A 60,948-nucleotide genomic window follows, 5' to 3' on the forward strand; every position below is an offset into this window, starting at 1 on the left:
TTCTTTCCATTTCCAATTTTTTTTTGTTTCATCACAGCTTTATTTTCAAGGAGACAGCTTTGATCTTTACCAGCAATTGAAGGTACACACCTTGGTTCATTGCTTTTTGATGATGTTACATTTATTGTCTTTTTAAGATGTTGGTTTATTGTGGTATCATGCTCCAGCAGCAAAGCTTTACGAGCAGTTTTTTGAGTGCAATCTTTACCCTTTCTCCATTGCCTCCTTGGCCAGTTAGGACCAACTGGTGAAGGCCTTTTAAAGCAGGCATCTTGGCCAGGTATAAAGGGTGCATCATCACAGCATTTCACAGCCCCTTCATCTTTAAGACTAATCTCGGCCTCCATACCAAAAGAGGGGCATTTAAATGGAGTTGGTGTTCTTGGTGTGAGTTCATTCAGATCTTTGCAGGTTAATGGAGTTATATTGGCAGAGGTTTCAATCTGTTTGGATCTTTTCGGAGTTGATTGAAGAGGAAAGTTAAAAGTTGCCTGTGATTTGTCAGACAAAGGAGATGACCAAGGATGCTCTTTGCTCCACATTCCATCAGTTGTTTTTGCAGACAATGGAGTAGATACAAGGGAAGGTGGAGACAAGGGCCCACTTGAGTCTATGTATGAACAACCAATACCGCTATCGTCTGTGTCAAAGGATGAGTTTGAAAATGACAGTTCTTTGACAACGCCGTTGGAGTTTGGACCATCTTCAGAAAAATCATGGTCCCCACTAGTATTGAGAAACCGTGAAGGAGAAAAAGTGAGAGACTTAATTGGTGATACCAATTGGTCATTTGCTTTCATACATTGGCTTCTTCTGTGTTTCAAAATGTTCGGATATACAAGTTGGGTTGATTTGTTAGAAACAGGCGGTCCTTTTAAATATTCTGAACCATTTTCTTTTTTAACTGTATATTTAATGCTTTTTTCCGTTGATCTACTGACTTTTAAAGACTTGGTGGTCATATTGAAACCTTGGAAACTTGACAGGCCACACAAGATTGGCTTAGGAATTAGTAGCTTGGTTTGTTTCTCACTTTCGGTTAAAATATGATGAGAACAAACAACAGCCTTCAAATTATGCTGCAATTTGCTGCCAGAAGTGTTTAAAATATCAACAAAGTTTTTTTTAAAGTTACAAAATCCTTCATCAAAAGTGGAATTGTCAGGAAGATGGTCCTCACTTTCCATATTATGCCAAGAATGCCATTCACATGAACCATCTCACTATAAAAAAGAAAATTGAAGTTATGATGGTTGTTAAAGAAAACTATATAAATATATTTATATAAATTAAGTGTTAAAAAGACTGTCTTGAAGTTACACAGTATATGAATAAATCAGTTAACCAATCATGTATTGAAATTTTTAATATTGATTCATTAAGGCCACCACCTGCTTTAGACAGTATATTTTGCCATACAATTTTCTTTAGATTTCTGAAACATTTGGGCATTTAGGTGCCTAGGTTAAGAATGCCCCCACAATGTAATTAGGTTTTAGGATAAACCTTTATAGGGTGAAAACATGCTGGGTAATTATCAACTGAAAGTTTAGAACTTATTACTTTCTGACTGAAAGATGATTGTTAAGTTGTCCTTTAAGTGTTATCACGGCATGTCTATGGCCAGGGCAGACATATTTGTACTTCGTTCGGGATGTTTGTCAAATGTGGACAATTGCAAGTCACAAATTTGACCACCTAGGGTTAATTAATATTACCAATATTAGCTAATTTAGTACCATAGAAACTAAATCAACAAAATGATTTGTCATTAAGATACCACCATGAAATAAAAAGGCAGGTTAAATCATTGTTGAACAACAAACTACATTAAAGAAATATAAATTTACAGACAAGATTTGCTAAAAAACTTGGTGAGTGTAATTGCATCTTACCAATGCTGACTTGAATGTTGACAACACTCACCCACCAGAGAAAAAATAGTTGTTTTTAGTAGCCATAATTTTATTTTAGGGGTTAAAACTCTTTAATCAAAACAAAAAACAGTGTTTAAAAAAAACTCTTAAGGCATTTCAAGTAAAACCCAAAGTACTGCCAAATTCATAATGCATGAAAGTCCTAAAATTACTATGCTGAGATATTATGATTCTCAGGTGTTTCTGTTAGTGCTTACACCTATTTAAATTTAAACCATGGAATTGTTGTTTACTGAACTGTTATCATACAAAAGTTTGTCTAAACCAATAACTCTAGTCCTAGTTATTATTTATTATGAGCAAGTTATTGATATGAAAACAAAGCATAAAACTATATACATTGGTAAAATCGCCCAATTACACTGGTCAACAGCAAATTTTAAACAGAGATGTGATAGATTGGTTCTTAATGTGTTTTCGGCACTGATTCTGAAAATGACCTCAGTTTTTTTTCTAGGACATAAGGTTTTTAATAAGGAGTTAATTTCCAGATGTAATAACAACATCCGAGCAGAGTATACACGTTGTTTAACAAAGTTCTCGTAGCACTAAAGCAGAAAAAATCAAAATGAATAAATGTTTGGTAATGCCAGGTTTTTAATCAGTAATGTTGTTACATATCTTTTTTAAATTTGGGTGACCAACCACAAGCAATGAATTAATTAAGATATCACTAAGTTGGACAATTGTACTTAAGCTTTTAGTTTTAGCAAGAAGACCTATACCACATAATGCCCCCAATGCATGTTTCACTTCCTCCTCACAAAAGTCTTGAATTCTACCTGATAAAGTTGAACATTGAATGGAGTTAAAAAGCAAACTTAATAGTCAAAACCACCTTTGTTTTCAGACAGATTTAAATAGATGCATGTTCAAAAGAAAAGTCAGAACTGCTTGTATTGGGATTAAAATACAACAACTTGGTTGAGATTGATGTGGTAATAAGACAATAACAGAAATAAAAATGAGACAACCTACAGGAGATGGTCCTTTTTGCTACAACAGCAGTGATACCAACTGCATTACTAAGAGGCTATAAGCCTATAAGAGAGCAATAAGTGGCTGATAACACACGTTATAGCCTACAGAGCCTCTTTGAATTTTTTTTTTGCTTGAGGAATAGAAAGATGGAGTTCTATATTTAGCATTTTTCTACACAAAATTTCACTATTAAGCTAAGCAAAACGAAATGAATCCTACTGGAACAAAATATTAGTTCAATTTTAAAGAATGCACATTGTAAATAGGTGGAATTACGCGCTTGGCTGGCATTTAGCGACTGTGTGCTAAATTTTTAGAAAATGAAATTGCATTATTTTCCTTTCATTTTAAGCAATAAAACCCTGTCACCAAGGATTTTAGAAGGAGGGAATAGTTCAAGATTTCATCATAAAAGTTCTATGGTGATGACTTGTTATGTGTACATAAAAAAGGTTTATGCCAGACGTTTTTACGGTCCATGGATCACAGTTGTGTGTTGTTTTTAATGCGTTTTTTGGAAAATTTTAGATTGACGATATTTAAAATATGTGATGAAAAACTAAAGGTATATTCGAAATCAGCGCCAAAAATACATCTAAGATGAAATACTCACATTCTCGTTTAGAAAAAAAAGTGTAAATTTGTTGACCAGTGTTATTAGCAATAACTAATAAAAAAAATTCAACATATAGCAAGCAAAATGTTTTACGTGCAATAATTTGAGAAAAATTCCAATTTTAAAAAATAAAATGCTTAGTCAAAAGGACATTGTTCAGCCTTGTTTGTTACAACTTTTTTCTATAAATGGAATTTCTGAACTTTAGGATCAAATTCAGTTATCTAATGTTTGTTTGTTTGATCAACAACAGGGACTCTTTTGGTTTTGGAGTGTCACTTTTGAAAATCTTCCTGGAACTTCGTAATTAAAATGCTGAATCGCCCATGAAGTTTATCTGGTTTCATTGGGGGGTTTATAGATTTCAGTTAATTCATCCTAATGAACCATCAAACCAAAAGGTTGGGAACCACTGGATGAACCTATGTTCCTTGTGTGTTTGCATTTACATTTATTTACTTGTGAACATAAGACTATCTCTACTCAAAATCTGCACCATTTTCATGCAAACATTTTTGTTTTAGATACACATTTTGCTCAAGAGTTGCAGGTTGCCTAAACCTTGGTCTAAGACAATCGTATTTTTTTTAAGTTGAAACCTATGACTGTTACAGTATAGTATGTAAAACAATTAAATAGTTTTACATAAGGGCCTCAACAAATTGATTTTGATGGGTAAACCAACCACAAACGCCTTTTACATTACAAACATTTTAGCTTACTGTATGAAAAATGCCTTACCTTTCTATTAGAGAGCACAATTCATCGTTGATAATTAATGAAATAAAATAAAAGTGTCTTACAATCAGCACTGCTAAGATGAAATAGCACTCACCAAAAATATGAAACACTATGTCTGCAAATCTCTTGTCTAATTTAATAGTTTTTTTACCAAAACTTTAACCTTTCTTTTTAATTTTTAGAGATTATGTAGTTCTTGTATTGCAAATCCAAGACTTTTTATCACAAGCGATGTGCTTGTGTTGTGTAACAAGCAATTCATTTTAGTAAGCTGTGGCTTGTATCATAAAATACAGCCATTTCAACAATTGTAGATCAACAAATTGGGTCCAGTAAGTCTAATAACAGCACTCATTTTTTAAAGACATGCGCCGCCGGCAAGTGCAAATACTTAATCCTGCAATTTTGAAACTTAAATAGTAGTCTCCGAATATTTACATATTTTAGGGCATCAGTCCTAATACTTCCTGGCCCAATGAATGTGCGTTTAAAATAAAACGCAGCTTAAAAGACGAGTACAGCACAAAAAACAACCCAAAAAAAATGAATACCAGGTAAACCAAATTAATTGCCTGTAGGGGTGAAAGTTAGGTTTAGCTCTTAAGGACAGGATAAAAAAATAAATACCACATTCTTAAGCTGACAGCAATAAAAATATCGAAACACTCCTTTTTACGTCCAAGGGGTTGTTTATATGCATAAACCTATTCGGGCAATAATATACATTTTATTATTTTAAACTGACAACAAAAATAATAAAAAACTTACATTAATTTATTTTATTGATAAATATATTAAAAACTACCCAATCATATATTCAACATGTGAGATGGAGTACAAAATTTACTTACTGACATTGTAGGATAAAATGTATTTCCTGGTAAACAGAGTGTTTCAAAAATACAACCAACTAAGTTGACAAGTAATCTGTAGAATTAAATAATAAATTAATAATACATAAATCTGCGTAATTAGTTTTGATCAGGCTGACAGAATCTTGCCAGCCGTGTCTGGTGCCAAAAAAAGCATTTTGGCACAAATTCTTCGTTTTTTGGTTTGGTCCCCAAAGTTAAATGATGTGTACACCAAATAAATGCATAGACTTTGACATGTTTAGGGGATAAACATAGAAATTAACAAGGAATGTAGTATTCCAAGTATTGCGCCGAAGTTCCTAAATTTGTGACATTAACAAATACAAAGGGGGATGCGAAAGTACACCTGTGGGTGCACATATAGGCTTTGCTTACTCTCACACTTTTCCATAGATAAGCTGTTTTGGGGAGAAGTTATGTGCAAACATGAAGTTCGAAACTGGTGTAAAGAGCAAAAAATCATTATTATTTAGGTTAAATTGTTAGAAATTTTAAATTTTAAGAAAACATGACTAGGGATGTTCAAAGTAGAATATAGAATCCTTGGATTCGAATCCAGATGAGATTCGAATCCAATTCTGCCGTTTATTTCGGGTAATTGGAACCGATATACTTTAATGTTTTACCGCCAATTGATTTAATGTTTTACCGCCGATCCTAATTGCACAAACGCGTGTGGTAAGTTGGCCAGTCGCTGTGGCGACCAATTTATAGTGATTGCTTTAAATGTAACCTGGTAGTGCAGCGTCAGCGTTTTTTCGGGCGGCCAATTACCGCGTTTCGCGATAACGTTCGTCTAATAATTAGGTGTCAATCAAGCATTATTGGGCGAGCGACTAACGTGTAATTTCAGGTGGGGAGTTCCCAATTTCCCTAAATGCGTTAAGTTGCAAAAGTAACATTACCTTGTAAGAGGTGCTGGATGTCTGACCAAATGCGCTATAGGGTTACTTAAGGTCAACTTTAGGCCAATATTCAGCGAGGTTATCCAGTAATGCACAGCGTAATAGTCAAGTAGTAACTTAGTATTCTTTGCACTACATTATTTGACTGCATAACAGATCATTTTAGTCAAAAAAAGAAGCACAAAAACCCAACAATGCTTTAAAAACAGGACCGAATTGCCAAAGAGTTCTGTGTTTGGTGTTACATTGTACTCACTATTGGCAAAAATATAAGTTTTGGCAACAACCTGGACAGTGGACATATTACAGTTTACACAACTGTGTCAAATGACAGTTGTTAACAATGTTAAACATATGGGAGATTTTTTTTATTATAATGTACACATGTTAGGCAAAAATCCCTTCCCCAAACAAAATCGAGGTTAAATAATTTAATAAAAATATACTAGGATTCGCTATTCTGGATTCGTTATTCTAGATTCGAAACCTATTATTCTAGAATACCTTGGTGTTCTACTTTGAACATCCCTAAACATGACGCATTCCGCACATAACACAGAGGTAGAAAAAAACAATTTAGTAATTCCATTTTTTTTAATTCTTTTTTAGACCATGTTTTTTGTTTATTCTTCAGCCGACATGGTCACCAAGTCGCCAGCATTCTGCCATATGGTTTTGATGGTATTTAAGTCCCCCTAAAAATAGTTTACACTAAGACGGGGATGTCTAACCTTCTAATATAATGGGCCATATTACCAACTTAAATATTTCAATGGGCGTCATAAAAAAATAATCAGACAGAGCCCATTACCGTCCAGCAAAAGCGAACCTTTCAGATGCAAAGCGAATATGTGTTAATAATTTTGGTAGAATCATGTGTAGACTATCAGCAGCGCAGATTTCTAAGTTCCGTGTACGGTACTATTGTAATTCACAATTAGTGCAACATCTGCGCTGAGCAGTATGCCAAGTCAGCTAAAATCCAAGCTGCAGTTGCGAGAAAATAACTTGTGTCAATTGCGCACTACACATGTGGTCTTACGATATGCTTATAGAGAATAATTTTCACAGTTAGACCACGTTTCAAGTGAATCTGCTTCAGTTACAAAATGCCGTTATTACATCATCAGCGCAGACAGCGAACAGCAATAAACATTAGCCTTAGCTAGGGCTACCATATGTCCTCTTATCTCAAGAAAACTGAATGGTCCTCCGAGGACGTTCAAAAATGTCCAATTGTCCTCTTTTTTCGCATTTAGAGTTAAGTTAGGCGAGACGCTATATTTATTTACAAAAAAATACTGCAGCCATGAAACATGCTGAATTGCTGGTTTAAAACAGGTTTTGAAACAAATTGCCCTACCTCAGGGGTTCTTAAAATTTTTTTACCACGGCCCCCTAAAATTTTTTTTGCTTTGCATGGACAAGAAATGATCCAAAATGACGTCACAATACAAATAGACTTCATAACTCTGTTTATTTCGGTCCGAAAAATGTGAAAGTTAAATGGAGTCTAACTATACATTCAGTGCAAAACCGTTTAATTTTCAATTTAAGTATTTTCTTTGAAAAATTAATTACTTCTTAAGTATAGACTAGTTCTTGAATTAGGCCTACATGGACCCCCTAAAACTGGTCCATGGACCCCAGCCCTAACTTCTTGACTGTTATTGTAAACATTGCGGCCGAAAAATGGCAACAGAACCTCACATTTAGAAAGGCCCATTTATAAAGTAAAGTTGTGAATTTTGTAGGCCTACTATCAGTGTTACTGTATGGTAAGCTATGTTCTTTATTTCTTGCAGAAGCTTGTCTAGTTAGTATATAGCAGTGGTTCTTAACCGGGGGTGCGAGCTCTAAGTTAATAGTTTTGGTTGTACATCACTCCTACAGTGGTGAACAAACTCTGTTTTTGACAACTTTAACATTAAAACTGCAAAAAAATTTCGCACTCCGCGCGAATCTTAACATTTTTCAGCACAAAGTCTCTTTGAATGCAATTGCATGTTTTCATTAGGATTCCTCTTTTTCCCGGATTTTTTAATTTCCGGGAAACGGGATTGAAAAAATAAAAATTCCCGGGAATCTTGACGTAATTTTTGTGTCCTAATTACATCATTATGATGTTTAAAATTACTTTATATCATCTCTAAACATTTAATTAAGATCATTTATGTTCTGTAGTATTGCTTCTGCAATCTTACAAGACCTTCTCGTATTAAAAGCTGGACCCTTATTTTATTTAAAAAACACGCGCATGCAGGGGTATTTTTTATCAATAAAATAAACTTAATTAGGATTTTTTTGCTGGTAAGCGGCTAAGCACAAATAAAGCAACTCAGGCAACGACTTTAATAGGTTTGGCAATATTTTTTTTCTTTACATTAGTCAAAAATGACATTTTTTTTTAAGTTGTAAAAAAAAATTCAAATTAAAAAAAAAAATTCCCGGGATTTGGGATCGTTATTTCGCGGGAAATCCCGGGAATTTCCCGAAGAGGAACCCTAGTTTTCATATCATCAAAGGTATCGGCCTTATTTAATTTTAATTTTGCTAGCTTAGATAAACGATAAAATTCATCCACTGTACGAACTATTTTTTATCCATACAACAGGGGGACTCAAACTTTTTACGCGAATTGATAATGTTTTTGCAATATTGCCATTGTATTGTGTCTCGTCACATCTTTTAAAACACAATAATGCAATGTTTAATTTTTGCGCTTGTCATTTTTATTTGTGCCTGACATCACACCCTTACAACTGTGGAGTAAATGCCCTCACAACAAGTTTGTCAAAATTACCTCGTGCATGAGCAATTTGCTGTGCTACCAATGCAAAATGCCTCCTGAATTTACAGTTTAGCGCCAATTCAACCAATTAATTCAATTTTTTTCTTTTTTCTTTTTAACAAACTTCATTACTTTCAAGTTGTTTTTTAGTGACATTTAATCGGAAATGTCGAATTGCTATTCGTAGGGCGGTGCAAGGCATAGAAAACATTCAAATGGGGGCGCGACTGAAAAAAGGTTGTGAACTAAACACTCCCGCTACAGTTTTTTTCTTTAAACACCGGTAAGAGGTCAAATGCATTTTTTGTCCTTAATCACACTTGGTTGACTTCGCACTTATCTACGGATTATGACAATAACCTCTTCCACTTTTTTAAGTTATACACTGCTTGTAAATAAAATTTCCGAGAAATTGAGTATTTGTAAAACAGATAACCCCGTCCCCAGGACTCTCCTGGAGCTAAGATATTCGGAAAAAACAAACAGAGTGACAGCCTGCTAACCACCTGAACAACGGTTATGTGTAAATAAGAAGCGTAACGTTGTATTTCCCGCGCACACCAGCTGTCCATTTGTCATTGTTTTACAAATGACGTACGATTATTCATACAATGGTTCGTGTAATATATCAATCATTGTAATAGAATATTAAAACTTTTCAGGTCACCCGGTCGAAACAAACCAGGGAGTCGAACCGTTTGACTTTTATGGTTCAGGTTCGGTTCGGGTTCAAGGATTTTTTCGGAATCCGGCTCAGTTCCGGTTTCGGTTCGGAGTAATTTAAAAGTTCCGGTTCAGCTCCGGTTCGAACATCGTTATTTCAAAACCGGTTCATAAAGTTCCGGTTCAGATACAATATAATTTGCGTTAAATCTCAAAATGTGGGTCGATAAATGTAGAGAATAATCTTTGAATTGTAAGTCATTTAATCTAAGTTCCGTGACTTGCAACTCAATATTGAAATATCTAAAAAATAAAAAATGAACGAATTTTTTATTCAATATTCATATTTTTTTCATAAAATTTCGAACATGACGTAACTTGATTCTGTAAAATATAAGTTGTGACGTCATGCTGGAGCGAACCGCTTTTGTTTACAGGTATAGCAGCCACTTCGTCATATTGTGTTTACACAGAGAATTTTTTGTTTTAATCGATGTGTCGTAACGGAAAATTTTCAGTAAAAATCTATGGCCTAAATTCTTTGCAATCCCTTTCAATGTTTGCGTTACTTCTTGCAGCCAATGTGCAAACGATAAACGGAAATTTTTCGGTAAAATTCCGTTACCTAGATTTCTTGCAACCACATTCTTAATGTTTGCGATATCCTTGCAGCGAATTTGCAAAAATTCAATTTTTTGACACCAATTTTTATACCATTTTTGAGGTGGTGGGTCAGATTAATGAGTCATCATTTATATAATTGCCAAGATGAATCGACCACACTCCTTCAAGATTTGAGATGGCCTGTCTTCGTGAGGCCAGACAGGTCCAATTCTTTCCTTTAGTTCAGATACATGAACAGTCAATTTTGCTGTCTCAGTATTTTCTCTCTGCACTAGGCAGTACTGGGTGATACTGGTTTATTTATTCGTTTGAGCGACTATACTTATTGGCGAAAAGATTTTTAAAATGCACAGGAAATATTGACGTAGATATTCTTACGATTTTCAATAATAAATCACGTGACAACAAGGCGTGGTCTAAACCTTTTTCTCTCGACTCTTATAGACGGAAATAATATTTTTGTCCCAATATGGCTTGAACAAAAGCGCTTCGATCTACATTGCGACGTAACTGGCGTTCGATTCTAAAAATACCGGATTGTTGACAATAAGGCGAATTTCAAAACAAAGCGCTCACATTAAACGGATATACGTCACATCACATACAGCTCTGACGCATAAAAATTGGTGTAACAAGGCATTCGTTGCAAACTCTAGCAAGAGATATCGGCAATCGAATTTAAACAAAAACTTTCCGTGACGCAACATTAAGGCTATAAATAATTTGATGTGCTGACGTGTTGCGACACAGGTTCGGGTTCGGTTAAGGTTCATGTACTTTCAAATTATTCGGTTCAGTTCCGGTTCGGCTCCTTAAAATCTTATAAAAACCGGTTCAGGTTCGGTTACGGTTCAGAAAAAATTGACCCAAAACCGGTTCATAAAGTTCCGGTTCGGTTCCGGTTCGACTCCCTCAAAGAAACCTTACTGATATTTTTTACACAAACACTTCAATTGTAGCCTACAATTCGGCAGAATGACCATCGATGTTAATGAACGAACAAAACAAAATTCGCTTTTATTTTTGCTACAAACTTCTTCCAGGGACAAACACTTTATTTTCCGTATACTTAAGATGTGAAATCTGCTTTCAAGTTCCCAAAGCGATGAAAACGTTTGTTTCTTCACGCGTCTTGCTTTAAGCCATACCTGGGCAAGCAATTTAATCTGCCCCGCAGCTAATTTTTCCTAAAGTATATTCCAGGGCTACTTTCTACGTGGTTGGTTGTAACGGACTCCAGCCATAAGACCGAGAAAAGAACAACACCAACGTCAGAATAAAATACAATTCGGAATAAGGCCAAAATAGGACTAATACCTAATTCAAATAGGTAGGGGCATATATGGTTCGACCCTAAAAAAATTGCAACAAAAGGTTTTTTAACTGATTTGGGCAGTATTAGGTGTCTAATATCACATATTAAAAATCTTAAGGGTTCCAACTTCCGGAAAGTGGTTATTTTCAGGATGGCTTCCAAGATGGCCGTCAAGCCATTAAAATAACAGTAAATTGGCCATAACTCGGTCATCATATGACCAAAACATGTAGTTTTGGTGTCTATATATAGGTTTTTATACCCTGTGAAGTTGATGAGACCATTCTGAGAATTGTTGAATTATCTGATAGTCTATGGCAATCCTAGATGGCTGCCAAAACAATTAAAAATGAACAATAATAATGTATTGGTTATTAAAAAAACGGTGAATTTCTATATATATTTTGATTAACTAAGCAGGCATAAAGAGTTCATACAATGTGGTCATGTAGACTTTTGACCTAAATCAAGTTTTGCTAAAGCTCTTTGCTGTCACTCTCGATGTCATCGTCTATAATTATGTGATTGCTGTATGGGTTGACACATAAACCAGTTTGACATGGTCCACATGCAGCATGGCATGGTAGCCCATATCTCCGGCAACCACATTGAGGTGGACACGATTTGCAATTGAAGTGTATTATAGTAGGTTTTCCGGGGCAACTTTCATGTCCCTCATAATTGGAACCATCTGATTATTGTCTACTTTCTATCCCGATTCTATATAACATCCACATCATTCAGTACCCATCCAGACCATAATCTTGTAGTAAACTTTAAGACGAAGGGTCCGTGTCTCTCCCAATTAAAGTCGTACTTTGTCAATGAGAGTTGTCCACTGCCGTCTTAACGATGTCAACATCTCCATCGCCTGGTGCGTTGATCACATATTGAACTTGGATAAATTAATCCTTTCTTGTTCGAAGCTCGGGACAACAACTGCTTCTTCTTTCCAATAAACTCAGTGTCTGCAGTAAAGTGAACAACCAGGTGGACGTTTATGCCGCTTCTTTGATGGGTATTGTCTTTGATAGACGGACCACCATATCCATCAAACACCACTGTTGCTAATCCATAATGACGAGTGGTAAAATCTGCACACGATGGTGCAATAGACCCATAACTCAGATAGTAAATCGAACAGCAACTTTTGAGGTCTCTCAAAAACATTGAAGGCTTGCCACATGGTTGCGGGATGAATAAAGAACAGCGCTAACTCTGGACAATGTTCGTGCCAGTTAAAGCAATGTACAACATGACAATGTAGGAGTTTGACAACCTGACATGTACCACCATTGACCAACACAAGGAAACCACAGATGCACGCCTAAACAGAGACATACGTGCTCTTACCAAGATTACAATGAGTAAGGATGAGGCTAAAAACCCTTGACATTGGTCTTCCGTGCCAATTGCCCCAGACCGCACGACCGATTCCGACTTGTTGTTTCAGAGATTCATCGTCGTATCCTAAGCAGGTGATCTCTCCATGCGGGAAGTGATGAAGCACGGGCTCAAAACATACCCTCCCACCTTGTTTGAAGCTAGACATATGTTCCCAGAATTCGATGAGCCTCAAATAACTTTCGCCATCACAGAACATGCCAGCAGTGTGACGTTAGGCGATTATAAATTAATGAAAGTATCCGCCTCAAATCCGATTACTATACGTCCTTGATGGAGGGACATTGTTGCATCGAGTGCCATGGGGATCTAGAGGCAGTTATGGATCAGTTGCACAGTCGTATGCAGATTTTACCATTCGTCATTATGGCTTAGTAACGGTGGTCTTTGATGGATATGGTGATCCATCTATCAAAGACCTATCAAAGACGCGGTATGAACATCCATCCGGTTGTTCAATTTACTGCAGACACCGATATGACCCGTTATTTGGCAACGATAGCAGTAGTAACCTGGAAACACTGCTCTACAATACATTCTCCCCGAACGTTTGGCGCCTACATCATCCTCTACTTTCCCAAAGTTTACTACCAGACTAGGCTGGTCTGGATAAGTACTGACGATGGTATGGATGCTCTAGACTGGGGATGGAAAGTAAACAATATTCAGATGGTTCCAATCATGACGGACATGAAAGCTGCCCCGGACAACCTATTGAAAATAATACACTGCAATTGCAAATCGTGTCCACCTCACTTTAGATGTCGGAGATGTGGGCTACCAAGCCATGCTAGATGTGGACCATGCCAAACTGGTTTATGTATCAAACCCATACAGTAATGACATAATTGCAGACGATGACATCGAGAGTGACAGCGACGAGCTTTAGCAAAACTTTATCCATGTGCTTACTTTACGCTGATTCGGTCAAAAGTCTACATGACCACATTGTATGAACTCTTTATGCCTGCTTAGTTTGCCCAAATATATATAGAAATTCACCGTTTTGTTTTAATAACAAATACAGTATTATTGTTAATTGTTAATTGATTTGGCAGCCATCTTGGATTGCCATGTTATATTTATAGGCTATTTAATAATTCAACAAGTCTGAGAATGGCCTCATCGACTTCACAGGGTATAAAAACCCACATAGAGACACCCAAACTACATGTTTTGGTCATAAGCTGACTGAGTTGTGGCCAACTTACTGTCATTTTAAGGTTGGCGGCCATCTTGAAAATAACCACTTTCCGGAAGTTGGAATCCTTAAGATTTTTAATATGTTAAAGCTGACACCCAATACTAATCAAATCAGTTAAAAAACCTTTTGTTGCAATTTTTTCGGGGTAAGCGTACCATGTCATAAATGCCCCAACCTATAATGGTATTAGTACCATGTAAATCGGAATAAGTCCTAATCCCGTCGGACTTATTCCGATGAATTTAGGCCTTATTCCGATGAATTTTGGCCTTATTCCGATAAATTTAGGACTAATTCCAATGAATTTAGGCCTTATTCCGACAGATTTAGTTCTTATTCAGACGATTTTGTTCTTATGCTGTACTGAATATTACTGCGTATTTGGCTGTAATATGTCGTTGGTCTTAATACTATGGTTTTATAGTTTATTCTGCTTTAAGTTTTGTTGCTTTTTAGGTCTTATTGTGTCTTCCCGTTGTAACATACACTCTTTCAACGGACGGATCTATATGACCTTGACAAACTACATTTTTAGCCTGTTTTAGAGAATAAATGGAAACTGTTTTTACGTTTCGTGCGAATTTTTTGTCTTTCTAGTTCAATGCGTTATTTATTCTTAAAAATCGCAGCACGTTGTAAGTTTTATTGATGAGTGAACAACTAGCTACAGGAGTCTTTACGCGATCGCATTACGATTAGTGACATCATAAAATCAAAAGCGAAATAATATCTAGGACATAATAAGACCTAAAGTCGTCAAAATAAACCAAAACCTGTTGTAACAAGGCTAGTCTTTTTAGGTCGTTTTGTGACTTCCTAACTGCATTTGCAAGTACAAAAAAATGTTTACTTCTGATAAATGAGCATTTATAGTGGAGAGAAATACAACCTGCAAGTAGTAAAGTTAGTTTTGGAAAAAAAGTGTAAATTTGAGGACGCTGTAGTGACTATATAGCTTTACCTATCGGTAGCTGTATATCTGCTAAAGAGCTAAATCAGGGTTTCTCAACCGTGACCCTCGGCCCCCCTGGGGGGCCACGGAGCGGTGATTGGGTGGCCACGGGCATAACTCTCAACTTAGGTCATGGTATTACAAAAGTATTTCCGTTTATGTCGGGTAATCGAAAACGATATAATTTATTCGTTTTATCGCGGAAATTTTGATTAACGCAGCCTATCGCTGTGGCGAAACAATCACTGCGCTGCAGCTTCAAATGCAGCCATACATGCGGCGTTAGCGTTTTTTCCGGCGACTATAATTACTGTCCGATAATCTTCGCCTAATAATTAGGTGTCCGTCAAATGCAGTTGGGCGAGCAACTAACGTATAAATGCTATTTCCTTAAAGGGCGTTAAGTTGCAAAACAAGCATTCCATTGTAAAACTAGAAGTAAAACAAGTGAAAACACGTTAAATACAAAGGTATTTTTATAAGTAGGGGGGCACGAGAGTTAAGAGCCTATCAAAGGGGGTCAACGAAGCATAAAAGGTTGAGAACCACTGAGCTAAACTATATATTCCTGGTAAATTGTATCAAGTGCATTTCTTCTTGTGTCTGCTTATAACCTTAGACTGATACTTGCTCTCTACGAGAGAGACCGCCTTCGTCTCTCGGTCAGGCGAGAACAGCCGTCTCTTGTCTCCTTCCCTCACCTTTACTCAGCGACCCTATGTAATAAAATAAACCAAACAAGTTAACCTTACAAACAGCAGCCAGCATAACCTAAATTGCCATACAAGGTTATAAAACTTTTTTTTATATTACCTTCAATCAATCAAATAGATAATGTTAAATTTTGCAATTGTGTTGCATTTTTAACACAAAATTGGCTGATTTTAGATATTTATTACTTAGGCATCGCTAAAAGGAATAAATGGGCTGCAATAAGCCAGTGATTTTATGTTATGCTATCCTTAACATTACTTTTGGTTACATGTTAATTGTCACAATTATTTTGAATATCATCGGCTATGATACGATGCTAGCAAATTTACACCGACATATTACAACGTACCGTTATAGCCTATACAAAAGTGATGAATAGCGTAATGTCCTTTCACCAGTAGTCCTTCCCCCAATTGGAAATAAAAACGGTAAAAAGTCTGTTACAACCAATGCAGGGCCGTTTCATAAAAGACGCATTGAATTCTCTGACAGAGGGGGTTAAAATAAATTTAGATATACTAAGTTGGCAGAACTTCCAGGGACGTGCACGTCGTCTTTAGACTGAAACTATGGTGTCAAAACGTTAATTTACTGGATTCTCAGATAGCTTTGCGCTAAGAGCAAACTTTTTTTCATCCGGTGTAGTTAAAAAAGACAAATTAAATGGGAATAGTCTCGTGACCAGTTTGAAAAATGGTGGCTGACCGGATAAATGATATAGCGGTAGGTTGCCGAACCATGGTATAGGCTTTTCAGTCCGACTGATATGGGCTTTTTAGTGATGGATTGTCATTAACCCTGAAAAGGTAAATTTTCGAAGTATACAGTAAATTACTGTACCATAGAATTTCATATCAGCTTTGTTCATGTTTTAATTGTTAGTGCTTTTGGTGCAGCACCGTTTATAAATAAAGACTTGCCTTTTTGACAGCCATTTAATTGTTTTGCGTTGGTACTGCGGTCATTTGTTTTAGTCCAATATATTAAATGGATATGATATAATTTAATCTGTTCGTTTCTGGACTTAAGACACATTTAAAAATAGATAAAAAAAACTTGTAAGAGCTCCTCAACAGTATTAGCAAAAAAATCTATGATAAATAGGGCCATTTTTATTTAAACCTAAAAAAAATGTTTAACTTTATTTTTATCAAATTTTAACTTTATTTTAACCTAACGAATTGCTTGTTTGTAGAGGCCACAGTTCTTCCTTAAATTGATACCAGTTACCCAAACATAATATTTTGTCGATTTCAGACCCAAACGTAATATTTTGTCGCAAAGTTAAGGTGTTTTATAGAATATAAAAAGTGCATCGTTTTTTTGGAGATAGATTTAGCTTGGTTAGGCATTTTTGTATTACAGAATGTCAGTAGGCTATTTCTAAAATCCAAATTGATCTTCGAAAAGACCACGTTTATGAAGATAAAGTATTTTATAAGAATTATTTAAATACGTAACAATAAATAAAAAAATGGACAATTTGCGATAAAAGTTACCGCTGATCCAAGTGGGCATTGTGACATTTTGCCTGCTTTTATGGGTTAATATGGTTTAATTGTGTCGCAGTTCCTGATTTTTCATTATATGTTCCACGACAATTTATGCTTCCACGAATGTATGTTTCCACGACGATTTTTACAAAAATTACTCTCAAGAAACACAAAAACTTTGTAAAAAGCCATAATTTGACAAATTTTGACTTTATTTAAATTTTTTAACTTTACTGTAAATTTTAACTTTATTTTGAGTTTGACCTATAAACTTCTTAGAAACAGTCACCAGGTGCTCAAAACAACTTTATTCTTTGATTCGTGGACAGACGAGGTCCTTAAAAAATTTTAACTTTATTGACTTTTGTTGGCCCTAATGATAAATAAACATTCTGACTATTTCTAGAAATCTATTGTAGCGTCACAAGTGCGGGATGCGTAACCAAACGACATGACATATTAAGTAGGCCTATACCTGTTTATTACTTTTACTAGCAAATGTAGGCCTATAGCTTCTAGTCCAGGGGTGGGCAACCTACGGCCACCGGGCCCATTCCGTCCCGCCACTTTATTTGCGAAATGGTTATGAGACCATATATAATATTTTACTGCTAACTAAGGCAAGTGCGAAATTTTTTTTAGCCTTAAGGCAAAATGTCTACACTGAATTGAAACTATTAACAACTGAAGTTTCGCCAACTCATTGTATGTCAATGTACAATTGTCAGTTAAAATTTTCTTGCGGCCCGCAGAGACTTTCTGGGGTTGGTTTTGGCCCGCGACTAGGACAAGGTTGCCCACTCCTGTTCTATCCAATGATTCTAACTAAAATGACCTAAAACTATCTAGTATTGGGGAAATTACTTAGGTATATTGTATAAAGTTTTCCCTAACGAAATAAAGTATTTACTGTTTTCAGGAACTTCACGCATATAATAATTACATAAACCCAGCCCTATCATCAGTGAAATGTTCATATCCTAACATTTTCGCGCGAAGCGCGAAAAAATGCAGTTTGACTAAAAAAGTTTCCTGTGAAATGATACGCATTTATGTAGGTTAAATAAAAATATCCACACCCCAACCTTTTATCTGCCCCTTGCCCGTAATGTATTTTTTCCTCTAGGACAGCGGTTCTCAACCAGTGGCCAGATTTAAAATTTAGTTTCATTTGTGTCAATACTTAATTTTACAGGAATAATGGCTTGAGTAGGAATTGAGAAAGAATGTATATTTATGTTCAGCAGCAAGTACTGTATCTCACTAATGCACGGTTAAAGAAATAATCTGTTTTGAAACATGTTCTGGTGTTTTTGTTCTGAACCTATTTTATAGTTTTTTTTTTTTCATAAACATTTATTGGGCAACGGAAATTTTGTGCAACGAAAATGGGCCACGAAAGAATAAAGGTTGAGAATCACTGCTCTAAAGGACCTAGGTCAGTGGTTCTTAACCACCGGTCCGCGACAACTTTCCTACCAGTCCGCCAAATATATTACAATTTTTTATTTCAATCGCAAAATGCAAGATGTTGAAGGCTGCTTTTGCACATCAAATTTAGAATTTTGCCAGTTCCGTATTTTGCAGCATTGTGACATAACATAGAGTTAATGGACTACTTTGGACTTTACGGTACGTCACAAATACAATGCTACAAGTGTTCTGCCCAACTGTTTAAAATAAGGCTACAAGCCTACAACTAGTTTAAGTCTTAAACTTTAAAACAAGTTGTATGTGAAATACTTGAATAGAACCACGTATAACACGTATAATTAGGCTTGCCATTTTTTAGAAATGTAAATCAAGGGCGCATATTGAAAACTGCAAATAAACTTAAAAAGACCTAATACAAAATAATATAATGCAACCAATTAAAACAATTTTAAAATAAAAATGTCTGGCTTTCAAGCATTGTGTTACTCTTTATCGGGTACATACCTAAATGTTTCATGGTATTTAAATTGGGTCAAATTGTACTCGTATAATTGGCAATGCACGAAGCGCAAAAATAATGCTTGTATTTGGTTAAAATTATAAAGTATTTTGATTTACAAGGATACGTGACACATTGGGCACACATAAAATAAAACCTATTTATTATATATTTGTTGATGTTTATCATAAAAGGCGGAATACATCAGCGACAAAAATTATAGAAATGTCATGCTATGTAAATTATACTTATAGATATATAGTTTCCATGCGCACGTCGCCTTTGGTCTTAGAAGCCTCTCTCAAAAAATTAAAGGCAAATGTGATGCGCGCGAAGCGCGAAGCGCGAAGGTTTTTGCACTTTCATATAGTTAACATAGTTAAATATATGAGACATATGGCCTTGTGTCAAGCTTGTAGAACCGGTCGCGGGCCGGATGGTTTTCACTGGCGGGCTTGATCCGGCCTGCGGGCCGTAGGCCTAGGTTGCCGCCTCCTGGTCTAAGTAATTTAAATTGTAACCAAAAGTAATTTTTGTATTGTGAAAAAAATGTAGCGGGTAAATACTTTCTACAATTAAAGTAGGATGCGGCCCTCGTGAAAGCAGCAACAATATTAGGTCGTACATGTTGGCAAAGGCGCTGTGTCCATAACAAATTCGTATTACCCGGACCAAATCATTCTCAAGCATAGGCTAAAGAAAACGTAAGATTCCATCAAGCTGGCCTCTTAAAACTATTACATAGGCCTATTATGTTGTACTCAGCGCCATTTGGGTGAGCCGCGTGCTACTGCCGATGATTTAAAAGGTAATTTACCATGTTACTAAAAAGTAATGTTACGGATAGCGTAATATCCTGGGTTGAGTGCTAAATAGTGTGTAAAGTGTTAAACATTTTAATTTTTCTAAATAAAACATTTAAATTACTTTAAACGTTAATTGTTATACAGCATATATGTTGGTCGTCCCTTGACTGTTTTTATGCTTAGTGTGCCTGAAATGGGTTAACTAAATGCTTCCCCACAACTGGAGTCACATTCTTTAGCCTGTGTGGAAGCAGCATTTAATCGGTTGGCGTGTTATAAATTAACGCATTCATCTGCGTGACAGTGAAACATCTTGTTCGTCCTCACAAACTAACATTTTACATTTGTTGAAACGAAATTGCAAATAATGTGTGCTTACGACTAAATACCCAACGGCTAAGCACATCAAACATATTTTACGTAACGAAAACCAGTGACATATATCAATAGGGAACCACTCACTAACGTAAAACCTTAAGGTGTATAGCACAGCCATGGTTCGCAATGCGTGATATTCAGGAAATACGAAATCCTGGTACCATATTGCGTCCAACCTAGGAAAAATCTCGTTTGAAATTGAATATTGGTTACTATTAAAACCACCGCATTAAATGCGAAATTTTGCGCGGTAACAGACATCAGAAACTTTCGGTATGTTATGACTTTAATTTGATTTGTAATGCTGAAAACACGTGATATTTATCGATCCAGAATTACTAACAAACGTTAAACTTCAAGTTGTAACAGCAATTGTTTAGACTTGCGTAATATTCAAGCAAATAATACCGGCACCAAACTGCGTCATACGTGAAAAAAAATCCTTGAAAATAAAAATTGCTTAACGGTGTCCATAGTAACCTCACCCCAGAAAAATATTTCTTAACATAAAATAATTTATCTTAAAAAATTTGCTTTACAGCCATACCAACCAAAAATGAAAAGTAAAAAGTATGACTTAGTTTTGAGAAAGAATCGCTAAATGGATAACTCAAGAGTTTTTAAATTTATTTTTTGTAAATCTCAAATTGACAAATCCGGGACAAATTGGTTAACCGGACGGGACACCGGGACAAGGCCTCAAAACCGGGATTGTCCCGGCTAAACCGGGGCGTATGGCAAGCCTACATGATATCAAAAAGACAGCAGCAAATTGCTCATTACATTGAAGTTTCCATTCATTGCTTTTAAGTTGCATACTTTTGCCGTAATTACATTTTGGGTTGAGTTTTGATTTTTAAGGTCCATCGGTCCACAAAACTTGTTTTAAATTTTTACCGCTCCGTATGATAAAAAGGTTAAGAACCACTGCTCTAGGCGACAGTAACAGTGTTTCCATTTATTTCAAAGTTGACAGTTCTTCTCTCCGTACTAAGCACAAGCAAGGCAGCGCAGTAAACCAGATAAACTAGTCGAACCAGTCTTAGTCTTTTATCTCTTAGTTATTCGGTGCAAAAGCATCTTGACTACAGTTAAGTCATCGAAAGGTTTGGACTGTATCTACGCAGAAGAAGATATATTTAACAAACATTAAATATATCTAACATATATTAAAACATTCAAGAATGAAAACAAAAGCAGTTATCTTGGTTGGAGGGCCCCAGAAAGGTAAGTCAGCTGAATATTACTAAGCGGCGTAAGTAACACCTAAATGTTGTAATCAAACTACTTAATATAGGCCTATAGTGGTTTAATACGTGGTTTTAAGGAACAAACTTTATTGTTCGACGATGTCGATTCAGGAGAATTTGTTTTAAATACCGTATTTTCTTACGGTATATATAACAAGCCGTGCTATGAATATAGCTTTTTGGTCATCTATCTGCATTTAAAAGTTTTCTTGTTAAACTTTCACAAATGAGGAACATTTTGCTCCCTCCTCACACTGTATTTAAAGTCAATTTTGTGTTTATATTTGATATGAAGACGGTGTTTTGTCGTCTGTTCCGACGGTAACACATCCTAAACATGTTAGTCAAAAACTGCAATTGTGTTTTAGTCTGGAGAAATAAAAAAATAAATCGCTGTTCACATACGTTAGCGAACAGTAATCGCAGCCTTCGTCCAACGCCCAAGGCGGTTGCAGCAACTGTCTAATCGTTTCGCATTTAAAGTAGATTTTCATGTATCCTGGGAGGAAATGTGTGGAGAGGTTTCTCTTTTATTTGGTAATAAAACACACATCGCGTCAACTGTTCCAAGTTGTTCTGACTAAACATAGCCCAAATCATTCGTAAAAAAAATATAATTAAAATGGCCCTAAGATCGAAAGATAATAAAAATAAATATATGGTTTAAAAAATTAAATCATCAATCAAATTTTTCAGTTAGTTAATTACACATGGAATTTCGATGTTAAGCAGAGGCATAGAAAAGCAAAAAAAATTAACACTTTAAGCCAATTCTTTATTAATTTCCAAATGTGTTTTAAAGTTAAAAAAAACGAGGTATCATTTCAATTTAACTGTTGTATTTCGACGTTACAATCAACGTACTTCGTAGTAAGGAAAATACTCTAAATGTGCTTCTCTGCTAGAAAATCTTGAAATTGTCCGTAACATAAACCGTTCAAATCAAATGGAAACACATGATTTTATACAATAGAATTATTAAAAAAATACCATAAAACCAACAAAGAAAAAATATAATATCTATGACAGAATAAGACCTAAATCGCCTCAATAATATAAGCTGTAGAAAAAGACCCAGGGGCAAATATCTGCTACCATTTTGGCAACGATTATTCCTCGCTGATTGGACGCTGTTGATCGAAACAGCTGTGCTTTGCCTAGAACAGTGGTTCTTAAACTTTTTGAGACATGCCCCCCTTTTACAATTTTATCCAAATTCGCGCCCCATCTTGTTTCAAAATCAAAAAAACATAAAGCCTAACAGCAATTTATTTCCAGGTAAGTTGCATCAATGCGAAGGGTGAAACTGTCTTTAACCTCAGAGCATAATCTAGGGTTGCCATATTTTGAACGCGAAATTTCGGACGAATTTACCGCGTCCAGTGGCCAACTACAGATCAGGAACCTTAAAAAAAAACTCGGAAAAGACCTCGAACAGTTATGTCACAACGTGACGTAATGTGCTGCGTGAAAAATGCCTTTGTATATAGTTTAAGTTACCCAAATTTTCAATTTCGATGGTGCGATGAGACGCACGGCGCATTCTGATTTTCATAGATTTTGCGCTTTTCCATTTACATAATTTTACTAAGTTTATCAGAACTGATGTGCGATTTTAAATTCGCGCTACCTTTGTATGAAACTAAGATATATGTGACCGGGTTGTAAACTAAACATTTTGCTTCCCATTCAAATTCTACCATTTCTGAAGTGTGGATATTTGGATATTCTGCTTGTATTTCACTCGTGGATTTACATGTTCTCTTAAAAGTAAATTTAAGATCTTAACAAACTCAGCTCGAGATTTTAAAAGAGGTCATGTTTATTATAGCAATTCGGCTAATAAACAACAGCTTGGCCAATTAACAAAAATTGTGTGTAGCTAAAATAAGACTTTTAAACAACTCTTAAATGAGTGTCCACAGTAGGTTTAGTAGTATAGGCAAATGATGTTTACCTGCCACTCCATATTTACTAAAAAGAAAAATATATAATCTTGCTTGTTTACGGTTTGCCAACATTAACTTGCAGTGCAAAATTAAAAAAAAAACATGCTGGATAAAAGTTTCTAACTGAGCCTGATAAAACAGAACACAATACGCCAAAACAAAACTCTTTTCAAAAGCGAAAACAAAATAATTAAAAAGCCATAAACTTTGGTAGTGTGTGACGTAACAATGAACAGTATTTTCTAACAATGAACACTGTTAACACTTCGCGAGTTACTCTCTGTGAATATTTGAGCTATTTATTAAACCAGGGGTCGGCAACCTTTTTTTAGTCGCAGACCAAAACCAAACTAGGAAAGATTTCTGCGGGCCGCACAAAATGATAACTAAACATTGTGTTATTTTCATGTTAGAAATGTGAATCAGTCGGGCATCGGATCGTTTTTGCACCTAAAAACGTGTTTGATTACGTGGAGGCAGTAAAGTGTTGGCGCATAGCGCGAAAAAAAGCGTTTGTTTTGTTTAAAATCCACACGCCGTCATCCATACTACTAATGAAAAGTGTAATAAAACAACTTTAAGGGAACGCGATAACATCTAAAGTTAATGTAGCAAAGTGTTTGTTAAAATGTTTAAGTGAAGGCAAACCTGGCGAGCGAAGCGAGCGTGATTTTTTTAAAGTATATCGGAATTTGTTTGAAATTTCTTGCAAGTCTTTATTACATTGTCGAAAAATAATTTTAAAAAATATGTCTAACATATTAAATAAGTTTTTCGTTTTTCCGTGACTCACTTGACGGTTTTCCACGGCGCAACGGTATAGAAGCGTTGATCTAGGTGAAAACAGAGCATCAAACCGTGAACAAACCGGCCGTATAATGAACATTCGCGCGAAGCCCGAACATTTTTTGCACTTACGTGGTTAAAATAGTCAAAAAGTATGTGAAATGAACTCGTGTCTAATTTGTAAAAGCGGCGGCGGGCCGGATGAATTCCATCGGCAGGCCGGATCCGGCTCGCGGGCCGTAGTATTAAACCCTGTATTAAACAGTACAACAAATTAAACAAATTTTGGTATTACCAAATATCGTTTTCAATCGCGTACGTGCGTGCGGCACACACCATTTATTTTAGCTTTTTAAAATTAGATTAGATTAAAATTAGAGCCTTTTAGTTTTTCTAAATTAGATTAGAATTAGAATTAGATTGTTTTGAGTTTTTTCAAATTAGATTAGAATTAGAATTGCCGAATTCCTAAAAAAACAAATTTCAACTAGAATCACATACAACCAATTTAATTTAATCGCAAAGCATTCTTATAAGAATGTGAATGGTAAATAAGTGTGTGGTAATTTTTAAGCATTTTTATGCCTTTTAGACTGTAAAAACTAAATACAACTCGTTCTAACCAAAGAGTTTTAATTGAAATTTTGTGTTTCAACTGAGTGAATAAAAATGCCGTTGGACAAAGTAGCAGTTTTGGAAAAATCCGAATTAGATTAGAAATAGAATTAGAGAACGCAAGCAATTCATAAACTCGATTAGAATTAGAATTATCTAGAATTATCTAGTTGTCCAAGTCTGCTTATAGCCCTCTTAATAGGTTTGCATATTTTTTTTAGATTATTCCTTAAATTTGCCATACGTTGGCACACATGTTGTTTAAAAGCGATGTTACTCTTAAAATCGGAAACAGCTTTGTTTGCACATAAGCCTTGAATAGATTAGATTGACTTTCCTTTGTCATACTCCGTGATAAAAAGCAAAAAAGATCTTGACGATTTGATTAAAACGTTTCCTTGCGAGGATCTAAAATTGAGCCTGACTGAAATATGTTGGCCACAGGTTGGACGCCCCTGCTCCAGTAGACTATCAGTTATTATAGAAGGTTTATTTGTTCCTAAATAAACATTGCTTTACATAACGATACATTATTAGGAACACGATTCAGACCATTGAGTCTCGACCTTCCGAAGCCTTTGTTTCCTATTGCTGGATTTCCGCTGGTTCACCATCATATAGAAGCATGTTGCAAGGTAGCATAACATTTTTCATAAGCATTTGCGAATGGCATGTGCCAACTTGATTTTAGAAAATGTGAAAATACTTTTTGTTCGCGCTACCCAAAAGTAAACTATTCAAATATCCCAGATTCCAGAAGTGACAGAAATTCTATTGATCGGCTTCTTTCAACCAACTGATGCCATCAAAATGTTTCTAAAGAAAGAAAGACAATTGTTTGACAAACCAATAAGGTCAGAGAGAAGTCTATATTACATATATGTATAATCATATTGTAGGTTAGGTCAGGGGTCTTTATCTAAAGTGGTTAAAGAGTCACAAACTATTAATTTAATTAATTTCGAATCAGCGACATAACTATAATTGTCAGTAAGTAATAAGTGTCAATACTGCTTTCTAGGGATTTCCAATAATATCAGAGAGCCGATTTTCGATGCCAAGTAATGGTGTCGGTACTCCTCCAAATACATGATATCGGTCCCGATCTTATAGCAAAGTTGTTAGGGTGATTCAGCTTTTTTCCGATCGAACTGAGCGTTGTCTATTTTGAAAAGTAACTTTTTTCAGAAAATACCATAATACAAATAACGATATCTAAGTTTCTCAGTGCTTAAACATTGTTTGCTTAACAACGGGAAACATAAGTTTGCACGTTTCAATTTGACCATAAATGACGTCGTTTGGTGTCGGATCGTTATCGTGGTGCGTTTTAATAAAATATCAGGTATCGAAATAACGTACAAAGTACAGCACATTCCGGGTGTTTTCAAAATTCCACAAAAATATAATTTTATGGCCATTAATATTTTTTCCTAGTTACGTTTTTTGTTATGCTTTTTTGTCTCTTTTCTTTGAGCATAGACTACTATAAACTTAGTTTAACAAACTAAAGATGATGAAAGTGTTATAATAACCAAATGTTGTTTTAGTTACCTTCAAGAGTATACGATGTTAGGCACAGCTGGTTGCATTTATCACTTTCGGGACGTGATTATGAACGGACATCCAGAAGCATTTTTCCTAATGTTTAGTGATGTTTTCTGTGATTTTCCCTTGTCTAAAATGATGAAATTCAAGGAGAAGTTTATGCCGTATGTGTTGATGACAGTTGAGGTAACATTATAGCATTAAAAATATACGCATGTGTGCAAGTCGAGAACCACGCACGCTGCAACTAATGATAATAATCCACCTTTACAACTAACGTGGGTGGCCTTCGGGTCTGAACTTGCTACAGCGCAAGCACACGTCGGACTTCAGCCAAATAAACCTAGACTCCCCGTCTATCTATCTAGTCTCTAATCCTGAATCTGGCTCCAACTCCGCAGCCCGGAGTCTTATGGACAAATGGGCCTACAAATTTGCCTTGATAACTAACATAACCTGTCATCTTTGTAATAACATAACCTGTCATCTTGTATAATGTTTAGTTTAGATGGGCTGATAGTCTTGACTTTAAAAAGGTTTGAAAATTGGTTCAAAATAACAACTTTGAGCAGTCAAGCTATTTACATATACTCCCTTGTTTTTCTATACGTTAAAAAAGACAACCTTTTAGAAAACACAAGAAAAGTTAAAACCTTAGACAGTATTTCCCGGTTACTCTGCGGCACAACTATAGCGTTGTTTTGGCACTTCGTGAAACAATAAATTAAAATAAGTCGTGGAAGTAAAATATGATAATCTCGTTTCTAACAAGTGTCATTAAGCCCACAGCTGTATGGCATTTTTGGAAATGTTTGATGTGGTGACATAAAAATTGTAAACATACTTCTGCGTGGCTGTTATACATTTCTTTTACTTATAGTTAAGTTGCCAAATTCGCGCGATGAGCGAAAAAGATTAATTATTAATTTATATAGTTGGCAATTTGTTTCATTTGAGTAAAAGGTCGATGGACGATCAACACCTTAGGGCTGAACATTTCATTTGGAAAAATATTTAGTTTTTAACATATGTTTATGTTTTACCTTATACTCTGATGTGTCTCTATTATAATTTAAATTGAAGTTGCTGAAAGCTCGTGCGTGATAAATTTATGACAGTCACTATAGTGAACCTTTTTACTAATTTTACATAATATCATTAAAAACTATATATATTTTTAGTTGACAAAAGACCAATCACAGCACTACGGTTGTGTAGGAATAAATTCGAATACACATGAAGTAGTGCACTACATTGAAAAGCCTGATTCATTTGTGAGTCGTGATGTAAACGCTGGGCTGTATCTTCTCAGCACAGACATATTTCAAAATATTGGACAACTTTTTCAACGACGACTTTCCAGAAGTGTTTCAGAGTAAGTTTATAGAAATAACATAAAAAGTAGAGTAACAAAAAGCATAATGACACAAAAATGTTTGCTATGTCATGTATCGTAATGGCCTTTATCACATTTTATATCAAAGCGCTTGCTCCACAATCCTTATAGTCAATTAAAAATATTCCCGCAAAAATGTTCCATAACTTATAGGCTAGAAAGTATGACATATTAGCAAAATATATACATTTATATGTGTTCAGGGTAAATGGGCCAAATCGCCGATCAGTAGGGCAAATTTTTTTGACTTGGCAAATAAAATCGTCAAAATTTACACGTTAGGTCAAATTTTTTTTAAATATTTTAAATCAAAATCGTTTACAAAATTAACATTAAGCGCAGTTGGATTTTTAAAATTGTCTTTCAGTTTATTACTTATCAAATTTAGTTTTAAATTTCATTCAAAAAGTAGCTGCATTATATCGTTATTAGAGCAATACTCGGTGTACACGAGCCGGCAGAATTAACCCTACAGGCCTGGTTTATCGCATTGGGTTCAACTCGAATAACTTAACTGCTTTGTGTTCAAACGGTCCTCAGCATCAACTGACGATGCAAAGGCCAAAGTTTGTCAAAATGACAATTTTGTGAGTCAAAGAATAAGCGTTCCACGGTCACTCATTTCGTGTACTTTGTATTATTTGATAGGGATGAAAAATTATCCGACGGGCGTTGTGACGCTTCAGCTATTGGAATGAGCAGAATTAGCCTGGAAAACGATGTCTTGCCTGCTCTTGCCGCAACTGGAAAACTATTTGCCTATAAAAACACTAATTTCTGGTTGAGCATCAAATCTGCTGGATCTGCCTTATATGCTAATAGGGCCATTCTGGAATCGTATACCCGAACGCATCCAAAACGGCTGAGCGACCATCCAAATCACAAAGGAAATGTTTATATTCATCACAGTGCGGAAGTCGATCCTACTGCGGTGGTTTGTACATCGTATAGTGTTTATAACGTATTAATAATTAAGCCCCATACTGAACAGAATGCGGTAAAAATGGTAGTTGCTAACGACTATATATATTTAAAATTAATTTAATTTCCGCATTAATTAATGGATGAATATTTGCGCTTGTCCTATTGAGGTACCTACCTGAAAATAGTTTTGACTATTAATAACAACTATAGTTTTGTTTGAATTAACAATAACAACTTACCACATAAAAACTCACATTTCATTGGATCAAAAAGTTGTAATAACGAAACATTATGCGTAATTTGTATTAGTTAGCTGTGCTTACGTGTGGAATAAATCCAAACATTTTTGTCCAACTTGGAAACAATCCGTCCAGAAATGTGAAGTTTTGTTAATTCGAATATGATTCGAGGTTATCCTGCTTATATATGCGTAGTAGGCCTACACCTGGTTTAGTGGTAGCGTAAGTTTCCGAAAAACGAAACGGGGGTGGCTGGAACAAAAAAAGTTTGGTCCACTGCGCTAAATGGAAACGCAGCTTTTGTCAGAAAAGGTCTCAGCTAACTGGCTATAAATTATAAATCTCAAAATGACGTGATTCCCTGTGACTCTAGGTAAGTCTAACCCAAGGATGACCAACCTCTTAGCACAGGGATCGGCAACATTTTTTACACTGCGGACCGGTTGATAACTGAAATTTTGTCGCGGACCGGCCTCAAAAACAACAAATGTTCAGTAAACGAAATTTAGAACAACTTTTTTCAATTTCCGTTTTTTCAAAATTTTTCTGTCTGAACTTCAACATTGTTTATAAACATTGTTTGCATGATTTAATTTTATTGCACTTCAAGGTGAGCACGCTTAAACATCAAAAAAAACATTATGTATGGCCCGTTTTCGATATATTGTACGTACGAGGAGCTGGATTTTACAATAAAAAATCGGGTTTTGATCAAAATGTCATTTTTTGATCAAAATGTCATCGATTATACAGCATGGTCTCAGAAAAAATATGAGATTGGGCCTATATTAACTACGTTCTACGCGTTTTGATAATAGTCAAAACAATTGTTTTGAAAAAGGCTACTAAAAGTGAGAATAAGTGGTGGGCCGCACATAAACATCAGGCGGGCCGCGGGTTGGACATCCCTGGTCTAACCGCTTTCAACGTCACGATAAAAAGTATTGTTATACTAAATGCTTGCCTGCATTTTGACGAACATTTCCACGTACTTTCAGAATGCCTGATTTGCGTCGTTTAGGTGTTTAAAGATAAAAACTGCTCAGGGTACTACCGATTTCGATTTCGCCACCTTTAAAATGATGTGAAAAGCGAACTAAGATAACGTCTTGTCTCGTGCGATATCAAGATTAGGTCAAACCTTATTTGGTACAACACTCATCCCAAACCGCTATATACCAGCCCGTTAATATTGAACTATGACGCTCATTCGATGGCTAGAAAGTTCCTCTTCACTAATCGGATTCTCTACACAGCTTGGACCTCACGTGTCTGTCGGAGCGGGCGTTGTTATTGGTCGTGGAGTTCGAGTGAAGAATTCTATGATATTGGATGGAGTCGTTTTGAAGGTATGACAAGTTATTAGGCAAATTTTGGGTTAGGCAATGTGCGATTGGGTCAGGCAACGTGTTTCGGATATACTTTATATTATGTTTACGTCTACGATAATAATTAATATATGTTTGATGTTGTTGTTTTCTTGGTTATAAAGTTGCATTTGTAACACATGATTTTGTATAGGACCACTGTTGTATACTGAATAGTATCATCGGCTGGAATTGTGTAGTGGGCGATTGGTCTCGTGTTGAGGGAACGCCATCGGAAATTAACCCGAACGCTGCACATGCTACAACTGACAACTTTTACTTGTTCGATGAGCAAGGAAAGCTGCTTCCGTCTATTACAATTCTAGGTAAAGTTGATACTTTTCCAAGCAAAGCAGTCAATAACAAATTAGTTAATGTATCTAGGTGGGAAAAAAAATTTTTTTTTTTTAGTATGACATTGGTTCCTACTGTGAGATCAATCACATTTCAAAACAATAATGATTTATCCTAATATCACTTACGATTATCATAGGTCTTTCTAAAAACAAAACTAGTTTACGAAACACTGCTATATTCTAAACTGGCAAATAAACATGCTTAACCTCTGACGAAGGTGCAAAATTTAACATTTTATTTCTTTAAAGTTTGTCCCTGAAATCCTGATTTAAAAGATGCTGTTTAAAGACAATCGATTCGATCAAAAATTTATTTAATATAATGGCATTTACAGTTTAACTTAACAGAAATTGCACTCTTTACATATTATGAGTTATCTAGGTAATTCAACATGCCATAATATGCATAGCGCAATTGGACCAAATGGATTAACCTAATTACTGAGTGCAGATGATAGCCCTTTGGGTAAAAAATAACGGTAACTTGTAACCCTACGGAAAGTGATTATATTAGATAACTAGACGAAATACCCGACGTTGCCCAGGTTGAATAGAATATTTACCAGTTATTTTAGCTGGTTAAAAATTAATTACACCACAATAATCACCATAATGTACGAAGTCTACCTGAATTTCGTCTAGTTAAACATAATGAAACAATCCGACATATTGTGGGCTCTTTATCACTATTGCACATTACAGTGTTACATGTTAAACTGCTGGCCTCATGTAATAACCCATGATTATGGAAGATAAATGTGAAAAGTAATGTTACGGATAGCGTAAGAACTTCGTAAGACGCATAAGTGCAAACATAATTTTGTAAAGTCATAACAAATTTGCTTATGATTAAACGTTTGCACTGCGTGTCACTAAATAGAAAATTCAAATCATGTGATGTGTTTCAGTTTCAGGTAATGTCATATCATGCGTCTAACAAAAAAGGTTAACCTAATGCTTACCCACAATCAGAGTAACACCCCACAGCCTGTGTGAAAGCGGCATTAATGGAATGGCGTGTTTAATTATGCGATTTATGTGATCTGCGCGGCTCTAAAGATCTAATTCTATAGGTGTCCGTTAATTAATTTTTGCGTTTGGTTAAAAGAGTGTAAAACTGAGGTATATCTTCCTGAAGCCGCATGTTATAGCCGATAATTTAAAATAAATATATTTAACATTAAACCAAATTGCAACATTCTGTGTTTTTTAAATGGAGCTACTAAACACACAATCTTGGCTAAACACGTCTTGCATATTTTACGTAACGCAAACCCGTGACATATGTCAATCAAAAACTACTAACTAACGTAAAAAAGTCGTAGCACCAATTGTTCAAATTGCGGGAAAACGAAAATAAAACTGAAAAATAAAGTTTGAAAAGTAAATTTGCTTAGTGTTCAAACCGCTGCAATAAACGCGATATTTTGCAAACTAAGTCCAAATGTTGCGTAGTTTATATTCGGTGAGGGTTGCTGTACGTTGTCTGTGTAAGTCTCTTACTTCCTTGTGAAAGAATGTTAAGGAAACGCTGCAATAAACGCAATATTTTGCGAACTTAGGCTTCATTTACATGGTTAAACAAACTGCAAAAAGCTATTAAACATAAAAGTAGATTTTTCCACATGAAATTTATTTTTACCAAGGCAATGTAATTGACTTGATTTTTACGGTCACATAGGTTATTGCCCTACAAATGTTCGGAAACGTTTTACCCTTATACGTCCAGAGGTTTTGCAAGAAGCCCTTTGTATTTAACATGCAAACAAAGTATAATGCTGCGTGATGTTTTTGATATGGTACGACCAAAGTATCGACTATATCACACGTCACTTGGGTGTCATACATCTTTTAAGTAACGAAACCCCGTAACATTTGTCAATTGAGAATAACTCTCAGACGTAAAACTTTAGGTTGTAGCAGCAATTGTTTAGACCTGCTTGATAGCGTGATATACGTAATCCCGGTACTAAACTGCGTCCAACGTGAGAAAAATCCTCATTGAAAAAACAAATGCTTATTGATAAACTGCGGCAAGTATTGCGTGGTTAAAAACGGTTTGTTGTAGGTGTCCGTGTAGGTTTCCTGATGTTTATTCAAAGTATGTTTAAAAAAGTGAAAATTGCTAAACCTTTGCATTAAACGCCTAATTAAGCTGCGTCCAACGTCAGACAAACCCGTAACCCGATGAAAAAAAGGTTTTGCGCGGTTACGTTAAGAGGTTTTTTACGACAAAATATGTAGCGACATTTATCAATCCAGAATTTCAAACAAACGCCTTAAAAATAAAAGTTGGTCACCCGTGACCATTTTGCGACGGCGCTCGCTTGAGATGCGAGACTTTCTCTCATAGAAAGAAAACTATTTTTTTCTGTCTGGGAGCACACGAGTTTCTTTCTTTTTTTCCCACTTGCCCGGCGACTCGCTTAAGAGGGAGCAAAATGAGCCACGGTTGCTCTGTCTGTCTCCCTGAAACGCGAACATGACTGCCGACTGCCGACTCAGAAACTTTCCATTTTAGTATGTTTAGATTATATTATGTCTACTCTAAAGAAATTATCCAGGACCTTTTAACTTTTAGGAATCGGTGCGCACGAACTGGATATATAACTTTATAAATGTTGTACGTGAATAAAAACAACGCTAAACATGATATTTTATTTTTATTTTTAACAGGACGTGACATCACAATCCCACCGGAAATAGTGATCCGTAATTCCATTGTGTTGCCACACAAAGATCTTACTAGAGGCTTCAAAAATCAGATTCTTTTGTAATTTAAAAGTCAAATCGTGCTTTGCTTGCTGCAAGTTTTGGGTTGTATTGTTAATGTTATAAATGTTATCTATATACAAGTTTGTTTGTTCTGAACATCTGTATAATATTTACTTAATTAAGAGGTTATACAAAAACAGAGACGAATAACGATAGATAACTTAAAACGAACAAAACAATAGATCTAAACATGACTATCTTACTTTTAAAAATAGAGTTAAAAGGTTACATAAATCGCAACAGAAGATGTTCTGATTTCTCACCGGCCCTAAGTTTTAAAAACTTTTTTAGCATCTGCAGACATTTGCTTAAGGAATGTAGCCCTCATCTTAGTTAAGGGTTTTTTCTGCTTGAGTTTTAGCATTTGAGTAAGAGAAGTAGAACAGGTTTTGTTCTAATCATCTCTAAATCGCCTCATAAGTGGTTACTATTAATTGTTTTTGTTTTCTTTTATATTTTTATTAAAAGAAGAAAAACAAACTAATAAAAAGAGTTGCTGTTTTAAAAAAAATCAAAAAATGTATTGCTTGCTGAAATGGAAGAAGCCATAATAAATAAGGCACATATAAAATAATGAGTTAATTGTTCGTTTTACCACGGCAGTATGTTAACTTGTAATTGTTTCAAAGATGAAGGTTATCAAGGTGACTGCTTAAAATAAATAGAAAGTTGTTGTCAAATAAATAAATAACAAAAGTATATGACTTTCATGCCAAAGTAATTAAGCGAACCCATCAGCCAACATCTTTCCCCTGAGCAACTTTCCTTTTAAGGTAAATTTTTGATGTTTTCTGTATATAGGTGAGACACATATACACTGTCCCTTTCGAGCGAATTTGGAAATTTGGCCAATAAACAATATTCCGACGGACACACATAAAGATTTTTCTGACCACATGTGGCCCGCGGGCCTGGGTTTGGACCACCTCGAAATAGATAACTAGGAATTTTAAAATGATGCCAGGCAAAAAAACAAAATAATGAAACATTAATATTAGCTTTAAATGCATCGCTGAAAATTTGTTACTGACCTGTTACTGAAGTAATTCCTGAAACACATAAAGGCACTGAATAGAACAATTCTCTATTTTTTATTAAGTGCGTCCCGGACAGCCTGTTGAAGGCCCCTGGGCCTTGGTGTTGGGTATGCTTGTAATTTTTTTTGCCATCGTAATACTATGAAATACGGTATCTAGTTGTTCTGCATATACCTAGAAACATGTAAGAAAACAACATAAACCTTGATGGACACACTACAACAGTGGCTATAAACTTTTTTTTACCTGGCGGACTCATATGGTTATTTAAACATAATGGAAGCTGACCCTAATAACATTTAAAACAATGAATTTTTAAATAATGACTCTTTTATCCAAATAGAACTTCAAATGGGCTGTGAACGAATTTAATACCATATAAATGTATGTGCGCCCGTTAAGATTACATCAGTTAAATCAGTGGTTCTCAACCTGGGTGCCATTTCTAATGTCAGGGTGCCGAGAGATATTTGAGAATCTTTAAGGAACTGATTTGTGTTCAACTCACACAACTTTTTTTGTAAAGATTAGAGTGAAAGAAATCCAATTATAACTTCCTACTGTGTAGAGTTGATGTGTGTTGTTCCAGTTCCGTTTATTGTGACATTCTAGTAGCCTAAATTACCTAAGGAAAATGTAGGGGTGCCGCAATCTATTTGTTATTTCTGAGGAGTGCCGCTAGCCATAAAAGGTTGAGAAACACTGAGAGTTAAATAATATTGAGAGTTAATAAACAGTTCGTTTCGGAAGCGCCCTTAGAAGATTAAAACGACGCAACAGGGCCTCGCGACGCACAGTTGGACATCTCTGCAATAAGCTAAAGTAGGACAGAACATATTTAACGAGATGTTTCACGAAATTCCAAAGCGCGTGCCAAGAGGGACTTCGGGGGCCTGTATTAGGGCATGAGCTACTCCCGTGTTTATGTTTTAGTACGGGAATATTTTGTTTGACAACATTAGTCTTAAATCCAAGGCGTCGAACGGTCCAACATTTTTAGGTAAAGGGCCAAATTTGCGTTATAAAAATTGCGCGGTACATAATATAGCAACATTCAGGGGCGGATCCAAGTTTTTTGTTGAGGAGGCTATGGAAATCTTTCGGGATGGCGTCACTAAATTACGTCATAAAACAAGTATTAATCTTGAAAACACCTGCTATTTTTAGGCGTACTCCTAAAATCCAGTCGAAAAAATTGCCTGTATTTGGTTTAAATTGGTAAACTTTCAGTTTAAGGGATACGAGACGCCGCACAAGGGAGTCGACTATTACATAAAAGTTGGGGTTGGCTATAGCCTGTTCACCATGACTCTCCCCCGTCAAAAAAAATTATGGAACAAGATTAGCGGGTGACTTAGGAGGCTTTGGACTTGCCTCCGAATACTATCTGGGGGCTTGTTAAAAAAAAGCTTATCAAAATAATCCTTAAAACTGTCGGTAAATTAAAATTGGCCTTTAGGCAGGAAATTTTATGAATAAAAAGTGAAGTACGTGCGAGGGCGTTGTATAGCTTTTCTCGTCGATTCCAAGTCGGATACGAAAATTGATGTTATTTTGGACATGTGTTTAGGTAATTTTAGATTTACCGAAGGACCGCAAACTTTTATACCTCGATTGTTATTATATGAGAGCACAGAAAATGTGCAGGTTCCACGTGTAATCGAATCGAAGTAATGGGTTTACTTTTTTGGAACACCCACTATTAAAGGGGAAGGCTTGCACTCGACCCAAAAGATTAACTATTTAAACCAGACCTTCGATGGATAAATTATATCAATCCGTTAATAAGTTCTCAAACTGTTAGTGTATTTGGAAATTAGGCCCTAGCTTACGCCAAAGGGTTAAGGCAGAGTAACAGAAAAGTTAAATAATTTCCAAAAGCGTGCTATTTAATCATTAATTTGCCATTTTTTGTAATAAAAAGATAAGAACATAATAATTTATTAAACAAAAAGAAATCCACGATCTGAAAATATAGTCATAGTAACAATTTCTGAACGTAACCGTAGTGTTATAAGTACAAATATAGTATATCCGACATTTTACAGATATAATCTATGAGATTGCAGACGGTCGAGTGGCAAATCCAGTGTTGTTGTTTTTTTAACGGGTGACGTTAGATTTTAATTTGGTACTAACTAACTAATGGTATACTAGGTTTTAACGTGGGTAAAAGCATTTAAAACATTCCCAACTATACATTCCATTGACAACCTTGGACAATTTTTCAGGTATTTTCCTAAGGGAAATTTCCGCTGCTAACTAAATACAACTATTCGGTTAAAGTGTATATAGTTCTCGCACCACTTGTCTCCTTTCTCTCTTAACGCCACATTAAAACGCGAATTCTTTTCTCTTAACGCCCACACAAAAATGCAGGTGTCATCTCGGAGACAAGGACTCGGAAGCTCGAACTATGGCTGAAGATAAATGCCGCTTTTCGCTTTTTAGTTGCTTCATGGCGTTTTTTCTTCTTTTCTCGCCCTTCTTATAATCTTCGTCGAGCTTCCTCTTGAGAAGTCGCGATTTCATTTCGAGTTCCTTTTTTTTCAATTTTTCCTAGAAAATAGTTTTGGGTTAACTTTTAATAACGCAATTAAAATGATTTAATAGCGCAATTAAAATGATTTATCACCGCCATTATCCCCTCGGGTGTTTCGTTAGTATTTAAAAGACAGGAAACAAAGTAGCTTTCTGTAATGTTTTTATACCTTTCACACCACGAAATTCAGCATTCGCAATTATAAATTTTTACACACATCATTCCGTGTGTCATTATATTACCAAATGACTGTTGTGAGATCAAAATGGTTTCAGTTTCCATATACAGCCTTTGCCTCTGATAAATGGCAAATTTTATGCCATTTATTGCTAAAATATTTCCTCGTATTAAAATTAGACCGTGTACGCTCGAGTCTATCCCAGTTTATATGACATAAATTCATGGCCGTCTCCCGCACCAATCCTTATAGTCTCCCGGATCAATCCCAGATTGTATTGCAAAAGAGACAAGTCTGAATTTATTTGTTTTTTAGTATACGTCGTGTTGCCAGGACTATGTCTCTAGCTATCTGTGTAGTGAAGTGGAAATTTATTTCGGACCACGTTTCTAACAATAAATCATTTAGTGATCTTGTAAAACCGTAGACATAAGTACGAATTTCCAAATTCGATACCAAGTTGGAAATAGCATACAATGAACGAAAAAGGGTTATTTTCTCAATCGACCACGTGCATGAACAAAAAGAGATGAATTGTTCGCCAAGCGTTCATACATTTTTTTAATATCGCAAAATATTTGGATTTCACGAGGTATGTTATTTATCCTGTTCTTAAACCACCAGTGTGTGACGTATAGCAACTCTGCAGATGCTTAAATGTTTTTTTATGCCAAACTACTGTCTATGATAACAGCGCAATACGTGGCACATGTCGACGGACAGCCAAAAAAAAACACAAAGGCGCATTCTACTGGTTAAACGTTTATATATATATGAACGTAAATATTAGAATATTACATCGTTTTCGCAACTTAAGATTTACAATTTGTTTTGGTACTATTATATAGCACCCATTAAAAACCTTCTTTTTTTCTTCATTTAGTCGTTTTTTCCTTATTTCTTCTTCTTGTTTCCTCCTTTCATCTTCGGCTTTTTTTACAAGTTCTTTTTCAAGTCTTTCCACTTCAGCCTGTTGAGCTTCATTCTAAAAACATGCGAATAAAGGACTAGAATGGTTCCAAGGTCGTTTATGATGCATTGTTGATACATTTTTTAAGAACATGATATCTAAACATATTTCTTGCAATATCCAATTAAATGACCGACTTTGATTACATCCCAGAACATTTTTTATCGGTAAAACTTTAACAAACAAAATCAACATCAAGTTCCTTTTTATATTCAATTAACACGTTAAAAGTCATTATTAACACAAAAATGTAAAACCCAATAATAAGAAAAATAAGAAAAGATAGAAGACCTTACAAATAAAGTAGACTTTTAGAATCTTTTTACCTTAACACGATCCAAAAGGTCGCTTAAAAGGCGAATTGATTCTAATTTTCGTTGTGCAAGTAGTAGTTTTCGTTCCTCCATAGCGATCCGAATCGCCAAGCGAGTTGCCGCTTCTTTCTCCTTTTTCTCTTCCCTTTTACGACTGCGTTTTTCCTCCCTGTTTCTCCTACGCTCTTCTTGTTCTCGATTTTGTTGGAGCACTTTCTCCCTACAAAGAAGCGATGGATCTAGGCACATTTCAGTAATACTATGCAAATCATCAGTAGCACCCACCACAGGCGGGCAACGTTAGCGCCTTTGTAGTGTTGACTACCCACTTCAGAATATTTTGCGTCGGAATATAGGTCGTTAGATTTAGGTCTGGGTTGATGATAAAGCTTAATAACCAAATACACAGCAACGTACTCACCACCTTGTAGGTGCGAAAAGCATAATTTGTAGGGCGCTATAATTTTTGGCAAGCATAGCTTGCATAAACTTATTGCCAAAGAAGAAACTTTAAACGAGCATCTCAGTGACACAGACCAAAAACATACTACTAGCTTGCTGTAATGTTTTTATATCTTTTACACCACGAAATTCAGCAATCGCCACTGATTATTTTATTAACTTTAATTTACATACGTTATTCCGTGTGTTATCATTTTTACCAAATGACTGTTGTGAGATCAAAATGGTTTCAGTTTCCATATACAGCCATATATAACTGCCTCTGCTAAATGGCAAATTTAAAAAAAGATTCCCTTGTTGTAAAATTGGACCGCGTCTTTATCCGTTTATAATGATATAAATTCAGGTTGCTTATTGTGTCTCGCATCAATCCCAGTTTGTATTGTAAAAGAGGTGGCCGACCCCTGATCTAATTCATGTTCGGTCTGTCGCAAAAACAAGCGCATGTCTTAAATTTACAATCATTCTAGTTTCAACCTCCAACTGAAATAATATACTTGACTGCCAGTCACTCTGTAACCTGCAATTCACTTTTTTTAAAGATTGATCGGTCCTCAGTTACTACGCTATATCGTTTTTATAGCCCGGTCAAATGTGTTAGAAAAGAATGAATGTTGAATAACAATTTTTCACTTTTCGGCTAAAGGGTCCTAATTGTGAAAAAACTGCTTAAAAAACAAATTAACACTAAATAAACCCAATAGACAAAAATTTAAGAAGTAAGCAAGGAACGGTTACCCTGGGCAATAATTTACTATAATTCATAACCAGAACATCACAGAAGTCAATGCACACCTAGTATGTTTGTTCGATATTGCTCGTTTATTATGTGGCGGTTCACCTGAATTAAAAGTGATAAAAAATGGTGCATGGGTTGCACACGACTGGCTTAATTTTTTTTCAAAATGAGAACGTTTTTGTGCGGCCAATCAGGAAAAGATGAAAAAGCCATGTCATGCCAAGCTACTTTTTGACTAACTTAGCTACTACAGAAATACATTATTTCATTATTTTAATATGGTCCTTTAATGTTTATCCTGCTTTGAGGGAATCTTTTAGCCCTTTATATTTAGTTACAACACATATTTTATCAAATTTTGCGCTAATTTTTAATGTGGTCTACGTAGCCATTTAAATATGTGTAAATAAGGACAACTTGAACGTTTTGTTTATTATACGTTAAAAAGCAATGATCCGTAAAAAAAGGATATTTTTGACGATTTTTTGATAAATTTAAATTTTTGGTGGGGGCAAGGTGAAAACTTATAGCGTTCAATGGGAGGCTATGAAACATAAATCACGGAAACACTGATTTAGTTATTTCGGTTACTTAGAACTATTAAAAAAAGATATATCTCTCGTTAATCTAATAAGTTTTATATTTTGCGCTACAAATATACAAATACCCGGCCATTTGCAGGTTAAAGCAGAGTATTTAGCAGTCACCTTAAATTTCTGTATGCAAAGATTGCCACAAATGCGATACTTTGCAACTATACTCCCCTTTTGCGTGGTTAAACTAACCGACCGACCAAAGTCCCCCCAAAATATATATTATATTGTACCCTACTGGAACCCACCTCTCTTCTTTTATTTTATTTTCTTTGGCCTCCTTCTCCCTGCGCTTCTCATCTTCTCTAGCTTTTTGGAGTTTCTCGATCTTTTGCTTTTCCAGCTGGCGATGTAGGATACTTTCTGCACTCAGGTGTTTCGTACGGTCAAAGTCAACCTTTTAACGACAAATTTAAAATGCATTTATTCATAATTAAAAAAAACAAATCTGCATTTTATATCTACAACTTGAACTGCTATCATTTATTCATACTAATAATATAGTAAGTTTACATAACTTTAAATTTATAGAGAAAAAAATATCTAAATACGAAAGCACTCCAAAATACCAAAAATGACATGGAATAGAAGAGACTTATAAGGCCTGTCATGAAGAGTACCTTTATAGTTGCTGCAACTGCTTTTCCGTCAGTTTCCTTTGCAACCAATTTTTTTCCTTTGAAAGCATCCATACACTTTGCAAATCCAATGTACTCCATGTACTGCACATAGATCTCAAAATTTAGACGTGAACCAAAGCTAAACGTCTGGAAATTGTTTCCTGCAGCTGGCTGTTAAAAGTATATTTTATGCTTTGTAACTGTGCAAAAAACACAAACAACAAAACTGTGTAGTGCAATATAATTAACTAACTACAATCTAATTACCTTTAAATAACAAAACAGAAAAATGAAACAACAAAACACAAAAATTTCTTACATCAGATCTGTAGGGGTCAAGCATAGGTATATCCAAATTTCTTATTTCCCCATAGGCAAGAAAGGCAAGCTTAATAAGACTCTCACTCACGGTTTGGGTTTTCTACAAAAGCAGGGAATGAACTTTTAACATTTAAATTTAACAGTTAGGTAATTGTAAAGAGCTTAACATAATGCATTAAAGACTTTAAAGTATATTTTGCTAAAGTACTAAGCAAAAAATAAGTGTTGTTCTATACGGATTATTTAAACAAATCTTGGGTCACCATGTCAAATAATTTACCTTGTCTGTGAAAAACTTGCATGGTACATTTGTAAAATGGATAGTGTCAGGCCTTTCACCAGGCTTTGTTTCATCAAACTCTGTTGAATCTCGGAAAAAGGAATCCCAGTCATGTTTGGTTGGAAAAGAAACTTTGCTTTCACCACACGATATCTGTGAATTGAACATGTAAGGATTTCAAAAAAATGTAAAAAAACAACATCTTGTTTGACTAAATGTTTTGATTGTATCTTGTGAGACTAACAATAAAAATTTCAAAATTACTAAACCCAACCATTAAACAAGGAATGGTTTTAAGCATTCAACTTTGCCTAATAGCTTTTGTCCATTAAATAAGCGATTGCATAAACATACTACATGTGTTTACCTTGTTTTAAAAGTTGGATAAGCTAATACAAATTACAATAGCCAATAGCAACACAATGCAACGGCAAAGGCATTATATAAAAATGAAACGCACTGGGTACGTAAGCTAAAAACATTGGCATTCCATAATGCAAAACATACTCAAAAACTTTAAGAATATTTGCATGAAGAGCAAGATATTGCGTTTACATTGTTAAAGTTAACAACATATAAAGTTTAGGGGCACTTACAGCAGCTAAATAAAAAGGGAGCAAATGTAACATAGTGTGTTTTTTTAATTTTATTACTGGACTAAAAAATAGGATCCTGTGCGAAAAAAAGTCTATGCCAGTATGCTGGCAAAATATTAAAAAGAAAAATAGGCAGTTCTAAGCATATAGAATGTAGATTATTTTAAAAAGTACTCAATTTCGATCATAAAATTATTGTGAGTTTGCAGTTTTATGTATTTGGCAGCATTATGTTCTGTTATATTAACTTAAAGCGATCATAATAGTTGTAATTCCAGCCAAATAGCCAAGTATGACATTTGCATGGGTGAATCCCTTTTGGTGGATCCCAGGGGTACCAGGCCATGCTTCTCCATGCTATGTTTGTGTTTGTGTCAAATCTGTTCAGTCCAAAAGTGCTATGCACACAATGGTATGTTGCGCTATGTAACATATAATCTTGGCAAAAAAATTCTATTAAACCGGACCATAAATAAAGTAATTTTGAGCAAATGCTGTTATTTCAAGAATCTCTGTTATGTGCCTCATGTGTAACACTTTTTTTAAATTAAATTGCACACAAGTTTGCACAAAAACAGCTTATCTGTAACCAGGGTTGGGATTTTGCACATGCTAGCTCGCTAATGCAAGTGCAAGATTGACACCCACATGGTTGTTGTTCTAGATCAGTGGTAGGCAAACTGTGGGCCGCAGAGCCATTTTTAGTGGGCCACGAGTTACTTTTGAATAGTTTAGTGCTATCATGTAGTTGTGGACTGCATGTTAGTCGTACATTCATTGCACTGTTTTAAAAGTTGGTGTGGCTAACAATTTTTATATTGTCTTAGCGTGGTTCAGGCCCACTTTCCAAATGTAGCCCTGAGATTGCCTGTCAAACTATATTTTTTGCCAGCTTTAATTCTATGTAAATGCAAAATTTTTCGCGTGTAGCATTTCACCTTTCTTGGTGTCAACAGCCTAGGCTAGCGCTGTGTGAACTAAGACTCCCTGCAAAATGCAATTTCTACCAAAATATATCTAGTTAAATATAATTTTCTATTCAACTTTGCAATATGGCAACTTTATCGTGAGTATCATTTAACCATATTTTAAAACAAAAAAATCAACTCAATTTTTTTATTTTTTTTTATTTTTATATCCTCATTTTGCGCACCAGTTCGTTTGAGAAAAACAAGTGTTTCTAAGTTTGTGAAATCATTCCAATGCATCCAACTTAAAACATATATATATATCCTGACACTGTTTTTGTAGTGGTTTTATTCAGTGGGCCTTCAAAAGCTCCGAAAAGAGTATTTGGGACGCAACGAAAAAAGTTTGCCGACCACTGTTCTAGATCTAATGAAGGACTTCATTTATTTATCCGTAACAAATTATGTTTAATTATAGTGTATTATTCTACATATATGTATTATATTTTGCAGTGGTACAAGTTGCATATAATCTGATTTAGAGGCTACAACTTGACGGCTCATACATTTTGTTTGACAACAGAAAATTATTGCATACATTAAAATGGAAAATACTAAACACTGCCTTGGCAGCATTAACAGACTAAATTGTATTTTTTCTAATTAAAACATCTTACTAATTAATAAACTGACATGCCTGGTGTAAAACAACTCATTAACATATATGACATAAGTTATTTTCCGGGGCAGTTCACCTTAAGTGGAACAGGAAATCCAGACAATTTTAAATTCTTTCCTTCAAGCATCGTGAGAAATGTTGGTAACAAGGTCTTATTTTCAACTTCTCCCTCAAATCTGAAATACAACAGCACTTACATAAGTAATAATTAAGGTGTTTAAGCCAAAACACCACTAAAATCAACAGTTTGATATTTTTTTTATTATAAATTAACTAATATTTTATTCAATATACAACAAAAAAAACACACAAACCTTACCTCACAAAATCAAGCGTACTCTTTGAAACTCTTAGTAAAGTAAATTGATGAGGTGAACACATAGCTTTAAGTTTCTCCATAACTTCCCAATTTGATATAGTCTGTCCAGCAATCTTAGATAAAAAATAACATTATGAATACCAAAATTTTAAGGAAACACTGCAAAACCTGGGTTAAACATAGCAAGCTATAATACAATGTCATTCCCTAATCACTCTGAAAATTTAATAACCCACTAAGAATAGAGTTTTACCAATTAAAAATAGAGTAGCAGCATAGTAGAAGATTTTTAGCTCAAATAAACATGCCTCTAAATAAAACATGGTATCTTTTGATACACAAAGCTTATAAGGGAAAGGTTGTTTAAAAGTACAATTACGAGGAAAGAGTGGTTTGAAAGTAAATTTTACACGATCAGGATTATAACTTACAATCAAAATCTTCATTTATATATCTGGTATTTTAAAGTGATATACTTTTATCTAAAATGCATTTTAATATTTTAATGTTATAAAATAGATCACATAACAAATATATATGGGTAATCTTAAATAGATGGGTCAGTTATCAATATTAGAAAATATTTATAATGTTTATTTTGTCAAATGTTTCAGGATTTTCTGTTGGTGATGTTTTGTATGAAATTGGTTTTACTATGGCATATATATTATTCTAATTCAGGCTCTAATTACTTATTTGTGTAGCAGTGGTTGTTTCAATTTTTTAGGCAGACCCCTTTACATCATTATCTAAACTTATGCTCCCTTCTCTAATAAATGTGTTTCATAGCCTGGGTACTTTCACTGTTACTTTTAAAGTATGCATTATACAGCAAGAGTTTTCCAGACTAATAAAGTTGCAACAGATAAATGGGCCAATGAAAACGTAAAACATAAAATTTTGTTTCGGTATTATGTGAGTTTGTCTTATAAATAAAAAAACAAAATTTAGTTAAACTGTTGCAATAACTTATCTTGGTTGTCATTAAGGCACATATTAGAAGTCACATATGTTAAGTTCGCTACACCTAGGGCTGCCAAGAGCAACAACACCCATGTAACTGCTAATATCAAGGACAACAAGTGAAAAAAGCAATGCATACCAGTTTTTGGTTGTAAGTGAATCCGAATATAAATACATGTCTACTGTCTAGGAGTCCTAACACCCCTCATTGAAATCCCAGTAAATGATTATCACAAAACCTAAAATGTGATTGCTGTAATGCAGGGGTCGGCAACCCCTGGCATGTGTGCCAAAAGTAGCATGCAAGATAATTTTACAGGGCACGTCAATTAATTTAACGCGCATGTTATATCACCTCAAGAAAGTGCAACCATTACACCACATCTACATCAATAACATTATTATTGCATCACCAACATTAGCGCTAACAAAATAGTTGCACACATTTCCAGTTTGTGTCACAAATTAGTGTCTTAACTATTGTATTTAACATTATTTTTTGTGGGCGTTAAACTTGTTGCTTACGACCGTTTGCATTATATCAAAATGCCCTTAAATTCGTGACTACGTTAAGGAGGGCATTATACATTAAAAGTAAGAACACATGTTTTTGTGCGACTGAGAAACCAAGCTAAAAGCGAAACTGATAATTAACACTACTGTCTTCTAGGTCGGATTCGAGTAAGACTTTAGGTAAAACTACCCAAGTTTGACATGTGCGCATGTGCTGTACCAAAATTTAAAAATGATAAGGTAACTAACTGTAAATTGTTACGGTAGAATAGCAGATGGTGGCAAATTTCCATGACCCATATGAGTGGATTGCTGATTTTAGTTACGTAAATCGGTGAATTACAGGATTTAGAGTCTAAGTAGGACTCTGACCTTGATGAAGTTGTACTTTGGCAGTAGTCGGACTCAGGTTGTTTCTAACAGACTCCGGATCGCTGTTTGCAAGTGCAAAACCAAGCATAGAAAAATGTTTGGCACACGAGTTGTTAATATTTTGAAATTATTCCTAAACTGGCACATTGCATACAAAAGGTTGCCGACCCATGCTGTAATGTTACACCAGCAACATTGTACCTGGCATGAAAAACCTGATTACTTGTCTTTACTTATCGCTGACACCACCTAATAACTATGGATGTTTGAAGTAGAATATTGGAACCTTAGATTCAAATCCAAATTGAATTGAAACCCAATTCGGCCGTTAATAACAGGTGTTTGGAACCGCTACAATTTTTTTGTATTACTGCACATTGTTGCGCCTATTTGCACATACGTGAGTAGCAAGTTTAGATAAAGACCTGTCATTTTGGCGAAACTTTTATAGTGCTTGCTTTAAATGTAGGAATGTAGTGCTGCATCAGCAATTTTTCTTTTAATGATCCAATCGTTTTAGTTTTAATGCATAACAGTCTTTAAGATATTACTGTAAACCATTAATAACCCGACCCCTTGGAAGTAATAGTTAAAGTGTGTGTTTTATAACGCCTAATGTTTTCACACCTATCGAAGGTTTGTACTTTTTCCCTATAAGTTACCCATAATACTCTTAGCTACCCACAATAGATAATATTTTTAGCTACTCATAATACTCCCAATATTTCTAGAAAGTTTAACTGGCATGTAGGGATTTGCAAGTGGGGATCTGAAGTTAAGAAAAATCGCCCTTTAAGGAAATCTCTGTACCTGGCATTCCTGTTAGTTGCCCCCATCATGCCCCATGTATGTTTTTTTTAGTTACCTTTTTTTATTGCAAAACTTAAATCGGTGGTAGATGCCAAAGGTAAGAAATTACAAAACCCTAATTGATGTCTACTTTTGGTAAAGGATTTTTTGGCATAAAACTTGCCAACTTAAAACTATACACACCTTTAACTTTGGGAGAGATACGCAAATGTTTAGCTTTGCAACTGGCTTCAGATACAGATTGATTTGCTCACACATTGGAACAGCATCAGACATGTCACTTATGAGAGAAGTATTCATGTTTACTGTAAAATGACTCTTCTCTAATAAGTTATCTGAAAGAACAAAACAAGAACTTAACAGACAATAAAACAAAACTGAAACTAAAGAAATGGCACTTAAATAATGCAAGAATTGACATAGTGGCAGAAAAAGGAAAGTGAAGATAAACAAAACAGTGTTGTATCAAAACTTGTGTCAGTGAGTTAATAAAAACAATACCTACAGAAAATAACATAAGAAACACTGGATAAACTAAGTGTTTTGTAAACACCCAAACATTATATCACATTTAACACTGCACTAGTGAAATTTAAACACAGTTTCAAAAATAAAAAATAAACTTTAGCACACATTACAATTTTCAAGACACAAAACTGCATCAAAATTGGCATTATTTCGATAGAAAAACAAAGTTTTTTGTAACAAAAACAACTTATGCAACATAGTCAGCACATTTCCATTGATCCACCAGCAATTCATCGATCCAAGCATCTCTGTTAGACGATGTATCACAAAGGCAAACATGATAAACAGTGCGATCAAATAAAGCTTCATCCACAGTCACTTTTAACACATGAGCATAGTAGCACATCCCTTTAATAAAGCTGCAGAATCTATCACAAACCATTTTTGACCACTCAGTTTCAACTGATTTGATACCAGCAAGTCGAGCTGTCATGCTCATCGGATGAATGTTGTCAAACTGATGATGAAGCTTCCGAAACAAACTGAATCCTCTTATCACATCACAATGGCCATAGTCCACAAAATATACACTGGCAATGTTACTAATTTGACTTTTACTTTGAACAGTTACCCTGTACCAGGCATTGCGCCCAACTTTATCGAAGTCATATTTTAGGGCATACATACAGCCTTGTATAGGATTAATCTTTTCTTCCATTTTGAAGAGTTGTTCATAATGGATACTCATTGAAACAAGTAGTTTTTCACGCTGAGAAATACTTGAAAGAGGCAACATCTGTATGTAATTAGGGGAAAGTGAATCATCAATTATTACTGGTATTAAGACCCCTGGCATTGTGCATCCATCTTTGTAATAAAGCTTGTGTCCGTTTAGAGTGTTATCATTCAGACCCTTTAATTTGTTGTCTTTTACATAGGATTTATATTTTTTAATAAGTTTGTCATAAGAGGAAGCATCACTGAGTTCACAGTAGCTGTCCTTATCTTGTTCATTAGTTAAATCAAGAGTATTTTCATCTGAGCATGATGTACTTCCAAGCTGTCTTGATGTTGCCAGTGGCGGAGGTAGCTCACCCGTGATAGTTTGTGCAAGTTGGTCCTCTTTGTTATTAGGGATAATACATATGTTTGCTCCTCCATCCCCAGTCATACATAGTGATACAACATTTGGCTCTTCACATACTGACAACTTAATTACAAGTAATTCAAATTTTTGAGAATATATATCATCTATATCATTCAGCTTGAGGAATTGACAATCTTCTTTACATCCAAAAAAGTTTTCTTTCTGAAAAACAGGTGACAACTGGCAACATATTGCCTGTGGTGGAATAAACAGCAACTCTTCAGGAGTCATTTTTAACAAACAACCTCTAGTTATGTTAGCACTTCTTCCTACGTCGATCAGAAATACAGATATACATCTTGGTTTGGCACCATCAATGGTTTCAATCTTGGCACGATATATCTGGTCTCCAATAATGGCCAAACAAGTTTTACCAGGATATAAATCAGTGGCCAACATTGCTGGTGTTATACGCTGTTTCTTAATTGATGATTGTGCCATGTGTAAGCAGGACTGAAGTTTGGTTAGACAGTCGCCTTTGATTTGCACATATACTAGTTCATTAACATCATCAAAATGTGATAAAATGACAGACACTGTTTCAGGCTCTGCAGGAAGTCGGTTTTCAGTCATCACCACTTGAGCACACAATTGATTAACATTAACATCACTATCTCCATTAGTTTTAATCAATTCAACATAGTCTAAAGATGATTTGCTTTCTGGATTTGATCTCTTTACAATACGACCTACACAGGGCTTGTTGCAAACAAGTTCATGAAGTTTCTGTAATATGTCAGAATGAGTGGCAAGAATGCTGTGATCAAGTCCAGCCAAAGCAACACTAATTGACTGAATTGGTAGGTTGCAAAATTTTTTTTCAAGAATTCGCAGGTCTGACAAACCTACTGAAACCTGCTCACCATTGTCAATAAGGTAAACCATTCCTTGATTTTCCTCAATGGCCAATAATCTGCCTCTCACACAAGTATTTTCAGACAGTACAGCATAAATACAACCAAGAGGAGGTGGCTGTGGTAAGGATGTACGGTCATGTTTCTTAACATAGTGTTCAAACATTTGTTCTTCCAACTTCACTAGATCATCAGAATAACCATTACCAAGAACACAAACTTCCACGTCTGTAGCGCATGAAACATTAAATACAAAAAATTCACAAAACTCTTCACTGGGTAATGTTGCGAGCTGTGTAGGTTGATCTTTCCATGGGTCACTTTGTATAACCTGCTTACTGATAGAGAGTTCTCGTTCCTCATTAAGCAACCTGCAGTTCACATTAAATGTGTTTTGGTAAAACAAAACTGAGTATTTTTGAGCCGTGGATTCATCAAGGGAATGTATGGTAGACATTGAAACAACTTTCATATCAAGATGTTCCTCAAAATATCGCATTTCAAAGTTGTGCTTTGTCTCTTTCAGCCATAACAGTCCTTTGTCAGATGGTCTGTGCAAGGAGCAGGAAACTTTAAACAGAGTGTAGTTTGCTGCCCTTTGTTCAAGATAGTAGAGGTCAGCCATTAGCTCAGAATGAAGATTACCAAAGTCAATGTCCAAAACTTCACAACTGATCCCATTGCAAGACATAACTTTAGCTCTATGCCCTTCTGATGTTGCAACAAAAGACCCGATTTTTGGAGTCGTGTCTATCTTCTTGCGATGTTCTTTGATCATCTTTGTCATCTGTGCAAAATCTACTGCATCTTCCTGAAAGTGTACAGAAATGTCATCACATCCAAATACAAAAACTACTTTCACTTTATACTGTTTCCCAGGAGATAATGGTTCACGAGATGAAATGCTAAACTTATTCAAATGTACCTTTTGTGGACTTGGAGTTAGATATTTTGATTTTTGATTTTGTTGGGAAGTGTTGTGTTCATACAAGGTAAGAATGTGCTTTTTCATAGAGCCAAAGCCTTGGGTGTTAATTTGGATAAAGTCCCCACACTCTCCACCAATGACTTGTTTTAATATATTATCATTTAAAACAAGGTCAAATGTTTCCTTGTACAACTCTACAAGGCCATTGGCAAAAATGCCTTGTGGGTTTACTGCTAACAGTTTTCTAAGATTTTTTTGCACCTCATTTGAAATGTATGAAGAATTAGTTCTTTGCTTTTGGTCAATTATTTTTTCTACTTTGTGACCTTTTTTATTATCAGATTGATCAGTATTTTCTATTGAGGAGAGTGGATTAGCATATAGATCTTCATCAATATTCACAGAAATTGTAGGAGGTAGATTTTTCGTAACTGAGATAGCCGGTTGTTTGTCAACAAATCTTGGAGGAATGTTACTGCAGTTAGGCCACACACCCGCATTATCTGTTTTAAAGACTACCTTTCGTGTGTCAGAAAATTCCTTTGGTATTGACTTTTTGCTTGGTTTTCCTTCAGATAAGATCAATTTTGTTATTTTGCGGGCCTTTTGATATGTTACTATTCTGCTATGGCTATTATTAACATTAACATTGAAATTTTGGAACGGTGAAGAGATCATACCCTTGTAACATGGAGTAAAAACCCTGAATTTGTTATAGTTTGTATGTGCTGTTCCGTAATACTTGCGAGGAGAATAAAAACTGTTCCGCTGAAAGCTGCAGGACTTTTTGGTTGACTTTTGTTTGGAAATCATAGCTTTAATATGTTGTGTAGATTGATCAGCCACAGCAAAGTAGGTCAAGACATTTTCTTGGTTTTTGCGTATTTGGACAACATCAGGTATGGAATGAATAAACTCTTCCAAGGAATTTGCCCCAAACTGTTTGTGGGGAATAAAACTACCAACCAAGGCACGATACTCTCCTTGAAGTTTGCCTGCTGCAACGCCACCTTTTGAGCTCAGTAGAACCGATCTTAAATTCTTTTTCAAAGAATCAAGTTTTTTCTTTGTTGTTTCATCCATTATGTACTACTCAGAGATCAAATATTAGTCAGTTCTATCATCAGCAAAAACTTTGCATTAATCTAAAAGCAAAAACAGACAAAAATTAAAGATTTAATTTTGTATGAAGCCATGTTATGAAGAGCTTAACATTGTCGCTAAAAATGCATTCAAATTTAGCATTTTGCTTTCTGCGGCCCTTTTTTATTTGTTTAGGCCTGGTTTTGATAAGTTGGTTGGAGCAACATGCACAACAGGTACTAACAAAGAGGTGTACGCTGCCATTTGCGACAGCAAAATATGTTGTGTTGTAAGAGCAATAAGTTTTTATACAAAGAGAAGCCTTTTTCTAAAAGGGAAGTCGCATGCACGGCTATTTCCCCAGTGACGATAACACACGCAGCATGGTGCCAAGTGGCTTCGTCGCTTCGAGAGTTTAACAAAGCAAGTGAATATGGACTTCTGTATTGAAGTTTAAATTTCGGCCCATAAAAAAAAGGGTATCATATACAGATAACAGACCTATGGACAAAGGGGGCTGGTTTGCAAATGCCTGACCGATTTAACTACATAAGGATGTGGTCGGCAAACTGTGGGCCTCTGCCCAAATGTGCCTTTTAGTCATGAAATATTTTAGTATTAAATTTTTTTGAATAACCTTACGTGTTTTTGAAAAAATTTTTATTTATTTTATGTCAAGCTTCAGTTATTTTTTGACGTGCATTGGACATAATCCACATACAGTTCACCACTTTTTTATCTGTGTGAACATTGTTTGGTCAATAATAATTTTCACACATATTTTCAAACCAAGCAAATGAGTTTAAATTGTTTGGCTGTTAAACAGTTCGCGATAAACTGCTTATGCTGCTTATCACTCATGTAGCCTACGATGTGTGCCCCGAAAATATAGGCAAATATTTTGTGGCCCTATATGCTGGAAATCTTTGGGCTGAAATATGAGACCAAGTGAATACTGCAGAACTATTTGTTAGTGTGCTGCAAGCAACTTTTTAATAGTTTACTTGTAATTGGTGGCAATGTGATAGCCGTATATTCATCATACTGTATTTTAAAAGTTGGTAGGGTAAGAGTTTTTATCTTGGCTTAGCGAGTTGGTCCAACTCCCACTACAGGCCCGCAGCCAAATATGGCACAAGAGGATTTTATGGGCCAGTGATGAAATAAAAAGATTAAGATTTATCTTTGATTAGGGCAGCAATCAAATCACCTGGGCAAACATTGCTACATTTTTTTCCCTTTTTATTTTGCTGTTTTGAGTTTCCCCAATACTATTTTTTGCCAACTTTAACTATGGAAAGACAAATTGAAATCACCTGGCCACACATTGCTGCAATTTTTTCCCTTTTTGTTTTGCTGTTGTGACTTGTGAGTTTCCACCAAACTATTTTTTGCCAACTTTAACTATGTAAACGCAAATGTTTGTTTTTTTAAATATTCTTCAATTGTATAGCATATTTTGCAATATACCATGCAAGTTTTTTAGCATAAAGGTGCCCTATAATTTTTCACCTTTTCTTATTGTTGACAGCACTTTGGGACTTGGACAATTTCTGCCAAATTATCTAGTTAATTTAGTAATACTTAAAAGACCCAACCAAAAAAGTTAGCTCGCACCGTAACCCAAATGATGCGAAATTGTTTAATATTATTTTATGGGGACAAAGCCCAATAAAATAATTTTTCATTGATATGTCACACATTGATGTATTAGGGCCGAATAAGTTCAACTATTTAATTGCTAAATTAACGCACATTATTTATGTTAGGGACTAGGGTGCGAGTTAGCGTTTGGTTGGGTCAAGAAATAATAATTATATTAATACTTAACCCACCAACACCCAAACCCGCACCCTAAGCCCACTATTGTGCATTGATTTAATAAGTGTTACAACACTGTGGTAGGATTCTAGACCAGCTCCCGTTTTGTCCAGCAATGTCACAACAAAAATAAATAAATAAAAAGTTCTGGGCGCGGGTCTAGAATCCTACCACATTAATTACAGTAACGGAACGAGTTTTTAAAGTTCAAGTTGAGAGGCATAAATATGTAAGAATAAATATAATAATAATACTGTAGCCACTCGAACCCAAAGATTGGGACAGTTGCATTTTGTTTTAATGTACTTACTTGTTTTTTTTGTTTTTTTAATTCTTATTCAAGCTTTTGGCGAGCATTTCGTGCCGCAAAATGCGTTCAACCGCGAAGAGTCGATCAACCGCGCAAAACTGCAGTCTAGGTTTTGGCTGAGATTATAGGCTCAGGGTGGCCAGATGCTTGTTGGTGTAAAGGAACTGCTCTTAGTGAGCTGCCAAAATTCCTTACAAATTTACAAAACGGTTAGTCGTTAACAGCAGTGCAACAATAAAGCTTTCTGTAAATTCGAATTCCTTTTGCCAAAACCGCAACACCACAATTTTATTACCGGAAATCTGTATTTGTTTTGGAAAAGGTCACGTACGTAAAAATTTATGATATCACTAAAAGGTAGAAATACTTTGCCTGTAACCTATTGTAAACCTAACACATATTTTATTGTAAGTTGGCCTAAATTTTAATTTGAGCGCCCTAGACCTGACGTTTTTGTGCTGCACAGAATTACTGTAAAAATACGCATCAAATCGCGCTAAGCGCGAACAATTTTTGGATTTACGTGGTTAAAGTGGGCATAAATAAAGTTTGTAGGCCTGGTAAGCCCGTGGTTTTACTTTATTCAATGTTCCAAATTTAATTCGGCCAAATTAGGACAGAAAACTTGCTGTCCTAATGATTTACAAACCGTCGGACACAGCAGGTAAAATTAGGACTATTTATCGTTCTGATAGGCTAATCTCATTAGGGTTGTGGTAGTAATTTATTTACCGCAGCACAAATTTATAGTCGCGCAGATTTTCGAAGTAACTTTATTCCAGCCACACAGCTTTGAGCTCCCAAAATATATCTTTTTTAGTGCGCAAGAATATGTTAAGGCTGAGTTTATAGGGGCCCTCAGAAGATCAATGTTTTTGTATGAAAGTGAGTCGTAAAACTTGTATAGATGACGTCACAACGCGTGACGTCATGCAACAAATATTTTCAAGAAACTTGTATGTGCAACCGCAATCTGATTTAACTAATTAATTCTACACGAGATAAAAACTAACACAGGCAGCTAGATGATGAAAATTGATTAGCCAAAGTAATTCGTTACGTCACAATCCTCATGGTGGACTTGATTTGTTTACTTGCTTTTAGCTACAAACATCAACGAAAAATGGCTGATGCTAATAAACGGTCAAACTGTTGTGGAAAAAAAGTGAAGATATTTGACTTTTAATTCAAGAATGGTGTAAGTGTGCAAAATGCATCTCCTTAGAAGGCTTAAGAGGGAACACTGATGGCGAACCTTTTCATCGCGCGGGTCACAAACACGACTTACAAAATGCACAAGTGGGTCATATATTTAACTGTATCTAGTTTTACGCGAAACTTAGCAACTGCGTCGTTTTAAGTGTTATCGCCTGGGCTATTTTAAGGTTTTTGGACGATTTTCGAATTCGGATTCTCACGAATAGTAAGAACCTAAATAGTTAATATATGCTTCAGTATTTTTATGGGATTGCAGAAGTTAAGAAGAAAGCTTTTTAGCATGTTTTATCTAGGTTTTTCAGAATTTTTAGTCTGCGAGCTCTTAATTTTTCCTAAAGGATCGCCACTCGTTACGTTTTACAGCGATGCTTTTAGTTGTCTGCTTTTCTGCACGCATTTGTTGAAGTGCAGTAAATGCAGGCCTACTCATCACCCATAAGACACTTTTGCACAACCCACAGATTAGGCAGCCCTGATTTGAACGATAGCCTATAGATACGTGCTATCTAACCAAGAATTGTTTTTTTACATTATTCTCTCCTGAAAATGATTGATAACATTTCGGTATTTCTAGACAGACACGTGAGTCACTAAAAATGTGTGGTGGGTCACTTCGTGACTCGCGGGTCAGTGGTTCGCCATATCTAAAGTCTAATCGCGCGTGGCGCGAAATAACTGCGTTGGTTTGGCTTAAATTGGCAAAACTTTTAATATAAAAGAATAGGCCTACGTGATGCATTAGGGCTTATAGGCCAGAGGCGTAGCCAGGTTTTTTTGCGCCCAGGGGCAAACTATAAAATTGGCGCCCCTCCTCCATATTTAATCACACTTTCTATTACATTAACACAATATACCTTACTTTATACGTAGGCTTGCCATACGTCCCGGTTTAGCCGGGAGAGTCCCGGTTTTAAGGCCTTGTCCCGGTGTCCCGGCCGGTTAACCCATTTGTCCCGGATTTTTAATTTGAGATTTACAAACAAAATTTATAAAATGTAAAAACTTTTGAGTTGGCCATTTTATCCTTTCTCAAAACTATGTAATACTGTTGGTAAGGCTGCCAAGCTGCCTTTAACATAAATTAACTATTTTTCAGCGGCTGTTAAGAAATATTTTTCTGGGGGTAAGGTTGCTGGGGCTAGCTTCTTTTTTGTGTGTGGTGAGTAAATTTTTTTTGACGTATGACGCAGTTTGGTGCCGGTATTATTTGCTTGAATATTACGCAAGTCTAAATAAATGCTGTTACTATAGTGTTCCGCTGCCTAGTTCTGTGTCAAAGACTAGACATAACACAAGGTGGTTTACTTAATTGCTTTCGCTATTGATACGTGATACATAATCATACTGGGTGTGGTCAATACAGTCACGTGATACACTGTTTACATAGAAATCAAGTAATACTGTATAGTTTGTAAACACTACATTCCTCCCTAAGTTATAGATGTTAAATTGCAAGGTTGTTTAACATAATACACAATGGCAATTCACTTTAGGGTAACACAATGGCATTGTTCAGTACGTACAGATACTAAGAGGTAATTTAATAAAATTGGCAGGATAACACAGTTTGTTTGGCATTAGTACACTGGCTTCTTATAAAAGTAGAAAAGAATGTTTGAAGTAGGAAATGTGAAGAATAGCACTCTACAGCATAGGTAATGAAATACTGCAATATACAAGCATATGAAATACAAACTGTACAACTCAAATAAAAGTACCATCTCTCAGATATTGAGGGGGTCTACGATTGCGAGTAGGATAACGACAAACAGGGTCATTTCCAATACAATCATTTGCACCGTTCTCTTCACATTGTGTTGTGTTATCATGGTCATATGGAAAATACAGGTGATCATCATCTGTGTGTACATCATGTTGTGATGTTTTGTTTATTTTCTTAAAGAATGATGAATTTCTTGTTACAGTTTTGTGTGTGTTTTGTACTGTGACCATTGTGCCTTTAATGTGTGTGATTTTAAATGGTTGTGGATTATATGGAAGCATTAATTTGCCTTCCTTTTTTTCTTTTAACAACACTGTATCACCAATTTGAAAATGTGATTCTTTTGCATGCGCTTTGCTGTCAGCATATTTCTTCATTTTTGATTTTGCATGCTTATCTGTGAGGCGAAGCTGGGAATCTTCTTTCATCTCATCGATTTGTGGAAATGTGATTTTGATTTTTCTTCCAAATAGTAGTTCAGCAGGGCTCACTTGTGTAGTAGAATGTGGTGTTGCTCTGTAATTTCTTAGAAATTGATGTAATCTACTTTTCCATGAGTTAGTTTCAGCATTCATGATTCTCACTGCTTTATTGAGGGTTTTCATGAATCTTTCTGCTTCAGCATTTGCCTTCGGCCAATGCGGAGTAATTTTACGATGATGAAATCCAAGTTGTTTTGCAAATTTCTTGAATTCACTACCGTTGAATGGAGGACCATTATCTGTTTTCAGGATGTCTGGTATTCCAAAGCATGAAAAGGTTTTTTCCAATACTGGAATTACTGTTGTTGCTTTTGTTGATTTGATAATTTCAACAATTGGGTATCTTGAGTAGTCATCTATTAGTACAAATAGATATTCTCCGGTGGGAAATGGACCGCAGAAATCTAAGCTGAGTTCTTTCCATGGACTTTTCGGTAATTCAGACATTTGCAGTGGTTCATAATTATTAGTTACTGTAGCAGCTTGGCAGTAAATACAATCTTTTATTGCTGCTTCCACTGTTTTGTCAATTCCAGGAAACCAAATATGTTCTCTGAGCAGTTTCTTGGTTTTTACAATTCCTTGATGTCCTTCATGGGCTAATGTTATTACCCTTTTCTGTAGTTCTTTAGGAATAATAATTTTTGAGCCTTTTAACAGTAAATTATCTTCCGTTACTGACAATTCATTTCTAATGAGCCAGAAAGGTTTCAGGTTGGGAAAATCTAGATTTGTTTTCCACTTGTTGTTTTTTGTTAAATAAATTCCTTTTTGAAGTAATTCATCATTTTGTGAGGATTTTTGAATTTCAGCTTTTGTTAATGCTGTTGGTATAGCTGATGTTGCAATATCAAGTACGGCAGTGAGACTCTTATCATGTTCAGCTTTTGTTTTACCAAATATAATAATGTCGTCGCTTACATTTAATGCGCCTGGTATGCCTTCTATCAGCTGTTGTATGATTTTCTGAAATAATTCAGCAGCTGAGCAAACTCCAAAATTTAGGCGTTTGTATCTATAGAGGCCATCATGTGTAGAAAAAGTTGTGATGTACCTACTGTTTTCATCCAATTCAATTTGATGATATCCTTTGTTTGGATCCAACTTGGAGAATACTGTAGCTCCGTTTAAACTGTGAATCATATCATCAAGTGTCGGACAGATGTGTCTTTCTCTGTGTATAGCTCTATTGGCTTGTCTCATGTCAACACAAATGCGAACTTCTTCTGGACTGTTTGGTTTTGGTGGGGTTACTATTGGAGAAATCCATGGAGTAGGACCTTTGATCTTTTCAATAATGTCATGCTTTTCAAGATATTCTAATTCTTTCTTTACTTTGTCTCTGACATGAAAAGGTATTCTCCTGTGAGGCTGTGCGACTGGTTGCACTGATTTGTCAATGTGCAGCTTTGCTTTATATCCTTTTAGTCTGCCAATTCCATCAAATCGGTCAGCGTATGTTTCAAGGATATTTTCGTCAGCAGCCTTTACTATGGTGTTTGCAATTTCTAGCAAGTGTAGCTTTTTTGATGTTTTGTAACTCAGCAAACAGCCATGTCCACCTTTTACCACAAATAATCTTGTTTTGATTTTGTATGCTGGTGTTTTTACTTCAGCAAATATCTTTCCCATTATCGGCAATGGTTTATTTGATCCATAGGCATGTATAACTGTTGTAGTGTCCTTTACTTTGCAATCTTTTAATTTTCTGAGTGCTCTTTCATCGATTATGTTTACGGAAGCACCAGAATCAACTACGAAAGGAATTTCTTGATCATTCACTTTCAGAGTCATGTGAGGCGTTTTATGATTTATGCTTTTCACCGTGCACATGGATATACATTGTGATTCTTCATCACTGTACTCTGAACCAGAGGTGTTTTCTGTATTTCTTACATGGTTCTTTTTGTTCGATAAACAGCATTGCGGAAAATGATTATACTTTCCACACTTAAAACATTTTTTTCCAAATGCTGGACAAGACTTTCGTCCATGTTCATGTGGATATTTTCCTGCACAAAAGTAGCATCTTTTGTATCTTGAGTCTTCTATCTTGGCTGTTTTCCTCTCTTTTTGATATCTTTTCTGCTTGACTCGGAAAACTTTTTCTTCGTTTGTTGGTTCCGACTTTACTCGATTGGCAATGTTTGATGCTTGAGCTTCAGATGACTCCATAGCAAATGCTATATCAAGCAATTGTGATAGATTGATATCCTTTTTCTCAAGTGCTCGTATTCTCAACTTATTGTTTTTGCACTTGCTGATGATCTGACTTTTAATTTCTTTGTCACGATCTGTAAAATCGCAATCAACAGAAAGTTGTCGAAGACGTGAATAAAATTGATTTATGTTTTCATCATCTTCTTGTTTAGTTTCACGAAACTTGAATATCTCATAGTCTACGTGTTTCTTTGGTATAAAGTACTTGTTAAGAGCTTGCAGAGCTTCGTCATACTGTTCACTGTCACCATTGTCAGGTAAAGTTTCAAAAATGTCAAATACTTCTGCTCCTGCATAATGTAGCAAACAAGCTCGTTTCTTCTTGTTACTTGTGATTTCTCTTACCACAAATAGATTTTCAAGGCGTTTCACCCATTTCGTCCAACGTGTACCAACTGTTGAATAATCAGTGACGTCAAACGGAGGCAAACTGTCAGACAGTAACTGTGCAGCCATGTTGTTTGGTTCTGCTTTCGTCTGTCTCTTCCTCAACTTTCGGGTGTTTATTTTTTTTTTTTTTTATCCTCGTCGCCAGTTATAGTGTTCCGCTGCCTAGTTCTGTGTCAAAGACTAGACATAACACAAGGTGGTTTACTTAATTGCTTTCGCTATTGATACGTGATACATAATCATACTGGGTGTGGTCAATACAGTCACGTGATACACTGTTTACATAGAAATCAAGTAATACTGTATAGTTTGTAAACACTACAGTTACAACTTAAAGTTTAACGTTTGTCAGTAATTCTGGATCGATAAATGTCGCAGGTTTCAGCATTACAAATCAAATTAAAGTCATAACATACTGATTGCCTTAATGGAAATAAGTTTTAATGTTTCCAACTTCAGACTTATATGTTTAAAAACTTTTTGAAGTCTGTTACCGCGCAAAATTAGGCAGAGTTCGCAAAATTTTCGCATTTAATGCGGCGGTTTTAACAGCAAACAGTTTTCAGTTTTAAACGAGGTTTTACTTACGTTGGACGCAATATGGTACAGGGATTACGTATCTGCTTAAAGGTTTTACGTTTGTGAGTAGTTTTAAAATTGCTTTTTGGTTACATACTTTATTGCATTGTATAAAAAAACTGTGTAAAGATAGCAATTTAATCACACAAGACGAAGAATTGAATTTGTTTCTTTCAAAATTGCTTTTTGGCTACATACTTTGTTGCATTGTTTAAAAAAACTTTAATAGCAATTACCTGCGTGGAATAGGTATATATTGCCTTAATTAAAATTAATTACTTTAAGGTTTAAGAACTTCTTGAAGTACGCATTTAATGCGGCGGTTTTAATCATAACCAATTTTCAGTTTCAAACTAGATTTTACTTACGTTGAACGCAGTATGGTACAGGGATTACGTGTTTGCTGAATATCACGCAATGCGAACAATGGCTGCTACAACTTAGGGTTTTACGTTAATGAGTGGTTTCCTATTGATATATGTCACTGGTTTTCGTTACGTAAAATATGTTTGACGTGCTTAGCCGTTGGGTATTTAGTCGTTTCATTTTAAGTAAGCACACATTATTTGCAATTTTAGTTTGCGAAGACGAACAATTAGATGTTTCACAGTCAATTTTAGTTTGCGAAGGCGAACAATTAGATGTTTTGCAGTCACGCAGACAAATGCGATAATTTATAACACCCCATCCGATTAAATGCTGCTTCCACACAGGTTAAAGAATGTGACTCCATTTCAAGCCAGGATACTACGCTATTTGTAACATTGCTTTTTAGTAACATGATAAATTAATTTTTTAAATCATCGGCAATAACACGCGGCTCAAGCAAATGACGCAGAGTAGGCTACATCATAATATGTAATAGTTTTAAGAGGCCATCTTGATGGAATCTTACATTTTGTTAAACCTATGCTTGAGAATGATTTGGTCCGGGGAATACGAATTTGTTATGGATATATAGCGCCTTTGCCA

The 60,948-nt window shown here is 35.4% G+C and overlaps 5 protein-coding genes across 5 annotated transcripts in view; 1 reads left to right on the plus strand and 4 right to left on the minus strand.

Annotated features, from left to right (window-relative positions):
- LOC146133079 (uncharacterized) overlaps positions 1-1,217 on the minus strand; it is a 3,149-nt gene extending 1,932 nt beyond the window's left edge. The window contains exon 1 of the mRNA XM_083396808.1: positions 1-1,217. This exon is cut by the window's left edge and continues 1,932 nt beyond it. Coding sequence (XP_083252934.1) covers positions 1-1,187 — 1,187 coding nt within the window. The 5' untranslated portion in view covers positions 1,188-1,217.
- The window catches only part of LOC146133078 (N-alpha-acetyltransferase 40-like), a 10,654-nt gene extending 5,456 nt beyond the window's left edge, over positions 1-5,198 (minus strand). Inside the window, exon 1 of the mRNA XM_083396809.1 lies at positions 5,127-5,198. Coding sequence (XP_083252935.1) covers positions 5,127-5,132 — 6 coding nt within the window. The 5' untranslated portion in view covers positions 5,133-5,198. The remainder of the gene's footprint in view (positions 1-5,126) is intronic.
- A 16,130-nt stretch (positions 5,199-21,328) lies between these two features.
- Positions 21,329-34,005, plus strand: LOC146133080 (mannose-1-phosphate guanylyltransferase regulatory subunit alpha-like). The gene is made up of 9 exons (XM_083396525.1): positions 21,329-21,559; positions 25,470-25,567; positions 25,683-25,786; positions 26,483-26,666; positions 27,662-27,855; positions 28,525-28,810; positions 30,296-30,388; positions 30,561-30,732; positions 33,439-34,005. The coding sequence occupies exons 1-9, from the start codon at positions 21,517-21,519 to the stop codon at positions 33,537-33,539; spliced, it is 1,275 nt and encodes a 424-aa protein (XP_083252651.1). The 5' UTR covers positions 21,329-21,516; the 3' UTR covers positions 33,540-34,005.
- Positions 34,006-36,259: 2,254 nt separating this feature from the next.
- Positions 36,260-47,071, minus strand: LOC146133081 (A-kinase anchor protein 17A-like). The gene is made up of 10 exons (XM_083396453.1): positions 46,937-47,071; positions 44,096-44,208; positions 43,853-43,952; positions 41,594-41,746; positions 41,312-41,413; positions 40,993-41,163; positions 40,621-40,769; positions 38,591-38,798; positions 38,157-38,279; positions 36,260-37,133 (listed from the first exon to the last, which is right to left on the minus strand). The coding sequence occupies exons 1-10, from the start codon at positions 47,051-47,053 to the stop codon at positions 36,957-36,959; spliced, it is 1,413 nt and encodes a 470-aa protein (XP_083252579.1). The 5' UTR covers positions 47,054-47,071; the 3' UTR covers positions 36,260-36,956.
- A 391-nt stretch (positions 47,072-47,462) lies between these two features.
- On the minus strand, positions 47,463-51,290 carry LOC146133082 (tudor domain-containing protein 7-like). The gene has a single exon (XM_083396452.1). It carries the CDS (start codon positions 51,231-51,233, stop codon positions 47,469-47,471), a length of 3,765 nt encoding a protein of 1,254 aa, XP_083252578.1. The 5' UTR covers positions 51,234-51,290; the 3' UTR covers positions 47,463-47,468.
- Between the last annotated feature and the right edge of the window lie 9,658 nt (positions 51,291-60,948).

Source organism: Ascidiella aspersa, chromosome 9 (assembly GCF_963924565.1).
Source record: "Ascidiella aspersa chromosome 9, kaAscAspe10.2, whole genome shotgun sequence".
Lineage (NCBI taxonomy): Eukaryota > Metazoa > Chordata > Ascidiacea > Phlebobranchia > Ascidiidae > Ascidiella > Ascidiella aspersa.

Excerpts from the sequence above, each read along its gene's own strand:
- LOC146133080 (XM_083396525.1), top strand. The coding sequence starts at position 21,517 with ATGAAAACAAAAGCAGTTATCTTGGTTGGAGGGCCCCAGAAAG. Across the intron at positions 21,560-25,469 it reads GGTTGGAGGGCCCCAGAAAG|GAACACGATTCAGACCATTG; the intron begins GTAAGTCAGCTG and ends ATACATTATTAG. Across the intron at positions 27,856-28,524 it reads CTTTCCAGAAGTGTTTCAGA|GGATGAAAAATTATCCGACG; the intron begins GTAAGTTTATAG and ends ATTATTTGATAG.
- LOC146133081 (XM_083396453.1), bottom strand. The coding sequence starts at position 47,053 with ATGAATACTTCTCTCATAAGTGACATGTCTGATGCTGTTCCAATGTGT. Across the intron at positions 40,770-40,992 it reads CAGTTGCAGCAACTATAAAG|GTTGACTTTGACCGTACGAA; the intron begins GTACTCTTCATG and ends TGTCGTTAAAAG. Across the intron at positions 38,280-38,590 it reads ACCTTTTGGATCGTGTTAAG|AATGAAGCTCAACAGGCTGA; the intron begins GTAAAAAGATTC and ends GCATGTTTTTAG.
- LOC146133082 (XM_083396452.1), bottom strand. The coding sequence starts at position 51,233 with ATGGATGAAACAACAAAGAAAAAACTTGATTCTTTGAAAAAGAATTTA.